Source organism: Halichoerus grypus, chromosome 1 (assembly GCF_964656455.1).
Source record: "Halichoerus grypus chromosome 1, mHalGry1.hap1.1, whole genome shotgun sequence".
Lineage (NCBI taxonomy): Eukaryota > Metazoa > Chordata > Mammalia > Carnivora > Phocidae > Halichoerus > Halichoerus grypus.
This window is the reverse complement of record NC_135712.1, coordinates 63,795,431-63,849,237: the sequence shown is the minus strand read 5'-3', so window position 1 is coordinate 63,849,237 and position 53,807 is coordinate 63,795,431. Positions and strand designations below refer to the sequence as shown.

General features: G+C 41.5%; 1 protein-coding gene across 3 annotated transcripts; it reads left to right on the top strand.

The window, feature by feature from the left end:
• Positions 1-27,277: 27,277 nt before the first annotated feature.
• On the top strand, positions 27,278-53,203 carry B4GALT4 (beta-1,4-galactosyltransferase 4). 3 transcript variants are annotated; one of them, XM_036066801.2, is made up of 7 exons: positions 27,278-27,371; positions 36,573-36,966; positions 39,756-39,988; positions 42,566-42,753; positions 47,832-47,954; positions 49,918-50,022; positions 52,886-53,203. In XM_036066801.2, exons 2-7 carry the CDS (start codon positions 36,714-36,716, stop codon positions 53,016-53,018), a joined length of 1,035 nt encoding a protein of 344 aa, XP_035922694.1. In that variant the 5' UTR covers positions 27,278-27,371; positions 36,573-36,713; the 3' UTR covers positions 53,019-53,203. The 3 variants fall into 3 exon arrangements, with proteins under 3 accessions (XP_035922694.1, XP_035922697.1, XP_035922695.1); XM_036066802.2 differs by lacking the exon at positions 27,278-27,371 and adding an exon at positions 31,488-31,621; XM_036066804.2 differs by lacking the exon at positions 47,832-47,954.
• The last annotated feature ends 604 nt before the right edge of the window (positions 53,204-53,807 follow it).

The following is a 53,807-nucleotide window of genomic DNA, read 5'->3' as shown; positions in this document are numbered from 1 at the left end:
ACTTCCTGCGGAGCCCGATGAGGACCCAGGACTCCATCCCAGGACCCTGAGATGAAGACCTGAGCCAACATCAAGAGTCGGACGCTTAACCGACTGAGCCACCCGGGAGCCCCAGCAATCAGCAGTTTTAGAGTGTTCTGAATTCTCTGTTCTGGGTTAGAGAATGTCAGCTCATCCTCCTGCTGGGTACATTTTCTCTTCTCCTTTCGTCTTCCCTGTTTCCAGCTTAAAAATGCTGGTTTTATCACCGGTTGTTGGGTGTTTTGAGCTGAATTGTGCCTCCCCTGCCAGATTCATGTATTAAAGCCCTAACCTCCAGGACTTCAGAATCTGACTGTATTTGGGGATAAAGCCTTTAAAGAGGTGATTAAGTTAAAACGAGGCTTTTAGAGTAGGTCCTAATCCAGTCTGACTAGTGTCCTTGTGAGAAGGGGAGATGAAGATGCAGAGAGACACCAGGAATGTGAACCACAGAGAAAAGACCGTGTGAGGACACCGTGGGAGGGTGGCTGTCCACAAGGCAAGGAGAGAAGCCTCAAGGAGAAACCTAACCTGTGATGCCTCAGTCTTGGACTTCCAGCCTCCAAAACTTGTGAGAAAATAAACGTCTGTTGTTTCCACCCCCCAGTCTATGGTATTCTGTTATGGCAGCTCTAGCAGACTAATCTATTGGGTGAGGCTCTTCTATGAGACAGGCCTTGTGCCCACCCTGGGCCCAGACGCCAATGCCCTGAGTGTCTGAAAGCTAGTAGAGGATGAGGATGGCCAGAGCAAAAGGACTTCTAGAAAGTTATATATCCCAAGTTCCATTACTGCATTTGTCTATGCCATGAGTTCCCAGATCTAGGTTATGCTGCAAACTGTGACCTCTAAGTGTTCAAATGAGGTAGGCTAAGTTCCCTAGTAGGGTTGGAGGAGGTCCACATTACCATTCTCGAATCAAACAGAACAGAGTGGAAGAGAGGCCCCCTGATGGATGAGAAGGAACAGGAACCAGAATCAGTGTCTCAGGCCCAGAAGCAGAGGCAACCCGCTAGCAATACGCCCTGAAACATGCCAGCTGGGCTCCCGTTGCTCCACCACCTCTATGCCCATGAAAGTCAGTTTTGCCTCTAAGTAGGCTTCCAAAAGCAAGTCGTTGCAGTGAGAACAGAGGAGGAGGGCCTTACATGGTCCTACTCCTAGCTCAAAAGTTGAAGAGCAGACATAGTTATTATTACACATGATATTCTCTCTCTCTCTCTCTCTGAAGCATTGTCTAGTTTAGTTCCCCTTCAGTTCCTAGAACTGCAAAGCTGCATTACTCAGGTGGAGAAAAAAGCATGGGGAAACCCTGCTTTGCAGCCAGTTCCCCAGCTGAGAATGGGGTTCAGTGGCTTCACCATCAGCTAGGCATTTTGGGATAGAAAGGGCAGACAGTGAGAGAATAGTGAAAAAGAAAAAAGATTTAATTATAAAAAAATAAAGTCTAACTGACTTTTTATAATAAAATTGCTTGGATCAGTGGGGGGAATGGGGTAACTGGGTGACGGGCATTAAGGAGGGCACATGATGGGATGAGCACTGGGTGTTACATGAGACTGATGAATCATTGAAAACTACATCTGAAACTAATGATGTACTGTAAGTTGGCTAATTGAATTTAAATAAAAGCAATTGCATTGATTAGTACCCCTACCTAATATTTAAGAACCTCAGACTTTTATTTAAAAGAGTAAATGTAGGGGCGCCTGGGTGGCTCAGTCGGTTAAGCGTCTGCCTTCAGCTCAAAATAAATTAGAGCTCAGGGTCCTGGGATCGAGCCCCGCATCGGGCTTCCTGCTCTGCGGGAAGCCTGCTTCTCCCTCTCCCACTCCCCCTGCTTGTGTTCCCTCTCTCGCTGTGTCTATCTGTCAAATAAATAAATAAATAAATAAATCTTTAAAAAAATAAAATAAAAGAGTAAATGTAGGAGAGAGTAGAGTCTAAGATGACCCCAAGTTTATAAAATTGGAGGCTGGTGGGGCACCTGGGTGGCTCAGTCGGTTGAGCATCTGACTCTTGGTTTCCACCCAAGTCGTGATCTCAGGGTTGTGAGATGAAGACCAGCATCGGGCTCCAGGCTCAGTGAGGAGTCTGCTTGGAATCCTCTCTCTCCCTCTGTCCCTCCTCCTGCTTGTGCATGCACTTTCTCTCTCTCTCTCTAAGTAAATAAATAAAAACTTTAAAAAAGATTGGGGGCTGGTGAGGGTAAAAACTATTTTTTTGCAGAAAGATAAAACTTCTCTATATGTCAAGGGCCCTACTGTAACCAAACTAACATGAGTTCACTCTGTGGTGAGTCGCAGATAGAAACTATGCCAGGGGTGCCTGGGTGGCTCAGTCGGTTCAGCATCTGACTCTGGATTTCAGCTCATCAGGGTCATGGGATCGCCCCTAGTCGGCTCCGCGCTGGGTGTGGAGGCTGCTGAAGATTCTTCCTCTCTCTCCCACCCCCTCAGCCCTTTCCCCCATGCTGCTTCTGTGCTTGCATGCACTCTGTCTCTCTAAAAAAAAAAAAAAAGAAAAAGAAACTACACCAAGTGAGTTGTTGCACAAAGGACACAAAGGACACTTTATTTGCAGGAAATAAGGAGATCATGGGGAATAATTTCCAAAGCCGTGACTCCCCAGCAAGGGTGAATGGGTTCCTTTTATTTAGGGTTAGGATGAATATTTAGATCGGGGAGCCTTATCATCATATGTAGAGGCAGGCAGAAGGTGATGCATGCACCTTAAGGAATCATGCCTTTACATAAATTGTATGTTATGTAAATGAGGCTTGTGCTCCTTGGGCGGAGATTTGACTATTAGAATGAGGTAAAGGTAGCTGTCAGTCCCTCGGTCCATCTGGGCAAGTGTGAGTCGGGGTTAAATTCATACTGGTTTGGGTAGTCTGGGCCAGCAGGAGCTCTTTGTCTGAGCCAGTCTTTATTGCTTGAGAAGTAGTTTCGGTTTCCATCACAGGATGTTATGCCCATTGGGTCTTTTGCCTGAGTTAAGAGATAAGCTGGAAAGAAGAGCTTCAGAAAAAATGTGGGACAAAAGTCAGTGAGTCCAAGCAGGTAGGCAGTAAAGGTTAGGTCTTGGGGTCCAGCTGGTGACGCTATCAGAGCTTCCAGGAGGAAATGCCCTTTGTGTAAAATGCAGGACTGGGTAGGAGTGAAGAGGTTAGGCCTAGAAATTAGATGAGACATCTGCACACACACTGTTTGAAATTATTTGAGAAATGTCTTTTGCTACCAGTATTTTAGTTAGGCTCTAATTCCTTTGCATTGAATGTTGTTCAAACACAAGAGGTTTGGAAATCTTTTGTGTTCTGCAGAGTGTTTTGAAAACTGTAATGCCATTTGACCCATGATGCACAGCGTAGCGCTAAATGAGTCTTCAGTATTTCAGACGCGATGAGCAAACCAGGCAGCACAAGACCGCCTTGTCCCACTCCAGCAGGGGCGCGGGACGCTGCCAAACAGCCGCAGGAAGCATCCTTCCCAGTCTCATGTAGAGAGACTTCACAAGGCCAGAGGGAGAGCCAAGTGCTGTGGGTTGAATCACTAGTAGACAGACATTTGAATCTGCCCAGGGTCTGGCCTTAACCTCTAAGTCTGGATGTGGATCTATTTGGCTGGGGGCCCCTGTCTGGTGGCCCAGAGGGAAGAGTGTGAGAGGCTGTTCCTGTAAGCAGCTGTCCCCACAGGCCTGGCTGGGTCTGTCCCGAGGGTCCAGGAGGTTCTGGGGTCCCTCTCAGCAGCTGGGTTTGGGATCACTTCTCCCACTCCACACTCTGTGTCTTGGGAGTTTGAAAGCTGAACAGAGACTTGGGTGGAAAAAGCTGGACTCCTCATAGAATTCAGGAGTCCTCTGGATAGCGGATGACTTGGCTACCTGGCCGATTTCAGTTACGTTGGTGTTTGTTTGCTTTGTTCTGTTGCCTCTTATTCTGCCTCTGCTTCCTAATTTTACTCTGTTCTGCACCCCTTGGGCATGGTGCCTTCCTTCTGTCTGGGAGAAAGATGATAAGAGGAGCAGAGACCCGTCTGTGAGCTCCAGCTGTCCCCCCGCAGGGTCTCTGAATACCGGAGCTAGCGATGTTCTTAGGTGGGTGGGGATCTGTCCCCGCCCCGTGCATTGTGTTCCAGAGTTTCCTGTGCATTGCCTGTAACCCTCTACCAATCTGCCAGGCGCCTTTTAACACAAAAGGGAGGAGATGGGGGAAGGGAGTGCTGAGGAAAAACATCCCTATAAATAGCCCTCTTGAACAAAATTGTTTTCCCAGTACACAGTTGTTGTGAAGCCTTGATGCCCCTTAATCTACCTCCTCACTCTCCTCCCAGGCCATTCCAACCTTCCTCCACATGCCTGGTGTTGCTACTCCATTCTCTCTGAGAGGGAGATGTTGTGCAGGCACTTAATGAAAGCCTCAGATCCCCCACAGGCCTCTCACCAGCTCTGGGCACATGGGCTGTGGGTTCAGGCTGACCTGGATTCCATGCCTGCTTCTGCCACGTATTTACTCCATGGCCTTGGTTGGACAAATCACATAACCGCTCTGAGGCTCAGTTGCCCCATCTGTTAAATGGAGGTAAGGATAGCTACCTGGTAGGGTTATCGAGGGGATTAAATAGGGACGGAAACAGCCTACCGCTTTGCCTGGACCTAGGTTAGCGCTCATACACAAACACCGATTATTGTTTTCTTACTGAGCAGTTCTTCCATTTCCTTCATCATTACCCAACTTCTCGGGGTCTTTTCCTATTTCCCATTACAAGGATATCCCATGTAAAACACATTTATGACTTTAAGTTTATTTTATTTTAATTAATTTATTTTATCTTTCCTAGTTCCACATGATTTGAGACAATTTATGTTTGTTAGAAAAGTGGAAAAATTCTCAGAAATGGTAGAATTGTCTCTTGTTAAACAGTTTTTCTAACACGGAAGGTATATTGCAGTTTGTGGGCTATTGGGGAAGCAGTTCTGACTGTGGCTCACACTGTTAAATAACAAAAATTCAAACAAGTAAAATGTAAAGATCTCACTGGCTTTATTAAATGATTCATGAATCGGGCAGCATCCCCATCTAGCAAATAGAACCGAAAAGGAAAGGTTTTTAAAGGTAGAGAGGGAGCAGAAAAAAGGAAGTGATTAGCAAAGAAGCCATTGTTTTAGGCGGGGTTGCCCTCCTAAGGGGAGTGGAAGGGGTCTATCAGTGCATTTCCTAGTGCTGACCAGGAAGTTCCCATGTTAACTGGTTAAAGGCTGCATTCCTGGGGGGTTGGAACTGCAGTTAGCTTAGGTATTATTAAGTCTTGGTTTACTGCCCTGCGACCTTAACATAAGGAGCTCCATTATGGCCCTGTGGTTTTCTCTTTAATAATTCCTCCTTTTTGATCAGGCTCTCAGCCTACTTGAAATGTGATCAAAATTTAAGGCATTAACACCATCCTCAGTTACCGCTCCAGAGTTCTCCCAGCTTTTGTTGTTTTTGTTTTGTGCGCTATTCACAGGTCATGACATTTTTGCTTCATCTCTGTAATAGTCACAGATTATGACTTCTCACTCTCAACGTTTAAGTCCATCATCCTCTCCATTCTTCTGATGTTCGTGTCTTAGGGAGATCATTTGCTTGGATGTTAGCAGCTGTGAACAAGCATTTAAAGCTTTTGAGAGAATATAGTGCACCAGGGAGATTAGGAGGATTACTAAAAGCAGGATGATTCCCAATGTCTGGAGTACATTTTGAAGCCATGGTCTCCAAGACCCAAACCAATCAAAATCAAAGAAGTAAAAGAAAGACCCTGTTGGAGTCTCCTTTTCAAGCCAAGTGGCTTGCCCGGCGATCTTATGTGATTGTGTTTGAACTTCCCCAGAAGTGTTCACGCAGGTGCGGCAGGTGCTGCTGGCCAGAGCACAGACACCTCCTTGCTCGGCTAAAAGATCATCAGGTGCTATCCAATATCAAGAACAACTTTGGCCAGAAAAATCTAAGGATCTTTGTCCAGCAGCTATTGTCTTAGCAATGGATTCTACAATATAGTTAAGTGTGAAGGAGAAGTTCCTGATCACATTCTCATTTGCATTTACCCCTAACCAAGGAAGTAGGGCCCTGCCAAAGGAAGCAAATCCTGAGTCATGAATATGTCCTAGTAGGTCTTTTTTTTTTTTTTTTTTTTAACAAGACAATGTAAATCCAGGGGAGTTGACCCATGAGATGTCTCAGTTTGCTTGTGAAAAGTGAGGGGCACAATGGAGGAATCATTGCTGAGCCTGGCCACCAGCAACCGGGCATTCAGAGACCCGAGGGGAATGATAACCACCACAGACACAGACAAAACCCTGTCCGGGCACCTTCACTGACGCGGCCCTGTTAATGGACGGATCGAAGTTTTTGATGACAAATCCAGCAGCCTGAAAGGCAAAGCTCACCCCCTTTAGCAATAGCCTGGAAAATGCCGATGATGGCATGATCTTTCCAGGGCAGGGTCAGAGTAAAGGAAAGAAGGGGAAGCAAGGGTTTCATGGTTAGTTAGTATGACGTCGACTCAGAATCTGGGGCAGAAGCAGTCTACATTGACGTCAGCTACTTCTCTTCCCGGTCAGTTTGATTTGGAGGTTTTCAACTCTTGTATAGTAGTAGATGTCAGGTGGAGCCTTCTTCAGCTGTGATGTGTATCGGCAAGGTGAAGTCCCTGAAGTTGGGCTGCCATATGTTAGTGAAGAGGACCCAGTAGAGTCCCTTCCAAGGAGATTCCAGGACAGCCTTTGAGAGTTTCTAAATGCCAGTTCGTTGTATAAGCTGAAGGTTATCAGAAATCTGTATTCTACAGTACTTGTCAGCTTCCTTTCCATGAATTTCACTGGAGAAGACACATTTGCAAAAGCATCAGAGTAAAACAATAACTGTAAATGACAAGGGACTTAAAAGTGACCATGGCTAAAGATCTGATAGTTCATTACAATGAAATTGACAAGGAAATTTGATTATTTCTATGACACACAACACTTTACATTAATAGCATATTAGGAAAGATCAGGTTTCTAGGAGTTTCATACAATTTCTAGAACACTTATTTTAATGACGTATACCTACACAAATACAGTCAAAGAAGGTTTAGCATCATTTATTTGGCAATGTTTCCCATGTAATTTAACATACTAAATGAGCCTATTTAGCTTACTATCTCTCACTTATGATGAAAACAAAACCTTGAAACGTTCCAGGGCCCTCTGGATCTCCTCAGTTAGACTGCGGTCAAAAGACTTCGTGTTAGAATTTTATTTTTGGAAGTATGTCAAAAATAGCAAAAGATCTGAACATCTGATTAAATAGAATCACAGATCATTATGAAACAACACCTAATTATCCATTTAATCTAAGTGACAGTAAAAGATTTTAAAGGCAAATGCAGAAGGTTATATATTTGTGAACAAAGTTTAATTCTTTTAATATTAAGACTTAATTTTCTTAAGTAATCAAAGACCTAATAAACATAAGAAATTATTTTGGCAAAGCACAGAATCCTTGTTTTCTAAGCAGATAACTTTAAAAGTAAAGAAAAGCTATTGTTTACAATTTCTTACTAAGAGCAGACCAGTAGTTCAAGAAAACTTTGTCCTCTTACCAAAGAGAAAACAAAATTTTAATTTTGCCTCAGTATACTTTTGATATTAAAACTCATTTACCTAACTAAATTTAGTTTAATCTTAGCCAGTACTGACCATACATAAGACTTCTTTCCAAGGATTGCTTTTTCTTAAATCTTCTACAACTTTCTTTTTACATTCAGATTTTGTCCTAAGTTTTCCCTCTTTAAACAACCAGCCTCATTTTTGGACAAATTACTTTCTTTTCCCTCAACAAAAATGCATTTCCGTTTCCCATACCTTCTTTTACAGAAAACACACATCCTACTTTTCTTGATAGAGATATTTCTCTTATTATTTCTAATAGCTTTAACCACATATATTAATTAGAATTCTTAACCCTTAGAAACTAATTTCTAGTGGAAGCTAAGAAGTAAGAAATTGTGAACTGTTACACCAGTATTCTTTAGATAAATTTACAAATACATTTTATAATTTCTAGAAATGTGCTTCTTCATTGTATCATCTCTGAAAAAGCACAAAACATGTTTATCAACAGTTCAAGATTTATCTTTAGTTTCTTTGTAATAAGGAAACCAAAAGTAAATAAACTAATGTTCAATAATTAATGTTTCACTATATTATCTTACTTGGAAATAATTTAGATATTTAATGAACTTAACTCATCCCTTAATGAAACTTTTAGATTTCAGGTTACCAAAAAGATTTGGGGGAAACTATTTAGAAAGTTTATCTAAAACCTTTTTATCTTATTTACATCTATTTAATTTACTTGTTCTTATGTTTAGGTTACTCACAAAAACTTCATTACACATTAGACAAAGTCAACCATTATTCTAAGTTATTTTTTCTGGCAAATTTTGCAACATAAATAATATGAACTTTTTTGACTTTCAGTAAATCCAGGCAGAATAAACGTTTTATATTTAATGCTGATAACTCTGAAGACATGTCTATTGTAGGCAAACCAACAACCTTAAATTTGCTTTAATACTGAATATTTTCCCAGATTATGTGAACCTGAAAAACATTTGGATTAGTTTAGATCTTTCTGAAATTTTTAGAATACCCAAACCTACAAGTGCTTGCTTTTAAACCAACTACAAAGGACTGTTTTACAAATTAATTTTATCAGTAACACCCAGAGGTAGAAAAATATCTCACATTTATAACATATATACATTGTAACCTGTGTGTGTACACACACACACAAATACCTTATAGTTATTAATATTTGTGGAGATTTTTAAGATCTGTATTTGTCCCTGGAATTAATGTTCAGAGGTTGTGGTAGAGTTCAGACACAAGAGCCCTTTTAGCAGTTTGTATTTTAAAAAGGCCTCTTTTCCTATTTTTTGCCCTTTCATGTCTCAGATGATTGTAGGCTGCATTTACATTTCAAAGACACGATAAGATATATACTTTAAGAGACCAAGAAAGAGGGATGCCTGGGTGGCTCAGTCATTAAGCGTCTGTCTTCAGCTCAGGTCATGATCCCAGGGTCCTGGGATGGAGCCCCGCATCGGGCTCCCTGCTCAGTGGGGAGCCTGCTTCTCCCTCTCCTTCTGCCTGCCGCTCCCCCCTGCTTGTGCTCTCTCTCTCTCTGACAAGCAAATAAATAAAATCTTAAAAAAAAAAGAGAGGCCGAGAAAGAATATAAATTTCTCCAAGAAGGACTTTGGTTTCTTAAGGCCAATAATTTACAAGATGTTTGGGATAAATAGGGGAAATTTGTGGGATGGTAAAGGATAGATGAACTTTGAATGGCCTTTATGGTCAGGTAAAGTCAATTCAGAGGACAACTTAGAATGATTATTCAAACAAAGGAGGATAAAAAGGGAAGCATTAAGAATTACATCAGTTTTAGAGCTTTTTGTATTTGGTACCTCTTGCGTCTTTTACACTTGATCTTAGCCAAAAGGCCAAGAAGGGATTCTCTTGTGTCTTTTATATTTTTTTTAATCAGCTCTTTGCAGCAAAATTTTCAAGGAAGCTATTTTGGAATTTCAAAACCTTTGGAAGCTTCTGCTTGCCGATTAAAACAGGTATTTCATACTGTCTTCTTTGGGGATCCTGCTTTTAAGTGCCCTTCTTAAATGTTCTTAACTAATTGCAACATTCCCCATAAGGGCCATTGTAATTTTAGGTTGCTTTTAGTAGGATTTTGCCATTTTTGTAGATAATCTGCAACTTCCGGGACCTTAGTTCTTGGACATAACATTAACAGGTGTGCTCGAAAGCGGCAGGCTCAGTTCTCTGGATGTAAAGGATCCCATTTCTTTTACCTAGACTTTTGGATTTCTCAGAGCCAAACTAATACCTAGAAGAGGGACAAGCTGTGGGTTGGGAATTGTGGAATGTTTTATAGCGTACCTCGTTGCACGAGGTCTTGAAGTTGGCGGGTCAACCGAACCTGTTTTCTGACCAAATTACCCTATCATAGGAGTCTTTTTGAGGTGGCAAGCCCTCTAACAGACTTTAAATGCTTGACCCGGGCCTACCAATTTTTGCTGCTTTCTGGTTTCTGAGATTCCCTTAGTAATACCTTTTGTTTACACAAAACAAGGCAAACAAACATGTGCACCTTAATATATCGGCAGTGACCAAGAGATGTTACGGCATCCTGCCCACAGGACCACTTGCACACCACCACCAATTTCCGTGGGACGTTGGACTGCAGAAGGGTTGGATCCAGCCAACCCCAAGGCATGAGAACCGCAGCTGCCACCAGCAGTTCCCAGCATGGAATCCAGGGACAGAGCTAAGTAAGGTCTTGGGGTTTTCTACTTGGGGAATTGGGGTCTGAACGTCTGGGGCTTGGCTTCTGGTTGACACTTCTGCCAGCTCAGCTGGGCTCCAGGCAGAACCATCTGCCAACTCGAGCTGCCCTGCCCTGTAAGGGAAAGCCAATTAGATTCGAAGCTCAAAGGCAAATAGAGCAGAGCTCAACCAAGAGGAACTCACCAAGGGCCCTTGGAGACGGTGAGAAAGACAGCGAACCCAAAAGGGTTCACAGGGGGTCACACCTGTGTTTCTTGTTCCCTAATGTTGCCAGGTGAGTTCACTTTGGATCTTGTTGTTGCCACCAAATCTGTTAAGTCACAAAAATTCAAACAAGTAAAATGTAAAAATCTCACTGGCTTTATTAAATGATTCATGAATCGGGCAGCATCCCCGTCTAGCAAATAGAACTGAAAAGGAAAGGTTTTTAAAAGTAGAGAGGGAGAAGAAAAAAGGAAGTGATTAGCAAAGAAGCCATTGTTTTAGGCAGGGTTGCCCTCCTAAGGGGAGTGGAAGGGGTCTTGCAGTACATTCCCTAGTGCTGACCAGGAAGTTCCCATGTTAACTGGTTAAAGGCTGCATTCCTGGGGGGTTGGAACTGCAGTTTGCTTAGGTATTAAGTCTTGGTTTACTGACTTGGGACTTTAACTTAAGTGGCTCCATTATGGCCCTGTGAGGTTTTTTTTAACACACTTTTCTTGCATCTCTGGTGTCCCCAGACCTGTTTTTATTTCTATCTTGGGAACACAGTATGCAAAAATTAGTTTGAGGGCAGGAGTTATAATAGGTTACAGATATAAGTTATCCTCGGTATATAATTCTACCCCTAAAATTGTGAACATTTGGAAATTGGAAATTGGATAATATATTTCTGTTGTTTTTATTATACCTTGTATATATGTATATATATATTATACCTTATATATATTTATATATTTATGTATATATATTTACAAAGTCACGGGGGTTGTTGGTGGTAGGGAAATGATACCAGTTTGTAATAAAAATCACATTTGAAAAGTCTTACCTCTATTTCAGGGAACATTCTGCTTTTTTCAATCCTCTATACACAAGTAGTTAATTCTCCATACTGATCTTAAAAGAAGCTAGTAGAATGTACACAAATCTCACCTACTTGTGCATTCTTTCAAAGATGTGTGTGTGTGTGTGTGTGTGTGTGTGTGTGTGTGTGCCTATCTACCTACCTATCATCTATTCATTTTATGTTGATTTGATTTCATAGGAAGTCCTCTCTGATTCCATGGGACCTGATTATTTACAGCAGTCACAGGTGTCTGCTCTAATTCTAGGTATTTAGCAGAACTTCTTCAATTGGATATCTACTTAGGGGTATTTTATTTTATTTTATTTTTTTAAATTTTTTTAAAAAGATTTTATTTATTTCACAGAGAGAGAGACAGCTAGAGAGGGAACACAAGCAGGGGGAGTGGGAGAGGGAGAATCAGGCTCCCAGCTGAGCAAGGAGCCCGATGTGGGGCTTGATCCCAGGACCCTGGGATCAGGACCTGAGCCAAAGGCAGACACTTAACGACTGAGCCACCCAGGTGCCCCTATTTTTTACTTTTTAAAAGATTTTATTTATTTATTTGAGAGAGAGATGAGAGAGCACACACAGAGGGAGAAGCAGGCTCCCCACTGAGCAAGGAGCCCGATGTGGGGCTCGATCCCAGGACCCTGGGATCAGGACCTGAGCCAAAGGCAGACCACCCAGGTGTCCCTACTTAGGGATGTTTTAAAACCCTTCAGATTAACATGCACTTGCCTGGATTTACTTTAAAAAATGATGTTCCCTAAACCCCCACATTTCCTAGAGAGTCCTGATTCCAAATATTCTGTCCTAATGTCACACCATATGCTAAATGAGGGGGTCCTAATTTTTGCTGTGGAAAATATGGCCAATGTTCTGAGTTGAATAGTGTTCCCTCAAAAATCATATGTTGAGGTTCTAACTCCCAGGACCTCAGAAGGTGACCTTTCTTTGGAAATAGGGTGGTTGTGATGTAACTAAGTTAAGATGTGGACAAACTGGGGTAGGATGGGTCCCTGATCCAATATGACTGGTGTCTCCTACATAAAATGCAGAAATGTGGTCACAGACATGCACACAGGGAGAATGCCATGTGAAGACATAGGCAGCAATTGGAGTGATGCTAAGAAATGCCAAGGTTGCCAGGGAACCACCAGGAACTAGGGGAGAGGCATGGAACAGATTCTGCCTCACATCCCTTTGAAAGAACCAACCCTGCCAACACCTTGATCTTGACTTCTAGCCTCCAGGACCATGAGATAATAAATTTCTGTTGTTTAACCCACCCATTTTGTGGTACTTTGTTATGGCAGCCCTAGCTGACTAATGTAGCCCACATAGTTAATGAGCAGAGCTAGCTCCCAAGTCCTGCATTGAAACCTGTTCCTCTAATGGCCAAGAAATCTCAGAAGATATCTCTTGGTGGAGCCCCCAGAAAATATCTGAATCTCTAGCTGGCATTGATATTAAGCAAAGAAGGCTCATTTCAAAGGAGGTCAAGGAGAGTTCCAAAGGAAATCAAAGAGAATAGTTACAAAAATAGCCAGGGATTCACCTGATTGTAGAGGATGGTGGGATATAGAAGGTTGTAAGGGGGACTCCTTCCCATGTATTTTAATGTTTTGAAGGACTATCCTTGGGACACCAGAGCAAGGAAGCTCTGTGGACCCACTGTAATAGCCCTGCAACCTCCCTGAGTGGGCTTCTCTGGCTCTGGCCCCTTGTTCCTCCATCCCGGTCCACACCTCTGCAAGGGATTCAGTAGGAGTTACCTCCCTCTATATCCCATGACCCAAAGGCTGGGATTTTTAAGAGAGTCTGCAGTCTGACTGTTTACACTCTTGCGTTTATTCATTTATTCAAGCAGCCAAATTTACTGTGTGTCCTCTGTATGCCAGACACAAGGTTTGGTGCTGAGGACACAAAGCTGCAAAGACACCATGCCTGCAGTGCTCCCTCCAGTGGCAGGAAAACCAGCCACACTGGCAATTGCCAAATCATGAGATAAATGGCATGATGGAAGCATTGAAATGGGAGGGCCCAATTCCTGGCAAAGTCCGAGTGGGCACCTTAGATGAGTGACTGTGGGGAAGACCTGAAGGCTGACTACTTGTTCCTGCAGATAATAGGGGTGAGGATTTCCAGGATAGCAAGAGTCTAGAGTCTTGGAGGTGAGTGAGCCCAGAACTTGTTCAGGGAATGAAAACAAATCAGTGTGGTTGGATGTGGGAGAGATTGGTGGTGTATCCAGCTTGTGCTAGCTCAGAGTTGCTCCTGTAAGGGGTGGCCACTGGAGGATTTTGAGCAGGGCAGTGTCAGCTAAGGCTGGCAGTGATGTGGGGCGGTCAAGGGAGGAACAGAGGGAGGTGGATAACCTAGGGCAAGGGCACTAGCGTTCCTCTTTGGCTTCTTCCCTTTCATCCTAGAGAAGGGTGTTGATGCATCCCAGTTAATGCCTGGCTTCTGGAAGTAAACTACTTGGGGTCAGATCCTGGCCTTGCCACTTGCTTTAGTCCTGGAATTAATTCATATTGAAGCTGAATTATGAAATCAGATGATCTAATAAGGGAATTTAATTTACCTGCATTAATACTATATTTTGGCTGGAAAATAAGTCAGTAGATTTTAGAAACTGTGGAGCTATAAATTCAGACTCTATTTCTAGAAGGTATTTGTAAGACCATCACCACAAAGTTAACTTGTATACTTCTTAACCTGTATATAATATCTTGGCCTTATAGGGATTTGGCTTGAATTATTAAAATGCCCAGCGGGGGCATCACAGTAATTGTTAACATTTGAAATGTGGGCTTGCCATCTAGTGGGCATCTTTGAGTGTGTATGCATCATATAGACATGTACAACATATACGGACGCAGTTTCCATCCATGGTTCTTTATCTTACTCCCCCATCCTCAACACTTAAGGTCAAACAGTATTTTGGACACAGTACTGTTTGTAGAAGTGTCTTAGTTTATATCTGTCAGGATATGTGAGTGTTTTATGATGTGTGTGCTTATACACACAGTCAGGAATAATAGCATCACATGGAGGGTTCTTTCAAACTACTCTTATTCCTCCACATTGCGTTTTCTTGCTCCAATTTGAGAATTACTGATCCAGAAAAGAAGGTAGAAAGATATATCGTCACCATAAACACATAGTGCCTGCTCCCTAGTAGGTACTCTGCAAACATTAGCTTCCTTCCTCTTCTTCTCCCCCCACTCTTTCCCATAAAAGCTCAATTCCAAATTACAATTCCACAGTAAAATGTGCATTTGGTGGTGAAGTGTTACTCTGTGTGAAGCATGTCATTGTCTACCCAAATACAAAAATGAGTAAGACCCAGCTCTTATCTTTAGGATGCCTATAGGAGAGAAACCTACAGCTTCATAACTAAATTCCAGCAGAGTATGTCTCAAATGTTTGTTCGGGGCAGATCTTTTAGAAATTAGAATTTATTTTCTTTTAGGAATAACATTACAACGATGCTAGTTTCCCCAGACTAAGAAGAAAGACCCTTGTGGTAAGGTCTGAAATGGATATAGAGGAAGCTTGATTTATATTTGAATGGGCAGATATTTAGAAGAGAATGGGCCCACAAAGGAAAGGGAGGAAAGTGGTGAGTAAAGGAGACCAGGAGCAGTGTGGGCTCTGTTTAGTGGAAGTTTCAACAGAAGGATAGAGATTTGGGAGAAGCTACCATATGGTGTGAGATATTGAGAGAGGGTCAGAGAAAGATTTTAAGAAGTTTTGTTATGTATTATGAGTGGAATCCCCTTTTGATGTTTTCATGACAGTAAATTGCTTTACTGTTATTTTTGGATGCGGGTTAGTGTTTCTTTGGAAAATACCACCGTGTGGAAACAGGCTGTGAAGTAGCTTAGCTTTATCTGGAAAACAGAAATGGTCAGACCATAAAACTTTAAAATAGATACATTATATTTTCCTCATGTGCCTGAAATCTAAAATTAAACAAAACTAAAATGATAAAATTGTATAAGGAATATCTATTATAAAAGTAATACATGAAGTTGGTCAAAAAATTCAAAAGGTACAGAATGGTATTAAGTGGAAAAAAGATAAAAGTTTCCTGTTCCATCCCTCAAATCTCTCCTTTACACCCATGTCTTATCACCTTCAAGAGTTTGCTTTTAATTATTTTGGTAGTTAGTATTATAATTGTGAACTCTATGCAGATAACACTTTCTTGATTTATTTACTTTATTTGGTGTTTGTTAACTTCATGTTATGAATGATGAGAAATATACCTCATTGAGACACTCCATTGCTTTCTACCTCCATGTGCTTTCTTAATTATATTATTTCCCATTTTTCTATTGCTTATCGTTATAATTTTTTTTTTTAAGTTGGCTCCATGCCCAATGTGGAGCTTGAACTCACAACCCTGAGATCAAGAGTCTCATGCCCTGCAGACTGAGCCCCGGGTACCTTTATCATTGTAAATTTAAATACCTTTGAATTCTTGTTCTATCAATGTAGGTAGTAACTCTTGATTCACTACAAAGTAGTACGAGAAAAATAGCACCCTCAAACTAGTCTTCACCTCTTCTTGTCCCCTCACTGCCACCCTATGCCCTTAGCCACCACTCAATTTCTCTCTTCGCTACCTTTACATTTATAATGTTAGGGTTTATACCATTTGCATTTTTTTTCTGTCAGTATAATTAATTTTTCTGCATTTTATCTATGGATTGATTCTAAGAATCGAGATCAATAAATTTATGATGTATAGTTTATGCTCATACAAATATTTCCTACAGAATACAGAGTGATTTGCTAGGAAGATAACTACTTCCACATCTCTAAACCTGAGTTATTCAAAAGAGAATGAAACAAACATCAAGGCCAAGTGGATTCTTTTTTCCTATACTGCATATCTTGCTCAAATCATATCACACAGTTGCCTCATATTTCATGCGACGTTTTTTAAAAACTTTTTTGTTTTACTTAGAGTTTGCAATTGACTCTCTTTTTAAATTTTAAATTAAATATTTTTAAATTTTAAATTCTCTTTAAACATGCTTTTCCTATTAACATCGCTAAGAACTTCCAGATTTTAATCATACTACTTTTTATTTTGTTCATGAAGAGGTAATAAATGTACACACTACATAATTTAAAAGGAAATAATAGATATATAGTGAAAAGTTAGTCTTCCTTTCACACTTGTCCCTCAGCCATTCAGTTCTTTTTCCCAGAAGTAACTACTCTTATTAGTTTTTATGTATTATCTTTGAGATATTTTATGCATTTATAAGCATACAAGTATATTTGGGTCCTATCGATGGCAATTTGTTTCTGATTTGCCTATGACAAATGACGCTTTATTGAATATCTTTGTAGACACATATGCTTGAATATCTGTAGAATAAATATCTAGGGAAGAATTGTTGGGTCAGAGGCAAAGTGCATTTTTTAAGGTTTGATAATATTGCCAAATTGTCCTCAATGGAAATCATACTCATTTATACTCTTACTAGCTAAGTAAAAGATTGACTGTTATCCCGCACTCACATCAATGCAATTATTGAAAGTCTGTGTCACTAATTCTCTCAGTGTGGTTTTAATTGGCATTTGAATTTCGTTTATTTTATAAGTAAGAATGAGGATCTTCTCATAAAATAATGATGCCTTTACATTTTTTTTTTGAAAGATTTTATTTATTTGACAGAGAGAGACACAGCGAGAGAGGGAACACAAGCAGGGGGGAGTGGGAGAGGGAGAAGCAGGCCTCCCACGGAGCAGAGAGCCTGATGTGGGGCTCGATCCCAGGACCCTGGGACCGTGACCTGAGCTGAAGGCAGACGCTTAACGACTGAGCCACCCAGGCACCCCAACCCTTTACATTTTCTTAACTATAAGTTGTTACTTCATATATTTTTCCCATTTTACTATTGGTTTGTTGAACTTTCTCACTGGCTTGTAAACTTTTTTTACATTAAGGAAGTTAATCTTTTATCTGTAATATTGCTGATACTTTCCCCAAATTTGTCTTTTGACTTTTTTATGCTTTTGCCATGCAATTTTTAAAAAATATTTTAAATGTATCCGTGTATTCTTTTGTAATTTATGAGTATTGATCATGCTTATAAAGGCACCCTCCACTTACAGATTATAACAACATTATCCCATGTGTTTCTATAGTGCTATGAACAGTTTGATAAGTTTTGCCATATGTATACATATGGGTCATAGGATGGTTCTATTTTTAATTTTTTAAGAAACCTCCATACTGTTTTCCACAGTGGCTGCACCAACAGTGCATGAAGGTTCCTTTTCTCCACATCCTTACCAACCACACTTGTTGTTTCTTGAGTTTTTTATTTTATTTTATTTTTTATTTTTTTATTTTTTATTTTTTTTGAGTTTTTGATTTTAGCCATTCCGACAGGTATGGGGTGATATCTCACTGTGGTTCTGATTTGCATTTCCCTGGTGAAGAGTGACGCTGAGCATCTTTTCATATGTCTGTTGGCCATCTACATGTCTTCTTTGGAGAAATGTCTGTTCATATCTCCTGCCCATTTTTTAATTGGATTGTTTTTTGGGTATTGAGTTGTATAAGTTTTTTATATATTTTAGATACTAACCCTTTATCGGACATGTCATTTGCAAATATCTTCTCCCATTCTGTAGGCTGCCTTTTAGTTTTGTTGATTATTAGATTTAGATTGTTGATTATTAGAATTTTGATTTCATTCACTATGCAGAAGCTTTTTATTTTGATGTAGTTTCAATAGTTTATTTTTGCTTCTGTTTCTCTTGCTCAGGAGACATAGCTAGAGAAAAGTTGCTATAGCCAATGTCAGAGAGATTACTGCCTGTGCTCTCTCAAGGATTTTTATGGTTTCAGGTCTCACATTTAAGTCTTTGATCCATTTTGAGTTTATTATTGCATATGGTGGAAGAAACTGGTTTAGTTTCATTCTTTTGCATATAGCTGACCAGTTTTCCCAACACCATTTGTCAAAGAGACTTTTTCCCATTGTATAGTCATTCTTCCTTTGTTGAAAATTAATTGATCATAGAATTGTGGGCTTATTTCTGGGTTTTTTTGTTCTATCCCATTGATCTGTGTGTCTATTTTTATGCCAGTACTATACTATTTTAATTACTACTTTGCAATATATGAAATCTGGAATTGTGATATCCCCAGTTTTATTTTTCAAGATTTGCTTTGGCTATTCAAGGTCTTTTGTGGTTCCATACAAATTTTAGGATTGTTTACTCTACACCTTTTTTTTTTTTTAAGTAATATCTACACCTCTACACGAAATGTGGGGCTCAAACTCACGACCCTGAGATCAAGAGTCACTTGCTCTACCAACTGAGCCAGCCAGGCACCCCAGGATTGTTTGTTCTAGTTCTGTGAAAATGCTCTTTTTATTTTGATAGGAATTGCACTAAATCTGTAGATTGCTTTAGGTAGTATAAACATTTTAACAATTATTTGTTCTTCCAATCCGTGAGCATGGAATGTCTTGCTATTTCTTTCTTTCTTTTTTTAAAAGATTTTATTTATTTATTCGACAGAGAGAGAGAGACAGCGAGAGAGGGAACACAAGCAGGGGGAGTGGGAGAGGGAGAAGCAGGCTTCCTGCCGAGCAGGGAGCCCAATGCAGGGCTCAATGCAGGGCTCGATCCCAGGACTCTGGGATCATGACCTGAGCCTAAGGCAGACGTTTAACGACTGAGCCATCCAGGCACCACTGTCTTGCCATTTCTTAGCATCATCTTGAATTTCTTTCTTCTGTGTTTTATAGTTTTCAGAGTACAGGTCTTTCTCCTCTTTGGTTAAGTTCATTCCTAGCTATCTTATTGTTTTGGGTGCAATTGTAAATGGGATTGTTTTCTTAATTTCACTTTTTGCTGCTTCATTAGTAGCCTGTAGGGATACAACTGATTTCTGTACTTAGATTTTGTATCTGTGGCTTTACTGAATTCATTTATCAGTTCTAGCAGTTTTTTTGGGGTGGAGTCTTTATGGTTTTCTATATATAGTATTATGTCATCTGCAAATTGTGACAGTTTTGCTTCTTTCTTACCAATTTGGATGCCTTTTATTTCTTTATGTTTTCTAATTCCTGTGGCTAGGACTTCCGGTACTAATTTAAATAAATGTGGTGAGAGTGGACATCCCTGTCTTATTCCTGACCATAGAGGAAAAGCTCTCAGTTGCTCCCCACTGAGTATGATTTTGGCTGTGGTTTTTTTCATACAAAGCCTTTATTGTGTTGAGGTTTGTTCCCTCTAGACCTGCTTTGCAGAGGGTTTTATCATGAATGGATGCTGTACTTAGTCAAATGCTTTTTCTGCACCTATTGATATGATCATATGTTTTTTATCCTTTCTCTTATTGATGTGACATATCATGTAAATTGTTTTGTGGATATTGAACCACACTTGCATCCTGGGAATAAATCCCACTTGATTGTGGTATATGATTTTTTTAATGTATTGTTGGATTCGGTTTGCTAATATTTTGTTGAGGATTTTTGCATCTATATTCATGAGAGATATTGGTCTATAATTCACATTTTTTGCGGTGTCTTTATCTGGTTTTAGTGCTTTTTCATTTTCTAAACTGTTTTTCTAAGAGCAGTTTTAATTTTTGAAGTCTAGTTTAAAAGATTTCTTTCTGTATTTTCTTTTAGACATTTTATAGATTGAAGTTCTACATTTAGGTTTGTCATTCATTTTGAGTTAATTTTTGTACATGTTAAGATGAGTTGTTTTTTTTTAATGAATATCTAGTTGTTCAAGCACTATTTATTGAAAAGACTATCCTTTCTCTACTCGATTGCATTTGTGCCTTTGTCAAAAGTCATATTTACATGATTTTATATTTGGAATCTTAAAAAAAAAGTTTTTTTTTTACTAAGTAAACTCTACTCCCAATGTGGTGCTCAAACTCACGACCCTGAGATGAAGAGTCACATGTCCTACCGACTGAGCCAGCTAGGTGCCTCTATTTTTGGAATCTCGATTATATTCCATTAATCTGTCCATCTTTATGCTTATATTGCACTGTTTTAATTATGGTAGCTTTACAGTAATTCTCAAAATCATATAGTATTTTTTCCAAAGTTGTTTTTAGGAATTCTAGTTCCTTTGCATTTCATTATGATTTTCACTTTGTCAGTTTCTGGGGAAAAGAAAAACCTGCTGGGATTTTTGTTAGAAAGGCATTGAACACACAGATCATTTTGGGGAGAGTTGACGTCTTGACAATATTGAGTCTTCTGACCCATGAACAAAGCTTACATTTCTATTCATTTAGGTCTCTTGAATTTCTCTCAGCAATGTTTTGTCATTTTCAGTTTAAGACCTTTCACATATTTTGTCACATTTATCCTTAAGTCTTTCATATTTTTTGATGCTATCTTAAAGTTTCAATTTCCAATTGTTCATTGCCAGTATATAGAAATTCAACTCATTTTTGTATATTGATGTTGTATCTTGTATCTCCCTAAACTCATTAATGTTTTTGTAGCATTTTTTGTATATTACACTGGAATTTCTACAGAGACAATCATGTTATTTATGAAAAAGACAATTTTTCTTCTCTTGTTCCAATCTGGACTCCTTTTATTTCTTTTTTAGAAATATGATTTCATCTGGTTTTTCTTTTAAGTTGGCTAATATGTTGAATTACATTGATTGATTTTTGCAGGGTTGAATCCCTCTTGGGATGAATCCCACTTGGTCATGATGTAGTATCCTTTTTATATATTGTTTAATTTGTTGAAATTATGTTTATAATTTTTGTATCTATATATAATGTTGAAGAGAAGTGGTGACAGAAGACATCCCCCTATCTTGTTCCTGATCTTAGTGGGAAAGCATTCAGTCTTTCACCATTGAATATGATGTTAGCTGTCAGTATTTTGTAAATGTCTTTTATCAGGTTGAAGAAGTTCCTTCATATTCCTAGCTTGCCAAAAATTTTTATTAGGAATAAATATTAGATTTTGTCGAATGCAGCATTTGCCTCTATTGAGATGATGATATGGTTTTCTCCTTTGGTTTGCTAATATGGTGAATTACTGTTTGATTTTTGAACTTTAAACCAATTCTGCAATTTTGGGATGAACCCACCCCACTTGGTCATGTTGTGTTATCCTTTTTTATGCCATTAAGTTCAATTTGTTAAAGTTTTGTTTAGATTTTTTTGCCTCTATATACATGAGAGATATTAGTCTAGTTTTGTTTCTTGTAATATCTTTGTCTGGGTTTGGAGTTAGGGTAACGCTGGCCTCATAGAATGAATTGGGAAATACTCCCTCTTCTTCAATTTTTTTGGAAAATTTTGTGTAGAATTAGTATTATTTCTTCCTTCTATAGAATTAGTACAAATACTAATTTCTAGAGAGTTGGTATTATTTCTTCTAGCTATGTGGGCCTGGAATTTTCTGTGTGGGAAGGTTTTTAAGTACAATTTCAGCTTCTTTAACAGATATAGGGCTTTTTAGGTTATCTATTCTTATGTGAGCTGTGGTAATTCATGTCTTTCAAGGAGTTTGTCCATTTTATCTATGTTGTGAAATTTATTGGCATAAAGTTATTATTCATAATAATCTATTTTTATCCTTTTTTTCTTGTTTTTTTTTTCATGTCAGATGGGTAATATATTGTAGTCGTAAACATGTCACAAAATAGTGTGAATACTCAATCAGCACTTATGAGCTATAAAAAGACCTACTTTTATCCTTAATACCTGTAGAATACGTGGTGATGTCAACTCTGTATTTCTGATATTGATAATTTGTCTTCTCTTTTTTTCCTGATTAGTCTAGCTAAAGCTTAGTCCATTTTATTGATTTTCTGAAAAAAACAGCCTGTGCTTTATTTGATTCTCTCTATTGTTTTCTTCTTTTCTATTTCATTGGTTCCTGCCTTGGTCTTTATTACTTCCTTTATTCTGCTTTACATTTGCTTTGCTCTTTCTTTTCTAGGTTTGTAAGGTGGAAGTTGAGATCACTGATTTGAGACCTTTCTTTTTTTCTAATACAGACATTCAGTGCTGTAAGTTTTCCCTTAAGTACTACTTTAATGGCATCTACAGATTCTGATATGTTGTTTTCATTTTCATTCAGTTCAAAATACTTTTCAATTTCTCTTTTGATGTCTTCTTCAACCTGCCAGTTACATGGAAGGGTGTTGTTTAGTTTCCAAATCGTTGGGGATTTTCTAAGGATCTTTTAGTTATTGATTTCTAATTTAATTTTTCTGTGGTCAGAGAACATAGGTTGTATGACTTGAATCCTATTGAATTTTATTGAGTCTATGGCCAAAAATAGTTCTCTGTGCACTTGAGAAGAATGTGTATTCTGCTTTTGTTGGGTGTTCTCTAAATGTCAATCAGATCAAGTAATTAATAGTGTTATTCAAATTTTCTATATCCATACTGATTTTCTGCATACATGGTCTAGCAATTATTGAAAGAGGAGTGTTAAAATCTCCGACTAAAATTTTGGATTCATCTATTTCTTTGTGCAGTTCTATCAGTTTTAACTTCATGTAATTTGAAGCACTATTATTAGGTTCATAAATGTTTAAGACTGTTATTTCCTCTTGATGAATTGACGCCTTTATCTTTATAATGATAAAATGAGCTTTTGATCCCTGGTAATAGTCTTTGGTCTGAAATTTATTTTGTTTGATTGTAAAGTAGCTAATCTCATTTTCCTTTGGCTAGTGTTAGCATAGTTTCTCTCTTTCCATCCTTTCACTTTTAACCTATTTATTATATTATCTTTATATTTATTTATTTATATTATTTAAAGATTTTTGTTTATTTATTGAGAGAGAGAGAGAGAGAATGATAGAGAGCATGAGAGGGAGGAGGGTCAGAGGAAGAAGCAGACTCCCCACTGAGCAGGGAGCCCAATGCGGGACTCAATCCTGCGACTTCAGGATCTTGACCTGAGCTCAAGGCAGTCACCCAACCAACTGAGCCACCCAGGCGCCCCTTTCTTTATATTTAAAGTGCACTTTTTTGTAGGCAGCATATAGTTGGGGCTTGCTTTTTTATTCAACCTGACAACCTATGCCTTTTAATCAGGCAGTTTACTCCATTTACATTTAATTTGATTATTAAGGTGTTAATTTGACTTTATCCTTTTGCTATTTGTTTTCTATTTGTCCTTCCTGTTATTTGTTCTCACTTTCCTGGTTTTCTACCTTCTTTTGGGCTAATCAAGTTTCTTTTTGATTTGATTTTATCTCTGTTGTTGCTTTATTAGTTATAATTCTTTATTTTTTTATGTTAGTGGTTGCTTAACTATTTATAGTATATATATTTATCTTAGTGTATCTTAAAGTGATCTTATGCCATTTCACACATAAGAACCCTACAATATATACTTTCATTTATCTCTTTCTGGCCTATATGATATTGTCATGCATTTTATTTTTCATTTCTACAAGTTTAATTTGGGTCTTCCTTTATATTTTCTGTGTTTCTAACTTTTTGAATATATGGAATACAGCTATAATAACTGTCTTAATGTTCTTTTCTGTTAATTCTAACATCTGTGTCAGTTCTAGGTTGTTTTTCACTAATTATTCTCCCCCATCGGTTGTATTTTTTTGACTCTTTGTATAATTGGTAATCTTTGTTTGGAGGCTAGACATTGTGAATCTTACCGTGTTCAGTGTTGACTATTTTTATAGCTCTATAAATCTTCTTGTGCTTTTTTCTGGGAGATACTTATTTGGATATAGTTTGGTCCTTTGGGATCTTGTTTTTACTTTTTAGTAGGTAGGTCTGAAGCAGTGCTCATCGTAGGGCTACTTCTCCACTACTGAGGCAAGATCTTCCTGAATACTCTACCCAGTGCCTTGTGAATTATGAGTTTTTCCAGTCTGGCTGATTGAAATAGGCACTATTCCTAGACCAATGTGAATGACAAGAACCATTCCCTCTAATCCTTACAGATGGTTCTTTCCTGGGCCTAGAACAGTCTCCTTAAATGCATACATTGGTCATAAATATTTGAGGGAGAACTCTGTGGATCTGTCCAGTATTCTGTCTCTGTGCATCTGTCTTCTTTCTGTTATTCTGTCATGTGAACTCTAGCTGCTTTGGTCTCTGGACCCTAGGGTCTGTTTTCTCAACTCAGGTAATCTGCCAGGCTCTGTCTCAGCTTTCTCTTCCTTCTGCCATGCTTGGAAACTCTCAAAGTAGCAAACTGGGGCAATTATGGGACTCACCTTGTTAGTTTCTTAGTTCTCAGAGATCACTATCCTTTGTTGCTTCATATAGAGTATCTTGAAAACTGTTGTTGTAGATATTTTATCTGTTTTTTTGTTTTGTTTTGTTTTAGATACTTTAGTTGGGATGGTACATCTTGTCCTTATTAGTTCATCTTGGCCACAAGAGGAAGTCAAGTCATTGTTTTTTTTCCTTTTTGAGATTTAATCCTTTCTCTTTCATTTGCACTTTTTTGAGGGTAAAATGTCAAGGTTTAGAAAAGTTGTAAAAATTATTCAAGGAACACCTGTATACACTTCATCTAGATTAATCAGTTGTTAACATTTTGCCACATTTATGCATGCTTTCTCTCACTCTCTCTCAGACTTTAACTGAACCATTTGAGAGAAATTGAAGACATCATGATAATCATTAAATAATTCTTAAGAATAAAGTCACTCTCCTATATAACCATAATACAATGATCAAATTCAAGAAACAGAGTATAGTGGAAGAAGCAGAAATTGCCTTTTCTTTTTAAAGATTTTATTTATATATTTATTTTGAGAGACAGAGAGAGAGAAAGAGCACAGGGGTGGGGTAGAGAGAGAGAGAGAGAGAGAGAGAGAGAGAATCTCAAGCAGACTCCACCCTCAGCGTGGAGTCTGACACAGGGCTCAGTCTCATGACCCTGCAATCATGACCTGAGACAAAATCAAGAGTCAGACACTTAACCAACTGAGCCACCCAGATACTCCCAGAAATTGCCTTTTAAAGGTTGGGCTCAGAAAAAATAAAATAAAAAAATAGGGCACCTGGGTGGCTCAGTCGTTGGGCATCTGCCTTTGGCTCAGGTCATGATCCCGGGGTCCTGGGATCGAGTCCCACATGGGGCTCCCTGCTTGGCGGGAGTCCTGCTTATCCGTCTCCCACTCCCCCTGCTTGTGTTCCCTCTCTTGCTGTCTCTCTCTGTGTTGAAAAATAAATAAAATCTTAAAAAAAATTAAAAAAATAGATAAATAAAAAAATAAAGGTTGGATTCGGAATTGGCACTCCTTCACTTCCACTCTATTCCATTTGTCAAAGCAGTCATAGGCTAACCCAGATTTAAAAGGAGGGGAAATATGTACCCATTTCTCAGCCGGAGGAATGTCAACGAATTTCAGGCCATTTTTAATCTATCACACTGTACATCTTCACTTCCTATTATCTCAGTAATATACTTTGCGGCAACTCTTTTTCAATCCAGAAATTCAGATGTCAAATCTCTTCAGTCTCCTTTAATCTGAAACAGTTTTTTATTTTTCTTTCTTTTATGACATTGAAATTTTGGGGGTGTGCAGGCCAGTTGTTTTGTAGAATGTCCCTTAATTTGGGTTTATCTGTTTCCTCATGTTTAAATTCCAATTCTGTATTTTTGTCAGGAATACAATGAAGGTGATGTCATGTCCTCCGAAAACCACCTCATGTGTGATGCCAGTTTGTGTTACTGGTGAACTTAGCTTTGAGTACTTGATTCAGGTGGTATCTGCCGGATGTCTCCAATGTACTGGTACTCTATCTCCATCATAATTGGTAAGTAATCTCCAGGAACGTCCTTTTTTTTTTTTTCCTTTAAATTAAAAAAAAAAGTTCTGTATTCTGTGTTAGGGAATCTTTAATCTGTTGTGTATCAGTTCTGCTGACTGTCACTTATGTGTGACCTCCTATGAGTGGCGATTTTGTTGTTTTTGCTGTTAACTTGCATTTGTGTGAATCCTATGGGTCTGAATCAAGGGTGCATCCTTCAGAGTGGGTTTCTATTGCTTCTGCTTAGAGCACAGGAGACTTGGTAACTCTTTAAAGGCTCAGGTTTGGCTCTCCTTCTTTCAGCCCCAGATCACAGTGTGGGCAGAAGCTCTCCATGTGCCCTCAGCAAAGCCCTAGATCTCCTGCTTAGAGTTCAATGGCCCAGTGCTGGTTCTTCCCATGGTTTGTTCCTTTTGGGTTGGGGTAATTCTTGGAGAATCTCTTACTTTCCCGTGCGTGGCAGGGTGCCCTGGAGAATCTGGACTGCTACTCTGCCTGCCTAAGCAGAACCCACCATGATTTTTCACTTAAATCTTTAGTTATAAATATGATTCTGTCTTGAGTTTCTGTTATGATATCTTTGAAGAAGTTAGGATTTCTCACAATTTATTCAGTTAATATTCTTAATCGCCCTGCGAAATGGGAAAGGCAGGTAATTTGGTACATTATGTAGTTGAGAAAGCTGAAAGCTGCCAGGGTGATGTAAGGTAAGTTTACTAACCTCTGAAGCCTCAGTTTCCTATTCTGTAAAACCAGAACTAACCATCTCTTTGAACTAACCCATGCTTTGTGAGCATTTACGGGGATGGATGTGGGACGCACCCAGCACCTAGCTCAGTATTATTAGCACAAGGCTTTAAGATCTCTCAAAAGACAAGATGTCCACCCCTCTCTCTCCCTCCTAGTTCAACTATTCCATCGCCCGGGTGGGGTCCGTGGGGCTGGGGGTGGAGCGCCACGCTTGCAGAGAAACTGGCAGACCCGCCCCCAAGGCCTGGCCGATGCGACTCTCGGGGCGGGCAGGGGGCGGAGCCTGCACTCGGGGACCTCCTCCGGGGCGGCGGGGGCGGTCCTCACGGCCCCTCTCGCTTCCTCTGTCTGTGGGAGGTGCTCGCTACGGCCGTGTCTGTGGTGAGTACTCGGGGCCTGGGCTCCGCGGGCGCCTGGGACGCGCAATCCCGTGCGGGGGCGGCGTGGGCATCGCCGTGGGGCGCACCGGGGTGGGTCGCGCGCTGGGGCTGGGCGCGCGGGGGGCCGGCGGGGTGCGGCCCGGCTCGGTGGGGCGGTCCTGCCTCAGCCCAGCGGTGGGGCCGGACTGGGGGCCTGCGGAGGCCGAGCCTAGCGGGAGGGGAGGCATCGGCTCAGGTGCCCGCGCCACCGCGGCGCTCCCTCTGCTGTCGGCGGGGGAGTCGGGCGAGATGCTGCCAAGTGGGGAGCGATTCAGGGGTCGTCTCACGAATCTGGGGTCGTCCTCCAGCACCTCTTTCCCCGCGGGCTAATCAACGTGGAAAAGCCCCTTCCTCCTTGGAGCCCTTTCTCCCAGGGTTTCTCCTAGGAAACCGATCAGCTGATCCCAGCCTGGGGCCTGCTGTGGCCGGCGAGTTGTCAGTCACCTGGATTTTAAAGTACTTCAGAGACACCTGCCTGGAGTCGGGCTCTGAGTCCGTCCCCCGTCTTTAGATCGGTGTCTGTGGATCGGTCTTCCATTAGATAAGAGCTAACTCTAGTTTGAAAAGAATAGAAAAGTCCAGGAAGACTGGGACTGAGAAAAGGCCTTTGGATTGCTAGCCTTAGGAGAGCAGTTAGTAACAAAGTGGGCGTGCGTTGGGTTGCAAAGTGTTCCAAGAGTGGGAGAGGGTTGAGGACGTGGAGGCGCTCAGAGCACAGGGAGAGTTCTGCAGCCCTTTGGTGATGAAAACGAGGAGCAAGAAAAATAGTAATTTGAGGATTGAGGAGAGGGGTGTGTGTGTGTGTTTTAATTTTTTAATTTCTAAATTTTTTCAGAAAGGAAGATAACATGTTGGAGATACAAGAAAGTCAAGGAATCTTGGATAGGAATGAATATTATTCAGGGCCCAGGCTGAGATACTGGGCTTAAAAAAGAGGGGTGGAGTGCTATCCTAGGCGGGAGGGCTGGGCAGGAGTGCTGGAATGTGTCTCTAGGGGAGTAGATAATGCTTGATTGGACCATAGTTTATCTTTTTGGAATTTTATCTTCTAGAGCAAGGTTGGCCCTTAAACCCCACGAAATTGCAAAAAAATTTCAGGTTCCTGCCTGTGTGCCTTGATCAGATTAGAAACATCTGTTAGAGAGTACTGAATTGTTTGACCCCGTAATCTTGTTGGGGGGGGCAATAAAACGAGTTCTGTTACTGTATTTTATATGCCACTTGATAGAATAAGTATTTAGTATCTACTTTAAACAGAGCTGATAATAATGGGTGCTTTTTCCAGAGATGCATACAAATAATTTGAGAGCTAACCATCTCTTCGAAGATCTTTTATTCAGAGTGGGAACATCAAAAGCAAGTTAGTGGTGGTTTTAGTCTCTTTTTTTTAAGCCATCAGGGGACAGTGGTTTCTCAAACAGACCTAGGTTCCTGTTGAAAATATGGGTCCCCTGACATCACCTCAGACCTTTGAAATAAAAATCTCTGGGAGTAGAACCTAGGAATAGGAATTTCAAACAGAGACTGCAGTATTCTCTGGCATTGGAAATTATTGACAGCCTCTGAGGTTTTTTGTTTTTGTTTGTTTTAGATTTGGGCTTGTTGGGGCCTCTTCAGAACAGATCTCCTTAAAAGTTATATGAATGAATTGCTGCCAAACTTATGTAACTGAAAGTTATAATCCTGTCTATTGTGTCATCTCTAAATTTTAATATATTTTGAAGAAAATCTATATAGTCATTTTATCAGGAAAAAAAACATTGGTTTTTTATCACAAAAACCCAACTTTAGAACAATTTTTTGATCACAAAAACACAACTTTAGAACAATTAGAACATACAGGGAAAAAAAAAAACCATTTCCCTAATCTTATAATTAACAAATAACCACCAGTCACTCTTTTTGGCATTTTATATATAAAAGACATGCACACCATACATGTAGAGAATAATTGGAATTGTATATGTACGTTTTTATATTCTGGGGTTTATTCCACTTTGCTATCATGAGCACTTTCCCGTGTAGTTAAGTTTTTGTTTTTTTGTTTTTTGTTTTATGTTTTAAAAGATGTTATTTATTTGAGAGAGAGAGTACGCGTGCACGTACATGAATGGTGGGGGGTGGGGCAGGGAGGGGAGAAGCAGACTCCCCACTGAGCAGAGAGCCCTATGTGGGGCTCAGTACCAGGACCCTGAGATCATGACCTGAGCAGAAGGCAGATGCTCAACTGACTGAGCCACCCAGGCACTCCCCATGTAGTTAAGTTTTTTCAACACTTTTTTAATAAAAGCGTATGTTCCAGCATATGGAGGTACTGTAATTAATTAAATCAGCTTCGTATTGTTAACATTCTGATTCTTTTCAATTTTTGGTTATTTTTATAATGTTGGCTTGAATATTGTAGTCTGTCTTTCTGATTATTTCCTTAGAATAAATTACTAAATGATGGAATCAAAAGCTATTCAAATGCATTTTAACAATCTCATTTTTACATATCTTTCTTTTTTTTAAAATATTTTATTTTTAAGTAATCTCTACACCAACATGGGGCTTGAACTCACAACCCTGAGATCAAGAGTCACATGCTCTACTGACTGAGCCAACCAGGCGCCCCTCCCAGATCTTCTTACTACTTGTCCTCACTAGAAGGAAAATGAACATTTCTGAAGGATCACTTGCATTCTAGGCCCATTCTCTCATTTCAGTGGTTCTCAAATTTTAATGGGTACAAGAATCACCTGGGGAGCTTGTTAAAAATTCCTTTTCCTGAGTTCCATGCCTAGCTGTTCTGACCCCTTAGCTCTGGAGTAGGGCCCAGGAATCTGTAATTTTAATAGATTCCCCACTGTATTTGCTAGAAGCATTCTTGGAACCACATACTAAACAGGCTTTTTAAATAAATGGCAGGGGCACCTGGGTGGCTCACTTGGTTAAGCGGCTGCCTTAGGTTCAGGTCATGATCGCAGGGTCCTGAGATCGAGTCCCGCATTGAGCTCCTTGCTCATTGGGGAGCCTGCTTCTCCCTCTCCCTCAGTCTGCTGCTCCCCCTGCTTGTGCTCTCTCTGTCAAATAAATAAGTAAAATCTTTTTAAAAAATTAAATAAATGGCAAAACAGACTCAGAAATTTTGGTCAGTCACCTAAAGCCATTCATGCATCTGGTAACAAGATTTGAACTCAGCTCTTTGTGACTTCAGAGCCATGTTTTCCCCACTTCCTTAGGCCTTCTCAAGCCTTCTCATTGGTGTGCCCCTAATGACTTCAGAGAGGGAACTCTGACCCCCCTGCAGGGTTCTCGGGGCGGGGGGGGGGGTACCTGAACTTGACGCCCAAGTACACCATGAATCTCCATTACAATCCCCCATCAGAAATTCTTTTGAATTCTGTTATGCTGCGTAACATTTGCTATATAAGACAATTTCGGTCTTTTGCTAGTTAAATTTACTTCATGTTTCCTGACCGTTTTGTGGCAACTCTTGGCTGCTGTGAAATGGGTAATGCGGGACCATCCAGCAGCCTCTTGCCTGGAGTCAGGGACTCTGCTCCAGGGTGCCCTGTGGCTTCAGGATGGGAGCGACAGTGGAAGCAGCAATTCCTTTCAGAATCAGGAGAGAGAAGCCCTGCTTTTGAATATTCAGTGGCAGAGGAGCAGAAAGTGGTGGGCATGACCAAGAGAAAGTGCCATTTATTAGAGAGGGGGCTCTTTACCCTTAGAAAAGTGATGGTGTTAGTAAACCGAAGGGAGCTAACATGGGGGTGAGCCTTTTTCAGGTTTTAAATGTTCCCAAAATGGAATTTTAGACCCATTTAATTTTTCCCTTCTTTTTTTAAAAATTTATTATTTTTAAGATTTTATTTATTTGACAGAGAGAGAGATAGTGATGAGAGAGAGAGCACAAGCATGGGGAGCGACAGGCAGAGGGAGAGGGAGAAGCAGACTCCCCACTTAGCAAGGAGCCTGATGTGGTGCTGGATCCCAGGACCCCCGAGACCATGACCTGAGTCTAAGGCAGCTGCTTAACCGACTGAGCCACCCCGGCTCCCCAATTTTTTCCCTTCTTTATTAATGTTTATTTTTCCTTCTCTTTCCCTCCTGTCTCATCAGTTTTTAGTAGTTGCCTGGGACGATGGTGAGTCTTCATGTATTTCAACTAGTATACTCTAGATCGTCGGTTATTTACCAAATTCAGCACCTGCTACTGCTATGTATCAGGTCAGTTTGAGGTCCAGGAATACAAAAAAAAAACAGTGATTCTCTTTGAGAATGAAGTTAATTTGACTGCCTTATGTTGACTTGGATTATACTCAGTCTCTGACTTTTAAAATTTTAACTTTTAATTTTTAATTAAGAGAGAAGTTGCAAACACGGTACAGAGAAATCCCTCCACTGCCCCTAATATTAGACCGTTACATCACCATGGTTCAGTTATCAAACTATTAACTAAACTCCAGATTTTACTTGAATTTCATTAATTTTCCTAATAATTTTTTGTTGTTGTTCCCATATTCTATCCAGAATCCTACATTGCATTTAGTTATTTCTCCTTAGTCTCTTCCATCTGAGATAGTTCCTCAGTTTTTCCTTGTCCTTCATTATTTTGACCCTTTTGAAGAGTGCTGATTAGTTATTTTGTGGAATTTAAAATATCACTAATTCATGAGGTTGATAGGTCATATCACTGGTAATACTAAACCTTATCACTTAGTGAGGGTGAAATCTGTGTTTCTCCACTGTAAACTTACTGTCTTTCCCTTTGCAACTAGTAAATATCTTGGGGGAGATACTTTGAGACTATACAAACTCTGTTTATCCTCAAATTTTCACCTACTAATTTTAATACCCATTGACGGATCTTGTCTGCAACAATTCTTACAGTGGTGTTTGCCTAGTGGTGATTTTTTTCCTTCTCCTGCTTCCTTATTAATTGAGAGTTTCCTGTAAGAACTGCCCTTTTCCTCCCTTTTATTTATTTGATCATTTGTATCAGTATGGACTCATGGATATTCATTTTATTCTGTGGGTTAAAATACAATGCCATCATTATTTTCTTGCTCAAATGCTTCCAATTTTGGCCATTTGGAGCTCAGTCTTTGAATTTAGATGATTTGTACTTGTAAGTGGCTGTCATCTTTACATTCCCACCCAGGGAACCATTGGGGTTTGGGCAGTGATCACTCAGAAGCCAGGTAAAGCCAGGTAAAGGAGATGAATAGCAGAGGCCCAAAGAAGGTAGGACAACCTTCCTACTCTCAGGAACTCTGCAAGAGTAAAAAGAGTAGCAAAATATCAGCCTTTCCCCTTTGCTGCTCCAGAGGCCCAAGCGAGTAGGATCACGTTACTGGGGCCACATCATGCCCACTCAGATGCCTTCCGCTTGCAGATGGGTTTGGAAACCAGATGGGTTTGGAACGGGGAGTTGGCACTCTTAGCTGCTAAATGAAGACCACACCCTTTCTTCCTGGTGATAAATGCTTAGGAAATATTTATGAAGTAACACTTGGTATCCTCCCTCCATTCCCCCATGGTGCAAAAATGATACTTAGTACTCATGCTGATTTACCTTTTGTTATGGCTTATCTTCCTTGCTAGATTTTTTTCTTTCATTATTATGGAAAATTTCAAGCACATACAAAAGTAGAGAGAAAAAGGAAAATGAACCCTTGGGTACCTATCACCTAGTTTCAATACATCTCAGTATTTTGCCAATCTTATTTCATCTATTCCTCCATTTTCAGGGGTGGGGCTGGCATATTTTTTAAAAAAGCAGTCATTAAAATCTAAAAAAGGATTGAAATAAACTCTTAAGTGTAAGGATGCTACCTTAATTCCCTTTTTTATCCCCTTGGTGCCTGGCACTATGCCTGAAAATAGTAGATGCTCAGAAAAGACTGGTTGAATTGGGAGGAGGAAAAAGAAAACTTATGAAAACATCCTTTTGAACCATAGGGCTGACTTCTAGAAAATAAGTCTTGCCCTAAAATAACTTCTTTCACATTTCCTGAATTTATTGTCTAGGGTCAGATTTTTCTTGTCGCTTTTTTGGTAGAAAAGAAAACTCTTTTCAAGGGGAGGTTCAAGGTCTCTCAATTACTTATATGTTATTATAAATAAGTCCAGTCTAGTGACATTTTCCCAAACATTAACCAAGAATTACCTGCCGTAGAAAGAACTTTCTTTTGAAAATCATTATTTTTTAAATTGTAAAGGTAATACAAACCCATTAAGAGAAAAATAGGAAATAACAGAGAAATGGGAACTAAAAATTACCTGTATGTTAATATGTAATTCCCAAGATAACATTATCATGGCTAGAAGTCTGATAAAATTTGAATGTGAATCACATTGGTAAGTGATTACTATGTTTCTGGCAATGTACCAGGTGTGTTGCATTCTCTCATTAAATTCTTATGGCAACATTTTTTTTAAAGATTTTATTTATTTATTCATCAGAGAGAGAGCACAAGCAGGGGGAGTGGCAGGCAGAGGGAGAGGGAGAAGCAGGCTCCTCACTGAGCAGGGAGCCCGATGCTGGGCTCGATCCCAGGACCCTGGGATCATGACCTGAGCCGAAGGCAAACACTTAACCAATTGAGCCACCCAGGTGCCCCTCTTATGGCAACATTTTAAGATAAGTCTGTATATATGTGTGTGTGTGTATATATATAATATGAATATATGTTTAATAGCTTGATAAACATGGTGAGAGGGGTTGCCCTCAGTCACTCAGCCAATAAGCAGGCTGGGCTGTCTCTTGAAAGACCATTGGACCGGTGTTATAGACCCTTCACACCTCACATGTTTACTCCCAGAAACCAAGGAGACCTCATACTTGAGCTTCCTTCATGCTGGCTCCCTATATAAGTCAGTTTTGAGGATGGCACTAAGGCTTAGAAAAGAGGGGAAGTGATTATTTTTAACTAGATCCACATCTCAAGAAGCCTAGTTAGCAGTGAGGGGCTAATTATTAAGTAATCCGTAAGAATGGCTCCTTGCTTTTATAATAAATTTCTTATCTTTGGCCAAATTCCATGGGCTGCAGTTCAGCAATATTTGTCTATGATTATTCCCAGCTTGCTCCTGGTTGGGTGGGTTTTAAATCTCTCTAAAGATTTAACTCTTTAACTCTTCCTCCCTCTGTAACAGGACAGGGTGCTGGACTTGTGTGAGTTCTGGTCCTTTTCTGCTTCTAACACCATAGTACCTCTGTGGTCAGAAGCCTCTTCAGCCAAGGGAGTCTCCCTGTCAGGGGACTATTCCTCCATAAGCAGCTCTTAGAAAAACAACGTTCTCAGTCTAAATTTTCCAAGAATGAGATGGAAGCGTTGAATCACTGTATTGTATACCTGCAACTAGTATTACACTGTGTGGTCAAGGGCAAGTTCCTTAATCTCTCTAAACCTTCATTTTTCTCCCCTATAAAATGAAGAGACTAATGATTCTTACCTTGCAAGGCTGAGAATGAGAATTAGGTAAATTAATACAAGCGATTTAACCCCAGTGCATGCCACAGAGTAAATGCACAAATAAATCACTCTTCTTATTAGCTGTTATTACTGCCTTCAGCATCAATTTCTTGTGATACTTTTGCAAGACCCAAAACACAGGCCATACTGTTTAATTGCTTCCTGAGTCAAATCTTCTCTTTTGTGGCTTGACCCAGAAACCTAACCTCCATTTATAACATTGAATCTAGAGAGAAATGCTTTCTAGGTATCCCTCGAACTAACCTAGAGCTAAATTTTTGGAATACTACCCTTCAGTAAGTAGGGGACTATCTTGAGAGGTGCTAAGATTGTTTTGTTTTTGTTTTTCACAGCGAATTACCACATCCCTGTGTCTAATTTAAAAAAGCAAACACGGGATGCCTGGGTGGCTCAGTCGGTTAAGTGTCTGCCTTGGGCTCAGGTCATGATCCCAGGGTCCTGGGATCAAGTCCCACGTCGGGCTCCCTACTCAGCGGGGAGTTTGCTTTGCCCTCTTCCGCCCCCCTGCTTGTGCTCTGTGCCCCCCCCCCCAGCTAATCCCATACTCCTAATACAATTATTGTTAGCTTTGGGCTACATTTCTTTCTAGAGTTTTCTTATTTCTATAGTTTTAGTGGTAATCTTATACACATACAGCGTTTATTTCTGTTTGCCTTTTTGTTTCTTAAGATTTAATCATACCTTTTTCGTGTCATTACCTGGCACAGAAAATATTTTGGTCTCCATCCTATCCATTTAACTGAGGATGTGTTTGGCTGTGAATTTGATCGCTGCCCTGGCTGTATTTAGCATTTTCTGCACCCCTGTGATAACATGCTTAGAATTTGAGGAGAGAGGTGGTTGTGGCCACACAGGGAGGATGTGAGGGGAATTTCTGGCTCTCCCCCCGGGGACCTTGCCAAGTAGCCTTCATCACCTTAGTGCATTCACTGTGGTCCAGGGTGGGCCTCCACGTTGTGGCCTCCGAAACTGGATTTTTGTCAATAACTAAGAGCATAGCCACCTCTCAGAGGTGAATTCATACTGTATCACCACATGCTGTACAATGAAATCAGAATGGCAGTTCATCAACTGACAGTGAGAAATAGTACAATAGTGTAGCGCTTGCGGCAGCCACCCGCCGTGTCCACCTGTTGGCCATCTTTAGTCTAGAGTCACTTAATGGAAGTAATATACCAACAACAACAGTGATGGTCACCACTTAGTTGGTGCTCACTATACATCCGGAGGTGGGCTAACACTTTATGTATTAATACATTAGGTCATTCAGTCCCACATTAACCTCTCCAGGGAGAGACCGTTTTTATCCCCATTTTACAGGTGAGGAGACTGAGGCTCAGTTAAGTGACTGGCTTGAAGTGTCATGGCTGATACGTGGTGGAGCTGTAGTTTCTGTCTAAATCCAAACCCCTGATCTTCAACACTGCACTGTAGTTCTACCCGTTAGTCTTACAGATTACTGAGCCCCTGTGGTAACCCAGAGAGAAATCCTGTGATGTATAGATGGTTGGAACCCTCTGCCCCTGAAATCTCTGATTTTCTGACCTCAAAGCCCCTATTGGAAAGCTCCCATTATTGTTAGTCAAGATCCAGTGGGGATAGGTTTTCAGTCTGTGATGGCGTGAATCATTCAGGATAGGATTTCATGTGAAACAACATGTCTTTGTGATTCCTTTCAGAGGCTGCTGGAGCAGAACTACTGAGCAAAAGCAGGCGTCCCTAGTTGTGGCCAAGTTTGCCGTTGGCTTGGAAAAGTTGAGCTTGAAGCTTCCTCCCTGCGGTGAAGGGGAGAGATACATATTGCTCACAGAATAACAGACATGGGCTTCCTACTGACTTTCCACCTTTCCTACAAAGTCCGGTTACTGTTGCTTTTTCTCTTATGCCTGACGGTTGTTGGGTGGGCCACCGGTAACTACTTTGTGGGGGCTCTTCAAGACATTCCTAAAGCAAAGGACTTCATGGCTCATTTCAACAAGGTCCTGGTTTGGGGGAAGGAAGAAACTCTGACGAAGGAAGACTCCGTGAAAGAAGCAGACCTGGAAGACTGCCCTTCTGTGTCTCCGTACCTCAGTAAGGCTTTTCGTTTTTTCTTGTTTACAAGTGCTGTGTAAACTTTTTAGTTAAATATAACATATGTACAGAAAAGCACAAAAATCAGAAGTGTGCAGCTTGGCGAAGTTTCACAAAGTGAACATACGTGTGTGATCAGTATGTAAATTAAGAAATGGAATCCCCTAGAGCCCCGGAAATTCTCATGCTTCTTTCAGTCATGACCCTTACTTCAAGATTCCAACACCAGGCATTAGATTTTTCCTGTTTTTTAAACTTTACATAATTAGAAACATGCACTATGGTCTCTCTTGTGTCTGGCTTCTGTCGTTCAGCGTTGTGTTTGTGAGATGTCTCCATACTGCTGTGTGCAGTCCATCTTCCATTATATGAACATACCCAGTTTTATTACTAAGCCACTTGAGCCTCAGAAGCACACGTCAACGGGAATGTATTTAGTTCACAAGTCTGCCAGATGAACTGGGGGTCCGTTGATCTAGGCCAGTGGCTCTGCTCCATGGGCCTCACATTCTCCTCCTGGGACCAATGAGCTAGCCTGGGTCTGTCCTCCTGACATCCACAGGGCACAGGTGGAGAAATCCACTCCTGTCACATCTGTTAGCATTCCCTTGGCTGAAAGTATGGAGTCAAGGGACGAGACCCGAGTGGGTTTTTCAATGTTGTCTTTAGTGTTTATTTCTTTAATAATGTTGTGATTCCCCTTGGATGTCTTGCCTTTCTATTTAAATTAACAGTAAGTTGGTTTTATTGAACACATTGATTAGAGAGGAAAAACTCCACAGTGATATTAGAAATAACCCACAGAGATTCTATCAGGCCTCTGATTCTCCAGACCATCAAAGTGCTTGTAGTTCTCCAGATACTCCTCTGAGCCTTAAATTGTTTCCTCTTTCCAGACTGCCTTTCCTCAATCTATGTCTGCCTGGTGGATTCCTGTTTGTTCATCAAAAATCTGATTTAGATTCTTCTCTCTCAGAAAAGTACATACACTAAAGTAGCCCTCCGTGGGGGTGGCTTCTTGCGCTTAGCTGAACAAACACCTGCAGACACTCTCTCCTAATTGAATCACAGTCTTGTACTGTGTTCCTAGGGGCATACTGCTTCTTTTTACTCAGTCATGGAAAAGCCAAAATATGATTCCCGATCGTGTTGTGAGGGAAATTGTTCTGCTCACAAGTGATACAAGTTCAGATGGGAGAATGAGTTGTTGAAAGGCAAATCTGACTGTGTTATCTACCTTGTTCAAAATTCTCACAACATATTTAAGCGATAAAAGCATTCATAAAAATAAAATGGGCAGTGACCCAGTACTGAGGAAGTCCCTGGATTAAGAGGGTGACAAAAGTAGTGATGAGTTAAGATGGGCCGAGAAGGGACAGAATTGGAGAAGATGCTGTGGGCGGGGCAGGGAGGCTGATAGAGGGGGCAGAAGCAGGCACTGTAGAAGTTTAGGGCACCTACAAAGTTAGGACAATGAGAAAGTGAGCAAGGGGACTCGTTTGTATCAGACCGGTTGCATGGGGCTCTTTCAGGGGCGAAGAATAGAGGCTTAGGTTAACGCAGATGGTGGGCTTGTTAATGGGCTGTTTGGGAAACCATCTCAGCAGCCGCACCATCCTACTCCCAGCAGCTCTGGTAGCTTGCCTTTCACACAACTCATTTTCCTACTGGTGGCTTTTCGGGCATCGCTGCCTGCCAAGTCTGTGCCTCACACCTTCAGGAAAGGCTCTTCCTTATAGGCCAGTTAGTCTCTCTCGGTGGCTGGAAGCCGTTATTTGCCCTTGGTGCTGCTGGGCTGAGCCTTTCAACCACCTCAAGGACCCTGGCGCCTGGTCTACGCAGCCATGGCCAGGGCAGGGGTGGTCCCACGGAGCCAGGCCTGGTGACTTACACATTGGAAGGGCCTGTGACTGCCTTGCTCCAGAAGAGAGGGCGCAGTGTGCCAGCATCTTGAGATATTACAGCCTGACTGGTGTATATGGAGTTTAAAAAACGCAGGGCTGAGTTCTCTGACCAGAGCTCTGCCTCCTCTCTTATCAGTCAGTATTCCCTGTTAATTCAGATTGAGGACGAGGGCCCGTGGCTTGCACCTGATCTACGAAGCCTTGCACGAGGTTGGTCACCACGCACGGGCTTGGGTTTCATCCAGTCAGGCTGTGTCCAGACTCGCTGGGCAAATGCAGCGTTGGGGGGTGTCGGCTAGCGGGGCACAACGGGAGAATTAGGATATTGCTCATGCATGCTGTGCTGGGTGAGGCGTGAGGCTCGTTGCTGTTTCCTTTCATGGTTTTATCTTCAGTGAGCTATGATAGCTTCCAGGAGCTCAGGGACAGAGTGGGAAAATGGCCTTGCCCCTGAGCTTGATTCCATGGAATGCGTCTGATTTTTAAGGGACTTTACCCTCCTTTGGAATTTTGAGAAGGAAAAGAGGATTTGAGCAATTTGAAGTTACTTAGTCTAGCCCTGACCTCTACTCTTTACCAGGGCCACTGGGACAGGACACATCTCCTCCTCACGGATGAATCACAAACCCCGAGTTGGTTACCCAGCCACAAGAGAATGCTCTTATGTGTCACTTCCTTTTGCAGCCAGTAACCTGGGTCACATGACTCTGGTTACAGTTCATGACCGAACGAGGCTTTTAAAGTAATAATAATAAAAGCCAGCACTCCTATGGTCCTCACCGTGGGCCAGATAGTGTTCTAAGTGCATTAGGTAAATGCTCATGGACCCCATCAGCCCTTGATGAGATAGTTATGGTTATTTCCTGGGTCCTGTTTTTATTGTAGGGGGCCAGAACAAGCTCGTTTTCAAACCAGATCTCACTCTGGAAGAAGTGGCGGCAAAAAATCCCCAAGTGCACAGAGGCCGGTATCACCCTGAGGAATGTAAGGCTTTGCAGCGGGTCGCCATCCTCATTCCTCACCGGAACAGAGAGAAACACTTGATGTACCTTCTAGAACACCTTCACCCCTTCTTGCAGAGGCAGCAGCTGGACTATGGCATCTACATCATCCACCAGGTGAGTGGTCTGGTCTGCCCGCCCTCCCCCCCCCCAAGTCCTCCTCTCTCTCTGGGATGAGACTGAGGGACTTGGCCATTGGTGTCTCTTGGGTAAAAGGAGCATCAAACTCATTAAAGAAAAGGTCTCCTACCTCATTTATCCGTGAAAGGGGTAAAGGAAATTCTTGTCTCGGAGTGTGGAATAATCAGACTAAACGCTGGGAAATTTTATTGCCTCTTAAACGAACCTCTGGAGGAAGTCTGTTTTGTTTAGTTTGGTTTAGTTTTCTTCTGCTTTTTGTGTGTGAGCCCTTCCGTGTTAGCCAGTGACCGCCCAAAGAATTTCCCTGGAGATTTGCCTTGTATTTCCTCCTGCCTTTGCCAGACGCTACATGATGAGATGTTGGAATTGTTTTCCATTATTGAGCATGGCTAATCAGTGGGGATCTAGGCAGAGGATCCGACAGATTACCGTATTAATAGCCATGAGGTTCTATGACTGTCTCCATCTTTCTGCCTATAACTTCTATTATATCAAATGGATTATGTTTAGTTTTCACTTTCTTGACTCCCTTATTTGGCTTCCAGAAGCGTGATTCATTAGGAGCACTGTAAGTGGTAAGCTTGGGCTGCTTTTGAAGAATTTAGCTCTAAGTAGAGATGCCTGTATTTGGTATTAATGTTTATCGAAAGAAAAGGCATCAACTTAAATATCCATGTCTAGCTTTCCAGGATTGTCCCAGACCATTCAAATAATTCCCTTCAAATCCTTACAGATGCCAAAAATGTCAACAAAATCATTCACTACATGTTTAATATTGTTTTATAATTGGTAATATATGTTTTAGGAAAACTTCTGACAAATCAGAGGATGCAGTTCTGCAGTATATACTTTAAAATAAACGGGGGCTCTTGAAATCAATGTGCATATATAATACACCCATTTTTTAGGATTTGAAACAAAATTTTACTATTACTGGTTTATAATTTTTTAAAAAAATTATTTATTTATTTGTTTGTTTTTTTTTGAGAGAGAGAGAGTGCACGCAAGGGGGGGAGGTGCAGAGGGGGAGGGAGAGGGAGAGAATCTCCAGCAGACTCTGCACTGAGCACAGAGCCTGAAGTGGGGCTTAATCTCAGGACCCTGAGATCATGACCTGAGCCAAAACTAACACTCAGACACTTAACTGACTGAGCCACCCAGGCACCCCTATAATTATTTTTCTTTTTAACATTATTGGTCATTCTCAGTTCTTACTCAGGACAGCACCCCCAATGTATAGTATATTTGTGACTAGAAAAATATGTCTGCTTGGTGTTACTCTTTTCATGAAAATACTGTGGTAACTTTTGAGAACTGCTTGTATTTTCTTTATGATAAACTCTTTATTAAACTGGAATTTGTTCTTAAGGGTTATGATCCAAACAGCCATGAAAAAATTAATTCTGTAAAATCTTTTTCATACTATAGCTTTGTTCATATAATTGTTTGAATTGTGTTCTCTTCTTACTCAGTGATGAATCCCTTCTGTAAGGTCACTATGAGGATTGCCTCCTTTTTTTTTTTTTTAAGATTTTATTTATTTATTTGAGAGAAAGAGAGAGTGAATGCAAGTGGTGGGGGGAGGGATGGGGAGTAGAGGGAGTGGGACAAGCAGGCTCCACATGGGGCTCAACATGGGGCTCAGTCCCATGACGCTGGGATCATGACCTGAGCCAAAATCAAGAGTCTGACACTCAACTGACTGAGCCACTCAGGTGCCTCAAGGATTACCTTCTGCCATTAAAGATTAAAACAGGATTCTCTTACAGTGATTCTAAGAAACTTTTAAGTAGCTTAGAAATATTAGCAATAACCTCTGTTTATAGGTCCAGATTTCTTGGTCTTTTCTTGTAAGCAATGTCTTTTGGAAGCTTAGTGTAAGTTTGTTACATACGGTAAGATTGGGATCAGCTGGAAGTTAGACAGTAAAGCAGGACACTAATTGGTATGACTAATGTATAAAGAAGGTTTATACTTTTATGTGGAATAAATAAATGTATGTTTTTAAAAAAATTCTGAGTTATTTTTATTTGTAGTTTAAAGCCATGACCTTTTTTAAAATTGTGAAATATAAAATTTAGTGTCTTAACTTTTTTTTTTAAATTTCTGATCAAACCATTTTATTGAGGGGCTTCAGGGCAAAGTCAGTGGGCTGGGAGAACGATGAGCTCCGACGTCCTCAGCCCTGCCAGGATCTCTCCCGGTTCATAGTCACTAAGAGTGCATCTTAACTGTTTTTAAGTATACGGTTCAGTGGTGTGAAGTATATTCACATTATCGTGTAACCAGTCTCTAGACATTTCTCATCTTGCAAAACTGAAACTCTGTACCCATTAAACAACTCTCCATTTTAAGGCATGTTTGTCACTTTTGGAATATAAGTATATATGAAAGAACACAAAGAAACCAAATGGTTTTTTACTGTTACTGCATCTACTCTGTCAGATTTTTACTTGGGAAGAATAATTCCAACTCCTGCCTCTGAGCTGGAGAGGGGCACAGTGTGAAACCTTATCTCTGGAGCTTTCCAAGTTTTAATTTCTGTATCTATAGGCTGGAAGCAAAAAGTTTAATCGAGCCAAGCTCTTGAATGTGGGCTATCTGGAAGCTCTCAAGGATGAAAATTGGGACTGCTTTATATTCCACGATGTGGACCTGGTGCCCGAGAACGACTTGAACCTCTATAAGTGTGAGGAGCAGCCCAAGCATCTGGTGGTCGGCAGGAACAGCACGGGGTACAGGTAAGCGGGAAGGCGGCGCCGCCCAAGGCTTGCTCAGGCTGAGAAGCTCGCTCTGTTGTCATCAGGGCTGTGTGGGACGTAGTGTCCAGACTATCACAGAAAAATGAGGAATAGGAAAAATGATGCATGACCTATCACTTAAGTTCAAAACAGGAATCACAACAGTCTTGGCAGAGGATGAAGGACAACAGGGAACGAACAGGAGAGGGAAAGCAGGCCAAGCATTGCAAATGACAGCCAGCCCCACCCACGGCGCCCCCCTGGTGGAACTTTGCCAGTAAGTCCACACTGAGTAGAACTCAAGTCACCTGCCTGGCTATCCTGACTTCCCCTTCCAGGAGGCAACAAGAGTGTGCCCCTTAGGTCGAACTTTAGGTCTCTGCTATGAGATCATGACATTTCTTTTCAGACTGTGGTGTCTTCCCAGGGTCTGAGGGAGACAGAGCTGCCATGGAGGTGCGTCGGTTTGGCACTTCTACAAATCCAACTGTAAGCAGTTGGTCATGATGGGGAAAGAGGAGGAGGCAGGGAGAGAATTACACAATTATAACACGGGCGATTGCACCATTGTCTACTCCGGGAAGGGAACATGAGATGGAAACCACGAGTCCCTTGATACTGCACTTAATCTCCGTTTCCGTGCTGCTCAGATTGTGTAGGTCTCTCACTTTGGACTGTAAGAGATTTCCAAAAGTTACATCTCAGGTTATTTTTGCCTTAGGTACTGGCTTTAAACCCAACCCCTATGTAAATTGTAGGATATAAACAAATACCTAGAATAAGCCACAATGGGTGGGCACACAGGGTCTTTAAGAAACACCTACGGAAGGGTTTAAAGCTCTTCCCCAGGGAACGTGGCCCCTCTAGCATGTGCAACAATGGAGCTTCCCAGTAGAATTCCAAGACATGGAAATGAGAGAGCATGGTATGGTTTTGGGGAAATGCATGTAGTTTATTAGTGCTCAAGAATGAATGTCCAGGATGGTGGAGGAAAGAGAGGCAAGAGATGGGGGTAGGCAGGGGCCAGATTAGGCAGGCCTCGTTCAGTCTGCTAAGGAATTTGAATTTCTTATGGAAGGGACTGAGGGGCTTCTGACACCTGGATACAGCTGAAGAATGACAGGAAAAGCTCAGTACGGCTGGCCTTTAGTGTACTGGGTGGAGCAAGGCCGAAGGGGAGAAGCTGAAAGAGGAGATGCCATGCTCCCGAATTTGGCAGGGGACAGTGGGACCAGAGGGCAGGGGAGCAGTCTGGAAGAGAATTGCAGGATTTTTTCCTTTGGGGAATTTTATCATGATCCTTTCCTGGAGGTTTTGCTTTCTGGTCTCCTTGAACCACCTGTGCATGAAAGAAAGCAACGTATTATATTGGGGTACCTTGGTGTTTTCAGAAGCATGTCAACAGTCTACATAAAATTAATAAGGTATCACCGTGTAGAACACAGAACACCTGTACTTTGGACCCTTCTATAGATAACTTTCTGTGGCCCAGTTCTTTCTGCACATCTGTGATGAGAAATTACAACCACACAGGATTGTTTTTGTTGTTTATTTTTGGAGTGTGGACACAAGGGATTGTTTAAAGGCTTTTTATTGGGATTCTAGATTTTTATTTTTCATTTTTTTTTGTATTCAGCTGGACCACAAGAAACTAAGTTCTTGGGGTTTCCTGCTAGAAATTAATTTTGAATAAAACTTCAGGGCCACAAGCAGCAATTTCATCAGATGCTGCTCATTCTAAAAACAGCCCCTGCATGAATCTTGATGTTTTTGATTTGCTATTGTCACTGGCCAGACATTTCTTTCGTAACTAGATATCAGAAAGCCTTTGCCTTCTTTGAGTAACTGGCAGGGTTTTCTTAATATGAATCAGGTGATTTCTTCTGTAACTAGATATCAGAAAGCCTTTGTCTTCTTTGAGTAACTGGCAGGGTTTTCTTAATATGAATCAGGTGATTGAGTGTGTCTCTTCTTTTGATCTGGATGTGGGAAGCTCTGAGCCAAATCCATTGGCTTCTTTTAGAAGCTGAAAAGAATCTTAATTGTAGATCAGAGTTCTAATATATTTCCTATTTTAATCTTCTGTTTTAACTTTTCCTCTGGTCCTGGATATTTGTCATTTATATTTTTCTACTTTATTTTTTTTTTAAAGATTTTATTTATTTATTTGACAGAGAGAGATAGTGAGAGCAGGAACACAAGCAGGGGGAGTGGGAGAGGGAGAAGCAGGCTTCCTGCCGAGCAGGAAGCCCCATGCGGGACTCGATCCCAGGACCCTGGGATCATGACCTGAGCCAAAGGCAGACGCCTAACCATCTGAGCCACCCAGGTGCCTCCTATTTTTCTACTTTATTGTATGTATCGTGTAAACTGCCTCATCTTCTGTGTCCCAAGTAACGTAGGAGTTGCCCTCATCCCCCTCCCCTACTTCTTACCTTTGCTATTTTGGGCAAAATCCCTCTAGTTGCGGGCCGGAGGGCAGTGGGGTTGCAGGCAGCTAAATGTCTGCTCTCTGCTGGTCACTATGTTACACTGTGTCACAGAGCTTGAAACGCACATGCTTTTGATCATTGTGACTGCCGCCCCAGGAGTGTGATGAGAAGTGCAAGAAAAGTTTTCACTTCATGCACATGCAGAGGAAAGAACTTAAAGGAACTTGCCCCTGCTGTCTCAGACTCTGATGAGGCCAGAAATAAATCTTGTTTATCTCACGACTGTGGATCAGTGATAAAGCCCTGGTCCAGCCTGTGGTACATTTTACTGCCAAGAATTCCTTTGGTACCTAACTGCTTTCTACAAGGACACTGCTGTCATTTTAGCGCTACATTCCCCCCACCCCCTTGGGCCTTACAGCCCTTTAAAAATAAATAAGACTGTTCCAGGGCCAATTAAGTGGTCATGCTTTTCCCGATATGAAGAAAAACCAAAAGCAAAGATCGACAAACACATAGACATTTGCCATTTGAGAAGCAGCTGCGAAACTGAGAGTTCCTCGACCCTTCTTTCTGGCCGGTGTCCTTCTGTGCCTCCCACTGCGGCTACACAGCTCTCCAGGTGCTCCCAGGCGGCTTGCATTCGTCTCTCTCTTCATTCTTCCTCGTGGAGTTCTGGCCACCAGGAGTTTCCCCATGTTCCTACCTACTGAGTCCTCACAGGCCCCCCTGCCCCCCCGCACGCCATCTCCTTCCTCAGAACCCTGATGACGCTCGTGTCTTGTGTTAGACCGGAAGCTCTTGGAGGGCAGGGCCCAGCTGTTCCCACGTCTAGCTTGCTGTCTTGCACATGGTGGCTAGTGGCTCCTTAATCGATCACGGCCAGATCAGTAATGGCGGTTCTCTCCTGGTGACCCACTGTTGGTGCCTGGCAGGCTGTGTCTGGGCAGGGCTGCTATTCAGTGTTCTGATGAAGTTTCTGGTCGGCAGGGCCTTAAGGATGCCTTCCCAGAGGCTTCTGGGTGGCTCAGTCGGTTAAGCGTCTGCCTTCAGCTCAGGTCATGATCCCAGAGTCTCCCGCATCGGGCTCCCTGCTCAGCCGGGAGCCTGCGTCTCCCTCTCCTGCTCCCCCTGCTTGTGTCCCCTCTCTCACTGTGTTTCTCTCTTCAAATAAATAAATAAAATCTCTAAAAAAAAAAAAAAAAAAAAAAAAAAGAATGATGTCTTGGCTGGTAACAGCTGCCTTTTGAACACTTTGTTCCTTTTGCTTATTTTAGGTTGTTGTGATACCATTTTCTAGAATTTTAGGTTGAGGGGTTACAAGTAAGTCTATTTCCATTGTGGGTTAAACAGGGCCTCCCTGTCTATACTCAGAACATAGAAACAAACAGCTGAACTACAAATTAGCCTTTGGGACTCCACCTGTTAGATGGCAAGTGTCTACGTGTTTATTCGTCTTTCCTTTTGGTTTTTCTTGTCTAGAAAAGTGGAAATATTTAATTGGTCCTGGAACACTTGGAACTGAAGTTAATTCAAATTAGAAATCCTCCATATGTGTGTATCTTTTTATTCAGTAACATCCAAGTTATTAAGCTGCCTTCATTTGCATTTCTAAACTGTTACAGTGTTATATTCAAGGGTTGTCTTTTTTTCTCAGATTTGCTAATTTGTCAACCAATAATCCATCAGAGTCCTATACGACTGAAAGATGCTCTCTGCCTCGTTCCTCTTGATCTCTTCCCCGCCCCCTTTTGCTTATCGGCATCCCCACAGCTCTACCCTCTGCACTCTCCTCCTCTCACCTACTGTGTGGTCTTCAGGCAATTTCTCCTGCTCCTACATCTTCACCCACCACCTCTTGACATCTTCGTTCCAAAGCCATATCTGTCGCTTTTCTCCTTTGAACTTGGATCTTACGTCCTTTTGCCCACCAGCAAAAGCACTAGGGGTATCTCACATTCAGCTTACCCCAAACATAATTTACTGTCTTCCTCTTATTGTTCCATATACTCTATTTCTGTTGAAAGACTGTATCATCTATCTTGTTGCCCAAGCCAGAAGCCTCAAGATTGCTGAGGTGTGTTGGCTTCTCCAGGACACAGACTCAGAGATGGAACTTTGCATGCACGGAAGTGGAGTTTGCACACAAAGTGTGTGCACGAGCTGTCTCCTCTCCACCCCACCCCGCCAAAAAAAGTAAAAGTAAAAAACCAGTATATTCATCAGGGCATTCATTCATGCTGGACCTGGAGGCAGCCTCAGGATCCTTCCTGACCCAGTGCCCTTGGTCGCCATCACTCCTCACTGGATTGGCACATGAGATGAAACCTGTCATTCAGCTCTGTTGTGGTACACATTTACAGGTACCTCTGTAGGCCTCTGCACACAAACATTCACAGTCATAGGTGGGGAGCACTTTGCTTAGTGAGCGGACGTGAGCGCTTATCTAGACAGAGGAAAGAAGGGCCGACAGGGAAGGCCGGAACCCTGGGAGGTGGAGGTAAGCAGGAGTGGATGGATGAAAGTGCACGGTCTTCAGCGTGTTCCTAGAATGCCAGCCCTGACACGAGAGACTTCTGAAGAGTGTGTGGAGAACAAAACGGCCTGGTGCTAATGTTACCGTGTCTCTCCTCTCTTCTGCTCCAGGTTACGTTACAACGGATATTTTGGGGGTGTCACCGCCCTCAGCAGAGAGCAATTTTTCAAGGTGAATGGATTCTCTAACAACTACTGGGGATGGGGAGGCGAAGACGATGACCTCAGACTCAGGTGAACAACAGGGGCAGGTCCCCTTCACGGGGCTCTGCTGTCACTGGTGGCTCTAGCAACCTGCGCTTACCGATAGTTCCCGTAGATGCCAGGCCGGCAGGTCTTGAGGCCGCAGAGTCGGGCAGGAAGGGGGGCGGGGGCAGGGGGAGGGCAGGCTGGCCCAGATTGCTGTTCGCCACTGGCAGTTCAGAAATGATGGAGGGTCGTTTGTTTCTGGATCCCGGGTGTTTAGGGACCAGAAATGTTGATGGAGGTCTCTGGACTTGCTGCTGGGTATTATTTATGGAGACAGGGTCCAAAATGCTGCAAAACTGCAGTTTGAGGGAAATGGCCGGAGAGCCTGCTGTAAGCCGTGCTTTTCCCCAGACCCAAGGGAATCCTGGCTCGGTTCTCAGTTTCCAGAGCAGAGAGTGCCAACAGCCTGTGAGGAGTGGCACCCCCAGGCTCAGGCCAAGAGGTCCTTTCGTGCTTATGCCTTAGCCAGCCCCACACACTGGGAGCAGTTGCTGGCCTGGCTCCCGGGCCAGACTTGGGGCTGTTGGCATCACCCTCAGATTTTCTTGGACTACTTTCTGCTCGGGGGGCTCAAAGGGAGCATATCTGGCCTCTTCTCTCAGCTCACCCCTCCCACCCCCGCCTTGGGTTTTGTGACTAGAGAGTTATGGGTATCCCTAACTCCCCAAAATAACTATGCAAGAGCCTGAGGCTAGTATCTTCAGACTTCTAATAATAAGGCCCTTTGGGCTATTAGGAGACCCCCCTTTCCTCCTACTGTTGCCTCTTAGAAAGGAAATTTCCTAGCTGGGATTCTGAATTAATAGATGTGTGACTGCCAGAAATTTTCCATCGCTTTAGCATGAAGGAGCCAGGGTTCCATGTTGGTCTTGTTCCCATGTCTAGGCTGAGAGTCTCTGGAATGTTTCTGGCAGGAGAGAATGGATTTCCCTCACCAAAGGCTCCACAGGAATAGTCATAGTGATGGGCAACAGCACTTTATGGCCCAGCCCATGAGCAGCCTGTGTGGCCTTGGCTTGTGAAGGAGACCGAGGGTACCTTATGGGTTTCAGGGCGAGAGTAGCAAGGACTAGAGATAAACAGTATCCACTGTCTTCCCCAAATCCATTTCACTGTCCAGATGGGATGCTTAATAGAATTTTGCACATTTCATGTAACTTCTCTATCTTCTTGATCCTCCTCAGCTGCAAGGTAGAGGGGAGACCCCAGTTTTGCTTTCATTTGAGAAGAACATCCTGACCTCCAGCGTGGTTCTTGACTAATGCTATGAATAAACCAATGATTTGAGCATAAAAGTTGGCTAAGATTTATTTACTAAACATTAATTTACTCCCCTGGGCAACAGGCACCACCCTTGTCTGGACTTCCATATTATGCTACTGTTTGCAAAGCGTGTTGCATGTGGACTGTTTGATTTGGGCCTATCATATCACCTCTATAACACCATTGCCATTTTACAAAGAAGCAACCAAGACCCGGAATCATGAACTGACTTACCCAGACTGTAAATAACAAAGTCTAGATTTATACCTGCGTTTGTGGGCTTTTAAGCTTGGGACCTTAAATGGTCATTACTGTCTTTGTTAAAAAAAGGAAACACTAAGTAAATTAGGCATCCGAAGAGACTTGATTCTCCTACTTGTCACGATGTTTTTAAAATAATTAGAATGAGTACTTTCTCAGGTGTTTTGGAAAATGACAAACTATAAATTGACACATCTCCTTTGTACCCCAATATTAATGTTAAATGTGATTCTTTTATGGACTTACTGCCTGAGGCCCAACATCATAAGAAGATTCTTTTTTTTTTTTTAAATATTGTAATAATCAAACTCTGTGTGACTGTGTGTGTGTGCATATGTGTAAATTTTTGCAAATGATTTTTTTAAGAGCCTGGTGGTAGATAAGTAGGATAGACTTTAAAAAAAGAACTCTGTTATTCTTCTAGGGTTGAGCTTCATAGAATGAAAATAATCCGGCCAATGCCTGAAGTGGGTAAATATACAATGATCTTCCATACTAGAGACAGAGGCAATGAGGTGAATATAGAACGGTAAGTCTTGGATTCACATGCCAGGCTTGCACCTGCTTAGTGTCTTTTGTCAATAAGGACTCTGCTGAATTCGATCAGATGAGTCCGTTTGTTTTGTTCAAAGCTTTTCATTAAGGTCATTTTCAAACAGTCACAAAAGTAGAGGGAATGGTATATTGAACCCTCACGTACCACATACCTAGCTTCAACAGTTACCAACTCATGTCCTCTCTTCTTTCTCCCACCTTCTTCTCCTCCCCCACTAGATTTTTAGAAGCAAATCAGATATCACAGCATTTTATGTGTAAATACTTCGGTATATATCCTTAAATATAGGAAGTCTTAAAGGAAGAACCACTATAGCATTATCATTCCTAAAATAAAATTAACAGTACTTCCTCAATATCATCAGATATCCAGTTAGTGTTTGGATTTCCCTGATTATCTCATAAATTTTTCTTCCCCCCCTTGACGGTTGGTTTATTCAGATCAGGATCTAGACAAGTTCCACACATTGCATTTAGATGAACTCTCTGAAATCTCTTAATCTGCACATTACCTCTCCCCTACTTTTTTTCCCCTGGCATTTTATTTGTTGAACAAACCAGGTCATTTGTCTGTTGGAATTTGCTACCTTGTGGATCTTGTGAATTGCATCCCGGCAGTAAAACTTCATATGTGCCTCTGACCTTGTAAACTGGGAGTTTGATCCTGGAGGCTTGAACGGAATCCAGGACAATTTGGGGGCAAGAACACTTCATGTCTGGTGCCACGTAGCTCTTGTATCACGACAGGAAGACACAATGTCTGGTCGGGTCTTTGTGATTCTGGCTTTGATCTTTGGGTTTAGGTGTTGTCAGCCCCATCCAGGTTCCCCATCAGCGTCTAATGATCTTAGCAGCCATTGGTGCTCATTGCATAAATTCATTATTCAGTTAGAGATTGCAAAATTCTGATATTCTATCATGCCTTCTGCATTTATTAGATAGATTTTTCAGCAAAGGACTTGCCTTCTTACTTGAGTACACCAAGGTATGGTTGTTATAGAAAGGGCAGAATGAAGGGGCAGAATCAGTACTGATTTTTCATTTTTCAAAATGATGAGTTGCTCTTCTCCAGCATCCTTCAGGACGTAGTTAATATTACTTTCAGTGCTCAGTTTGTCTCATCTTTGGCGAGGGGCATCTTCTTCAAGCTGCCTCCTCAATCCTTTGACATAACTACACTAGTTTTGAGAGCCCCCTTCCCTGGGCTCCTGTGTGCTGAGCTGTTCTAGGCCCATCCTGTGCTTCTCTTGCCCCAGGAATTGGCCCTTTGACCAAAGAATCCTGGCAGATAAGCCGCTTCTTTTTGGGGCCGTAGTTGAAGAATCTGCAATTCTTTGTTCTGATTTTTCCTTCTAAATTTTAAAACCATATTAAAGTGCTTTTAGCCCTTTTGTTGGAATCTACATTTTAAAACAATATTAAAATATTATAGGGCTTTGTCAGAGTTTATATTTTAAAACAATATTAAAAGGCTTTAGCCCTTTTGTTAGAATCTGTGACTTCAATAAAACTTCTGTTTTCCATGCATCTTTGTAGTCTTTGTCCATGGGGGTGCATTTTCTTCTCTTAAATTAAAAGGGGCGCCTGGGTGGCTCAGTTGGTTAAGCGTCTGCCTTCGGCTTGGGTCATGATCCTGGATTCCTGGGATCAAGTTCCGCGTTGGGCTCCTTGCTCAGCGGGGAGCCTGCTTCTCACTCTGCTTGTGCTCTCTCTTTCTCTCTCTCTCTCTGACAAATACCTAAATTAATTTAAAAAAAAACAATAAAAAATAAAAAATAATAGTAGTAATTATGGAATAGATACAGAAGGATACTTATAAATTGTTTGAAAAGTCTGAAGATTCTTGATACCATGAACAGTGGTAGTGTCCCCCACCCAATTTGTTTGTTACACGTGTAACCCTCCTCAATCCCATTTCCTCCCACCCCAAGAGGTCACGTTTTCCTGGATTTTTGTGACAATTACTTGTGATGATGATAATTATTTCTGCTGTTTCTTTGTTTTTGTTGTTTTCCCATAGGTGGGTATCCCTGTACAAAAGATTGTTTAGTTTTATATGTTTTCCAATTTTATATAAGTGAAATCATACTGTTGCATTTTTCTCTGACCTTACTTAGTTCAACACCGTGTTTCTGATCTCCATCCACACTGATACTGTAACCGAAATGTATTGCTTTTCACCCAGAGTTCCTAGAGACCAGTTTGGTTCACCACCTGCTCCACTCCCCACGTGCCGGGCCTCCAGCCATGGAGTTGTTGCTGCTTCTTGAAATGCATCCTGCTACTTTGCATGTCTCTGCATCTGGCACAGGGTGGTGTCCCTGCCTTCGTGTCCTTTCCCCTCACCTTTCTCCTCTTCTAAGCCTCGGCCATATTCCCTTTCTCTGCACCCCTTCCTCGACTCCCTCATGAAGTCAGGTGCTGCTTCATTCATCCTCTATATAAATTCTAACTTTGCTTGAGACTCTGAGCTATGTACCCTCCTGCCTACAGACAACAACATGGGAGGATTCCTAGATCCCCTGAAGCTTAGCCCCAGCCCTGTTAGCAGTGGATGGCACATACCACATTGTATTGGTGTTACCTGGGCATCCTCTGTCCTGTAGACTGGGTGCATTGGTCCCTAGGGTCTTAACATGGGGTCTGACACATGACCACGTGGCTATCATTGGTGTCTGTTACTTCAGATGGGGAAAATTAACTTTTTGCAGTAGGAAACCCAGTAGGTACAATAATTTACAAAGATGCTTTTGTCAAATTTGGGGGCAAGGCAAAAAGCAATGGAAATATATGTTAAATTCTTGCATTACGATTTACATTGTTCTTTTTATCTTTAGGATGAAGCTCTTACATCAGGTGTCACGAGTCTGGAGAACAGATGGGTTGACCAGTTGTATTTACAAATTACTCTCTGTGGATTATAATCCTTTGTATACCAACATCACAGTGGATTTCTGGTCTGGTGCATGACCCTGGATCTTCTGGTGACATTCGGAAGAACTGAATATTTTATTGCAATAATTTTGGACTAGAGACTTTCCTTAGTAGCACATGTTAAGAACTGGTCGCAGCTAATTACTGAGCTGAATTTTTCCTTTCTGTATTTTCTTAGCAGAGCTCCAAGTAATACGGACTGTAAAACAGTTATAAGAAGACAGCTTTCGTGGTTGGTTTGCTCCTGGGGGTTATTAAAGACTGTAATACACATACTTGAAGGGCTGAGTCTAAAAGGACTACTCAAGGGATAACATGAAGGCTACTTGAAAACTTGGACTGAAGGAGATTTAAGTTTGAAGTGATACATGATGGGATCAGAAAAGCCCATGGGAAGTAGGGTTGCTGAATGTTCCAGAGAACCGGAATTGTTCTCATCTGAGGTAGAAAGGTACGAAGAAGTCCGTCTGTTTACTCTTTTATCCTGCATGGTCATCTGAGAAGGGGTGGGTCACTGGTGAGAAGAAGGCCACAGAAGGGAGGAGAAAGGTGAAGAATCAAGACGCAGTGAACTTGGGCATAAATGGCTGGCAGGAGGCTGGGGTTGGAGGAGCAACCCCCAGTGTGCTGGGCGCCCTGCTCTGTGGCGGGCGTCACCTGCCCACATACACCTCCCAGGAATAGCCCAGCAGGACACACGTTATCTACTAGTTTTTAAAGTATTTTTGTAAAATGATTTTGTACCTGCAGGATGTGAATTAGCAGTTTACAAATTACCTATTAACTAGTCATAGATCGAAAGTACCTCTGGAGTAAAATAATGAA

What these genes read in the sequence shown, in the direction of transcription:
- B4GALT4 (XM_036066801.2), top strand. Translation starts at nt 36,714, where the DNA reads ATGGGCTTCCTACTGACTTTCCACCTTTCCTACAAAGTCCGGTTACTG. An exon ending in AGGAACAGCACGGGGTACAG is followed by an intron (nt 42,754 to 47,831) that starts GTAAGCGGGAAG and finishes CTTCTGCTCCAG; the next exon opens with GTTACGTTACAACGGATATT. An exon ending in GACGATGACCTCAGACTCAG is followed by an intron (nt 47,955 to 49,917) that starts GTGAACAACAGG and finishes TTATTCTTCTAG; the next exon opens with GGTTGAGCTTCATAGAATGA.